The following is a 71,644-nucleotide window of genomic DNA, read 5'->3' as shown; positions in this document are numbered from 1 at the left end:
TCAAAGTCCACACAGAGTAACAAAGCTATCGCTTTTTCTCTGTTTGGCACTGGAAGGTGCCTTTTCTGTTGCAACTGGGATCAGTGTGGCAGTATGAAAGGTAAATCTCAAAATGAATAACAGGTGAATGAAACACAGTCCTGAAGTCTTATTCCTGATTACCATTTGGCTGAGAAATTCTGTGGTATTTGCAGAAGGGAAAATCAAATCATGAAGACCCAAATCTTTTGCCTTTTTTCTCTGGCCTCACAGGCAAGGATGTGAATGTTGTAATTCTTGACTACTGGGCTGCTTGCCTGCTTTGTTGTTATAAGCTATTGTTGTTATAAGCTATTATGTTAAAAATACTCAAAATTTGTGTTGTAACACACACTCTGCAGTAAAGAGTCATGCATAGTGCAACCTATACACTTTTGAATAATTCTGCTGTATAAGAGGTCACTGATTACATCCCCTGACAAATGGAAATCCTGCAATGTGTGAACAGTTCTGGGAGTATGCCAGACTTTTCCCACACACTTTTAGCAGCTCTTAAAGGCTGAAAGGATGGGCACTAAAGTGTGGCGGCTGTTAACTGGAAACTTAGATGTGTGGTCACAATTCACATATTCCCATCTTTAGTCAAGGTATAGGTAATTGGCAGCATGGTTGCAAACATTTCATTAGATATTTGATGTAATAGCTAAGGTTTTCCAGTGGAACAAATTCCTGGCCTGGCTAGTGACTATGGAACAGATCCTCTAGCATGTGGCACCACTACTGCTGTTCAGAGAAACGGTCAAAGCTTTTCAGATTGATGTGGTCGGATTCCCCTGCACCCCCCCCCCCCCCAGTCATATTTTTGTTAGTTTGGTGGTTTTGTGTGGAAACTACTTCAAGCCATGTGGGAAAGTAGTATGTGAATATAATGCAACCTGTTATGTGTTTTTGTAATTGCTGTTTTATTTTTATTGTTTTTATTGTGCTTTTAATTGTTTTATTTATATTGTAAACTGCTTTTAAGTTCCACAAGGGAAAAAGGTGGTGAATAAATGTTTTAAATAAATAAAAATATGGAATCTTTTTGCTAATGATGTAGAAATTTATAAGGGGCCAGGATAAGTATTTCCAATAATCTGAAGTTGGAGCAAAGACTTACCCTAATACAGAATGTAAGGAGCTGAACAGCAAAGGAGAGGTGGTAAGATGATAAGCTGAAACAGAGCTTCAATTTTGGGATGGCTTTATTAGAGAAATGGGTCTGGGGAAAGACATGGAGGAGGGATGGAAGAAGTAGTTCAGTAAATAAAAAGAGGGAGGCTGCTGGAAAAGTAGAGACTACTTCGCACAACACAATGCAGCAAACCGAGGCTTTGCCATAGTGTATACTGGCAGTCTTGGATTCCTGGCACATATATTTGTGCAATGCACCTGTGTAAGAAAATACAGTGATCTCTTATCTTAAGTTAATACTTGTCCACCAGGCTATACTTTCTGGCTGTGTTATGTGTGTTGCTGAGGACTGACTAATCTCAGGAATTTGTCAGGATGTAAAAGGCTGCAAGAAGTTCTGTTTAGAAATCTGTAATCATTGAAAATATGGAGGATAATTCATCGCATGTGCGCATGGGCTCATTTTTAGTGAACCTTCGCTAGCATTGAACTAATTTGGAGCAGACTTTTTAAATGAGGTGAATGAAGGAAAATGCTACTGCCAGTGCCATTTCTCTTCCCAATCCCTAAAAGATACCTTTCCTGTAATGTAGCATAAGTTACAGGAGGCAGTTCTCACCCATAGATCTGTGGAATTGTCCACATCAGCAGTGCACCATACTTTTAACTGGCAGCAGCTTGTACTAATGTGGAGAAGCTTCACAAATTATGGGGAATATCAGCATGAATGAGGGTAACTGTGTGTGAATGAAATGCTGTAGCACAAGAGTTTCTTGGAGACTTCCAGATGGGGCTCTGAGAGGAGTATTAACCCTTATTCTTCACTTGAATAATTAAATTGCCTTAATAAGAGTGGTTCAGCCATGTTCTCAGAGTCTAGCACAACACTTATTGTATATTTATTATTTGCATTTATACCCCGCCCTCCCCAGTTGGGCTCAGGGTGGCTAACAAGTAAAACAGTAAAACAACAATGTTAAATTATTACAATAAAATTATTACAATAAAGCATTAGTAAAAATATGACAATATAAATTAAGATATAATTTGTGGTTCCAAGATGGCGTTAATAGCGCCAGTCGTTAAAATTCTTTGTTCAGAAGAAGAGTTTTTCTGTGGAATGATGGGTACTAAGCACTGCTGTCAGATGTTAAAATGCCTCCAGTTAGACGTTAAAAGCTTGTCTAAACAGGTATGTCTTACAGGTCCTGCGGAATTGTGGCAAGTCTCGCAGGGCCCTGACTTCTTCAGGGAGGGCATTCCAGAGGGTAGGAGCAGCCACTGAGAAAACACCAGCCTTTGTGGTGGACAGGCGAGCATCCTTTGGCCCAGGGATCTTTAAAAGATTTTGGGAACTTGATTGTAGTGCTCTCTGGGGCTCGTGTGGGAAAAGGTGGTCCTGGAGGTAGACAGGTCCCAGGCCATAAAGGGCTTTGAAGGTCATGACCAGCACCTTGAACCGAGCTCGGAAAGCCACAGGCAACCAATGCAGCATCCCCAGTGCAGGTTGGATGTGCACCCCATAAAGGCAGCTCCAGTACCAACCTGGCTGCAGCATTCTTTGCCAGTTGCAGCTTCCGGGTCCAAGTCAAGGGCAGCCCCATGTAGAGGGCGCTGCAGTAGTCTATTCTCAAGGAGACGGTTGCGTGAATTATTGTGGCCAAGTCTTTGCGCTCTAGATACGGAACCAACTGCCTTATCTGCCTAAGATGGTAAAATGGTATAGGTTTGCTGTGCTCTTCAGTTCCTCTTCTGAGGAAAATCATGAGCTGAAAACCCATGAATTTAAATGTTTGCCTTTATATAGGCCCCTGTGTGTCTGCCTCACCCCTTAATTTGTCACAGAATCCTATTAATAAGGTTACAAAGTTGTTGTGAGGATTATGTGAGTATGTGTGAAGTATTTGGCATTGGATCCAGCCATTCTGTGGATAGAGCAAGTTTGAGAAAGTACTTGTCTTCCCCTCTTTGTTGATTAACACGTTCACACACACCCGCTATTCCTGCCTTGGAAACAGTGCCAGTTATGACAAGGAGGAGTATGGGCAAAAATCTTGCTCTGTTTGCAGAAGGGGCATTTCTGCCCATTAATGCTGCTTGCTGCATCCTGTGTATCACATCCCACTCTGTCTCCATTCCTCTGCTGTTTTTCTTTTCTTTTTTTGGGGGGGGGGAGAAGAGTTGTGTGTGTGTATGAGAGTGTGTGTGTGCACCTGGAAGTCATGGCAACCTCTGGTGACCTGGAGGATATTCAGGGTGGCGTCTGAATAAAGCCTACCCTCACCTTCTGACTGCTGGTATTCCAAGGACTTGCCAGATCCCATCCAAGTACTTGCCAGATCCAACGCTGCTTAGCTTCCGAGTTCTGACAAGATTGAGTTTGCCTGCTGTTTTTCAAAAGGCGCAGATGCCTGCAGCAAGGATGGCAGGTGAAAATTGTTTTATTGTAAGATTTTAATTAGTTAATGTTTAACCCGTAAATGCTTTCACTGTTGTGAGCCGCCCTGAGCCTGCTTCAGCGGAGAGGGCGGGATATGAATCCAATAAAATAAAATAGAAACAAATAAAGATCCCTCTGCAGACTTGCTGTGATCGCATTAAGAGATCCAACCCCTAATTTTCAGAAGTTTTCTAAGTGTTTTCAGCATCTGTCTTTAATATCCTTCTATGAGGAATGGTTGAGTAAAGTCACAGTTTGAAGCAATCCTCAGGTATTCTGACTAGCCAGACTTGGTTTTAATAATGCGAAGAACTCATGATGGTAGACAAAATTGTCTAGAGAGCAAACAAATACCAGTTAAGGTGCTTTGTGACTTGATAGTTCAGCCAACTCTGCCACTCTTTATTCATAGCTATAAGAACTACTGTGTTAAGCATTTTTTCCTTTAAAAAGAATAAAGTTTTCCCCTGATTTCTGTTAGTTCTGGGCTGTGTTAAACCTCAGGCATACTGTGTGGTGGTGTTTTTGTGGTCATCTCTGTTGTAGATATTATCTGATACCTGATTTGAAAAGAGGGACCAAAGAGGTTAGAAGAAATGGGGATCGGTGCTGTTTTGTAAAATATTAGAATATCATCTGCTTTGACAGGAGCAGGGAGACAGGAAACATGAATGAGCTGCACCACACTAACTGGTAGAAAATGGCTGGTATTATTTTTTAGAAATTACTTGGGTGGGACAAGTTCTCTTTAGAACTTCTGTCTTTCAATGCGAGTTTCTTTTCAGACTTTGCACCTGCCATATGAACATACAGCCTGCAACTTTGCCATAGAAGCTTACTCTCTCAGCCTAACCTTCTTCACAGGGTGTAGGTTAAGATAAAATAGAATGGTTTTGTGAACTGTTTGGGTCTCCACTGGGGAATGAAGTGGGGTATATAAATAGTGCTTCTCGGACAAATATACCAAAGCACTCCTAGAAGATCTCTTGTATATAACAAGTTTTGAAGTGCCCCAAGTTGGCATGTAAGCCTGTTGTCCTTTGTACTTATTTATGAGCCAGGTATTCATAACTGAAGTGTAATATAATGAGGCTTGAAATGTTAAGCAGCCAGCTAGATTTCATGTGCTGTACACAGAGTAAGGTTTTGGTAAGTAAGATAGTAAATATCTGATCTTACTTCTGCTTAGGAATGATAAGAAAAGACTTTATGGATCATCCCAATCTCGTCTTGATCTGCAGATATTGTGCTAGTCACTGTGGAGGGACTTTTTCAAGGCAGAGTTTTTATATTTCCTTGCTGAATTAACATGTAGAAATTGTCTACTGGTGCGTAGGTCCTTGCTGCAGTATGTTGACACCCCTTTAACAATAAACAATTCACTGAAGTCATGCTACTTTCCTTTTCCTTGAGCTGTGCGTGTGCCCATCTTTGTTTTTTATGGGGTTTTTTTGTATTTTTATACGTGTGTGTGTGCGAGTGTGCGCACACCTGGAAGTCATGGCAACCTTTGGTGACTGATCCCTGCCGGGGGCCTGGAAGATATTCAGGGAGGTGGTGGCTGAATAAAGCCTGCTCCCATCTCTCAACCCCTGGTATTCCAAGGAGGTCTCCCATCCAAGTGCTTGCTAGAGTCAGTCCCACTTAGCTTCTGAGATCTGGAGAGATTGGGCTTGTTTGGGCTGTCCAGGTCAGGATGTCCCTTCTTTCTTTTGAAGAGAGGTGCCTGCAGTCCAGGCCACACTTCTGTCCCCTGGGGCTGTGTTTCGGGGAAATCCTGACAACATGTCATTTTGATGGAGGATGGATGATGGGGGGAGGGGGGATGATGGATGGATGATGGAGGGATGATTGATGAGAGTGACCTCTGTATCCCATTTATTTCAGAGAACACTTTTACTTTCTGTCTTGACATACAACCCTGCCTGCCTGTTTGACATGCACCTGTCTGCCATTTTAAACTATAATCGCACCTTCAGCTTGCTGTCAGCTTTCTTTTTGACCAGTCCTAGCCCTGGTAATGTCCCAAGTCCACAACACCACCTAGGTGCATCTTTGCTTGGTTGTTCTTTAGTCTCTGTCTAAAGTTTCAAAGTGCAAGTTAAGCACGCAAACTGTCCAGGTGCCTTTGAGCTTGGTATGAGAAACTTTCATGGAAGTTCTGCAGTTCTTCAGTGGGGGGGACAGGCTGCAGGGGAAGCTTGTGTGTGGGTTGCTATATTTCCAGGAGTGGCTGTAGTCAAAGCTGCGTGATATGGTGCTGGCTGCTAACATGATGCCTCTTTGCGTTGTGGGGAATAGGTCTCTAAGTGACTGTTTTCTGTGGTATAGCTGTTGCTTTTTTTTTGGAGGTAGTCTAATTCTGAGCCTTGGATTTTAGGGATTTTAAGAGCTTGTACATGTGAGTTTATAGATTCATCTAGCTGGCTGCCATTGGAAGCAAATTGTTGGATTGTATATGGAGCTTGGTCTGGACTGGACTATTCTTTATGTGCAAAGGGGTGGTGTTGCCTTTCTTCTTAATGCACAAAGCATGTCTACGCCTTTTCTTCTTTGAGACCCTACACAATTTAAATTTTGCTAGCATGTTGTGTAAATCGCACACACCCTTGTGTGAATTCTAAACAGTTTTTTTTTCTTGCATACATTTGTGGCTACTGATGTGCTCCTCACAAGAAAACACTGTGACTATCCTCTTAGAGTGGCTGCATGTGAGAATTCACATTGGCTGAAGGCACTGGGTCTACAGTCCCACACAGCTACCTCTATTGTAATGATTGGCCCCATTCAGCCAGGGGACCAGGTTGAGAGAGTGTGTCTTTAGGATGCTTAGTCCACATACCATATTTTTCGCACCATAAGCCCGCCTTCTGGCGGGGGAGGGCGGGATATAAAAATAAAATTAAAAAATAAATAAATAAGGCGCTCCGGAGGATAGGACGCACCTTCCTCCTGGGGGGCAATCCGCTGCCTCTTCCTCAGATCCGGCGCTTCCCCCGCGCCTGCCTGCCTGGCTCCATCTTCTTCAGGCAAGCACTGGGATCGCTCTACGTGGCCCCAGCGCTTTGCAAGCGCCGGCTGCGGAGGGGGCAGCGTGCTTCCTACTTGCCTGTGTCCCTGCCTTCAGCTGTGATGTTTAAAGCAAGCGCTGGGATCGCTCCTTCCCCCCTCCGATCCCAGCGCTTGCTTTAAACATCACAGCTGAAGGGAGGAACACAGGCAAGTAGGAAGCACCCGCCCCCTCCGCAAACGCAGCGCTTTGCGAGCGCCTGCTGTGGCGAGGGCAGCGTGCTTCCTACTTCCCTGTTTGCCTGCCTTCAGCTGGGATGTTTAAAGCAAGCGCTGGGATCGGAGGGGGGAGGGAGCGATCCCAGCGCTTGCTTTAAACATCCCAGCTGAAGGCAGGGACACAGGCAAGTAGGAAGCACGCTGCCCCCTCCGCAGCCGGCGCTTGCAAAGCGCTGGGGCCTCGTGGAGCGATCCCAGCGCTTGCCTGAAGAAGATGGAGCCAGGCAGGCAGGCGCGGGGAAGCACTGGATCGGAGGAAGAGGCAGCAGATCGCCTCCCCCGAAGGTACGTACCTTCGGACTATAAGACGCACACACTTTCCCCCCCACTTTTTTTGGGGGGGGGAAGTGCGTCTTATAGTCCGAAAAATACAGTACATTTCCTATTAGAGAAGAGAGAGTTGTGAGGCTCGTGTGTAGCATATGATAAACAGTATGAATTGGGAACTGCAAAGGTGTCTTGTCAAAGCAGAACTCTCTCTGGATGGACTTGGCAAGCTATCCTTATTGTCAGTTCATCTTTGGTGTTCAACAGCTGATACAAGGTGTTTTGCGGGATGGCTTGCTGGGGTAAAGTGTAGATGACTGGGGATGGCAATGGCAAACCACCCCGTAAAAAGTCTGCCGTGAAAACTTCGTGATGTGACGTCACCCTAGAGTCGGAAACAACTGGTGCTTGCACAGGGGACTACCTTTACCTTTTTGGGTGAAATGATTCATGGCATCCTTTCAGCACTTGGAGGAATGCTATATGAACATCGCATTTAAAAAGTAAGGGTGATGTCATGTAGGTGTTGCCAGATAAAAAGTGCACACTTATCACTCACTTGCTGTCTTCAAGAATCTCACTTCTCCCAACTTTTGTCACAATATTGTCAGTCAGATGCTTCAGGGCACACTCACCTGAGAACTAACGGAAGATTCTTGCTCTTAGCAAGAGAAGTAATGCAGGCCATGAGTTGAATGTGGCCCCTGGGCAAGTTTTGCTTGACCCTCTAGTTTTTAACCCAGAAATGATCTCACAGATAGCAGTTTCGGTCAAAATAAGCCAAAACATGTAATTTCATCTTTCATGCAGATTGTAGAATGCAGAATATGCAGAGCTTAGATTGCAAAACGAAGCAAGTAGCAGTAGACTGCCTTCTCTTTTCTGAAACTGCTGCCTAGAGGGTAATCCTCTGTCAGAAAATGTTTGGCTCTGGAATGTAGCATTCTGGAGCCTGATGGGCTGTAACACTAGACTGCAAGTTGTATGGCATTGCAATAGCCATTAGCCATGTTTTAAATGGAGGAGGCAGCAGCGCGGGAAGGAGACTTGGTTGGTATACTAAAATTGTCTCCCCTAGCGTGGCAGATAATAGCATACCTGAGACCTCAAGGCTTTTGCACACTATTTTTAAGACTTAGGCATTCGAAAACTGAATGTGTTAAAGGTTGTATAACAGCTGGTGTTCTTTGGGAATTCTTTCATTAAGCTCTCTTGATGATCCAAGCTATCTGTGTTGAAAAAGGGGCACCAGGCTTGATCCTGTACTGGATGGATTTTATTGGGACAACTCCATTCTTTATCTTGTTCTGTTAGTGGGGGGTAGGTGCAGCCCCATAGCTAGGGGCCGCGGGGGGAGGGGGCCATGGAGGTGGGAGGGCCACCTCTCTTCCTCCCCCCACGTGTGATAGCCAGTTTGGTATAGTGGTTAAGTGTGCGAACTCTTATCTGGGAGAACCGGGTTTGCTTCCTTACTCCTCCACTTGCAGCTGCTAGAATGGCCTTGGGTCAGCCATAGCTCTCATAGGAGTTGTGGGGAGGAAGGTAAAGGAGATTGTGACTGCTCTGCGATTCAGAGTGTAGGGCGGGATATAAATCCAATGTCATCTTCTTCTCTCTTCTATTTATCGCTCTTTAAATGGTGCAGGACAGGCAGGGGCTGCTCTTGGGTGCCCCTCCTGTGCAATTTAATTGCACAGGAGTGGGAGGGAGGGGAGCGGCCCTGGGATGGGGGTGAGGGCCCCCCAGAAACTGTCAGGGAGCCAGGCCCCGTGGGCCCCTGGTTAGCTATGGGCCTGGGTAGCTTGCCCTGCAGGAAACCTATGCACACAAATAAGTTATGGTGCCTCTTTATTGGAGTGTCTTGCTAGGGAAGGAAATCATTGTTTGGCCTTCGCTTTGGGGAAATGAACCCCTAGCTTTATATGTAAGCTAATGCACATTTGCCTGCTCTTGCATTTTGGATTCATAGCCACAGGTATGCCCTGAGGCTTGAGAAAGTTGTGACAGTGGGGGAATGGACTGGAAAGCTTCATTGCTGAAGTCTGGCATAATATGGGGTAGGCTGCCCAGAAGATCACCCCCAAAAACTCTGGGGAGGAAGGAACAGGAAGTATTTCATGACCCCGGCCAGACTTCGGGTACCTCCTGGTCACAGAATTGGACTGCTTTTGGCAGGGAAGATTACAGGGTGGAGGCCACCAGACGGTGAAAACATAAGACAGTCTAAAACAAACGAACTGCAGCCTTTTCTTGGGTCAAAGTCCTTCTGGTGCCAAGGTGTCTGAACGGAACTGGAAAACATCAGGAATTGCTTTTTTTGACATCTGTGCATGTGACTAAAAATATGATGGTATGATGTACTATACTGTTACTGTCCATGGAGTTACGTTCCTGGTTTGTTTTTTTTAATCAGCTGCTTTTCTTCTAATTTCTGCCCACTCAAGAAATGGAAGCCACGCAGCACAGAAATTGAGGGAAAACTGACTTCTTAGTGAATTTGGCATTTCCCCTTCTTTAACACACCCCACCTCCACAGTTGAGACTTCTCCCAGAGATAATGAAATTATGGGGGTGGGGGCTGCCCCACATATTTAATTGTAACGTTAAAGGAATAAAAATCTCTCCTCGGGGATTTGGAAAAACAGGGCTCCTGTAAACTAGCAAATATATTGTGGCATAAGTATTATCAAGTCAGAGCTGTTCAGGGTGTTGTGAGACAGTTTGCTGCTTTGGTTGCACTGAACTCATGTAGAATTTGTGAGATTCTGGAATTTTGCGGTTAAAGCTTTTGATCTTGAAGAAAGTGTTGATGGTGATCCTTAGTCAAAATGGAGCACTTACAGAGGCGCTCAGTATGATAATTCCACAGTATGATAATTTATATTCTTGTACCCTGCTTGTCTCCACAATGGAAGACTCAAAATAGCTTAAAAGCACCATTCTTCCCTCCGCCGTTTTATTCTCACAGCATCTTCTGAGACTGGTTAGGCTGACAGGGTGTGAGTGAACCAAGTCTCATAAGTTTCATGGCAGTGTGGAGATTCGAATATGGGTCTCCTGGATGCTAGTCTGACACCTTATCCACTGTGCCACACTGGAAGGTGCAGGGGGGGAGCAGTTCTGCCGATGATGGGTTTCTGGAGGCATAAGACATGCTTGGAGTAACAACATCCCCAAAGCAACACTGGTTAATTTGAGGAGAAGCAACATGCATGGGTGTGACGAGGAACTGGTTCCAATGGGATGAGAGACTGTCGAAAATGGGCATGTTGTGAGTTAAAAGCTGTCAGACGACTACAGGAAGGGTTCTGTAGGCAAGATAGTGGTCGTGCAACTCCCCCCCCCCCGAATGCTGTACGAAGTCCTCCCCCCTTATAGTTATGCCCTTGGCCTTATGTGTAATTTTTTTCTAGGGGCTGGTGTGTCGCCAGCACCGTGGGAAAGTGGGTAGAGGTGCTATCTGTATTGGAGGCCAGACTAGTCCAAGCATGTCAACCCTGCCTTGATTTTGCTGGAGTTTTCACGCTCTGCCTCTGCTGACGTGCTTGGACAAGGCTTTCCAGAGGTGGGATGTGTGCCTGTGCTGAAGGGCCCCACTCCACCTGTATTTTTCCTTCCCCAGATTACAAAGATGTTAAAGCTGTTTGGTTCACTGAGCGGCAGTATTAAGTTAAGTATATGGAATAATTATTTGCCACGTCTGTCCTGCCTGTGTGGCTTACAAAGGGGTCCCCGAGATGGTGGTGACTTCATTGCAAGATAAGGATAGTTAGCAATGTAAATATTAGCTCTGTGCTACAACTACTCATAGAGACAGATTAGACCTACAAGTAATTTCCTGTGCGCATGTCCATATTATTGTCTGGTCTTGCTGACATCCAGGGATGGGTTGTCAACTTCTGTTCCACTGTAAGAGATTCAGTGTGTTTCAGATCACCCACCCCATAATCCAGTCCCCTTATGTTAAATTCTGCTGATTAATAAAATCCTTGTGTTTTAGCTGGTTTGCTGTGAAATATAATTGTTTTTTTAAAAAAGAATAAATATTTAATCTTGAATCCTTCCTTACCTGCCTCCCTTGCTTCCTTTGAAATTTGCACTTGTGATTTTTTTTTTTAAAAAAAAAAATTCCCTTCCTGCTATTTCTGCAGCCTTCTCCTTCCTGCTTCCTTGCTGTTGGTGGCTGGGCTGCTTCTCCCATGACTTTCTGCACTTAGACCAGGCTGTGCCTTAGCCAATCGGGTCAGATCGGCCTTCCTTCACAGGTGTGTATGGTATGGGAAAAAATCTTAATTTGTTGGTATGGGTGGTGGGCTCTGTTTCCTCTTGACTAACCTTTTTTAAAATCTTCTGTGCATGGATTGTATAGAAAAACTAGCTTCACATCCTTAAAGGGAGTTGGTTCAGTGTCCCATGACATTCGAGTGTGTAAATGCCAGTGCCTGTTCAGAGCACTTTCACATTAGCCCTGGGCTTGGAGATATGATAGGTAAAAAAGCTTTCTCTCCTTGCCTGTCTTGTTTTATTCTTGTTAAGGGAGTTGACAGCCATGTTCACTCTTCATCTGTACACCAATAGTTTTAAGTAGTTAAACAGTGATGAAGAAAAATCCTCTTGGATTGAACTGGTGTGAAATGAGCCAAGGGATTTAAGTCTTTTGATTCACATTTTCCCTAGGTGGTTCTGCTTCCTTATTTCTCAAGCGCAGTATGCAAGGCTCTGTGCACACCTTTGTGTGAAAGAAACACACACACACAGGTCTTCAGAATATCTTGGCCTATCCAGGGTAATCTGCTCAATGATGCTGTGGTTTCCACACCACTGTTTCCTCTATGGGGTATATACATATAAGTACAAAAGTAAAAAAAGTACAAATCATTGCAAGTGGCAAGTATTCATGGGGACATATGGGGAGTCACATTGTTTTACTACATGTCCTGTGGAGCTGCACCCTTCCCCTACCCCAGTATAACTGCAGTTTGTGGGATTCACAGGGATTGGCAAGCTTCTCCTTCTGTAAATGTTTCAAGGATATCAACAGGAGTCCATAAGTACTGCATTATTACTCATCTTCCTTCTTTGGAGGACAAGGTGTGGGCTGAAATAAAAGATGTGTGCTGTCACAACAGATTTTAAGAATTGGAGTGAGAGCACACTATACATATAAATACAACATGTTAATGATGGGATGGTCTCTTTTAAAAAACCTTTGCCTTGCAAACAAAGGTAATCAAGGATTAAGAGAGAATTCTAGGGCTGCATACATCCAGTCTTCATGTATGTTAAAAAAACAGACTACGTGGGCCATTTTTGGTTACATGAAGTCATCTAATATTGGTCCAGACTATTTTGGTCAATTGCTCACTCTGCTCACTCTGTATTATACCACATTGCACAGTTTCATTCTGAGTTTCCCATCCAGAGAGAGTTATTCAGTAAAGGTGAAAACAGGAGTGCCATATATCTGAGGAAACTATGATCTAGTAACATGATCTAGGTTGCTTAAGCAAGATAATTCGACTGCAGGGATAATAGAGACCCAAAACTGTCTTGTTTTGGGGAAAGTTCTTCCCTGAGCGTTAATGACAACTGTTTCTGTGGAGTGCAGATCAAAATTACCAGCAGGCTTCTCCAAGAGATAGTTAGCTTGTTGCTGAAATTTGGATCTGTCCTACCCAATATTCTTGGTGTGCTTAAGTTAGCAGGGAAGGAGGTAATGGGATACAGTTCTGGATTCCAAATCCAGTCTCCTTCCTTCACTGTCGCAGGGGCACCTTTGTGAAAGGAAATCCTATTGTACACTGATTCCTGCTCTTGGGCCTGTGGTTGTGGCCATGAAGAGACTGGATGGGGAAGTTCTAGCGTCAGTTTTTCTACTTTGTTGTTTGGGTTGGGGTGTGTATAGAACTTGGCCTTTCAGATTTGATTTTTAATCTCTCTTCCCTGACTGAAGATCTGTCTTCTTACTTCCTTCCCATCTGTGAAGTGAGGGGCTCCTTTTCCCCTCCAGCCCCTTTTCTGTGTGACACCAGTTCCCACCAAACCCGTGGCATCTTCCTGCCTTGCTCCCTCTCTCCCCCCGTGCGGGGCCTTCACAACTATGGATGACTCAGAAGTGGAGTCGACTGCCAGTATACTTGCCTCCGTCAAAGAGCAGGAGGCACAATTTGAGAAGCTGACACGGGCACTGGAGGAAGAACGGCGCCATGTCTCTGCGCAGCTGGAGCGTGTCCGTGTCTCCCCACAGGATGCCAGCCAGACCATGGCCAACGGCACTCTCACCCGCCGGCACCAGGTAAAATTGCCTCACGTGAGGTGGACAAGCAGAACGCTTGTCTGCTCCCAATGTAAGTGGTGCCTGCTGGAGTTCTGCCTTGATAGTTGCCTGGCCCAAGGTCCTCCAGCTACAGTGTTCTGCATAGCTGAATGTGCTTGACGAAGTGCCTTGGCAGTGCCTGTTTAGTATCAGGTCCCTTAAAGTCATTTTTTTTAGGGGTGTTGTAATAGAGAGGCTAAACAATTAAGGGTTTAAACCAGTAGACTCTGTATTCACTAAGCCTACTTAGTGTCTGTATACTTGTAGTGCCTGTACATGAGGATGGATGCACAGTGCAAAAACAGACCATGACAGACATTGTGTTGAGCGTGCTTTGTTCTTTGGGAAATACTTTTGGGCTGACCACTGTAGCACAAAAATAGTGCTGTAGATGAGCACTTGCAGCTTCTTAGTTGTTGCTTTCTGCATAATACAAGTGGCTTCAATCTCAAAATACCCATTGATGTATCTCGTAGTTGCTGGTCAAGTATCTAGCAAGAGGCAGCCTCTAAAGAGCTAATAGACAGTAATTCTTGAATTGTGTCTGAAAAGAAGCCCTCCCTATTCATTTGGTGGTGGTAATTTCTTAGAAAGTTCAGTGTCTCTAAAAAGCATCTCTGCAGGCTTTAACCTGCTGAAGTTGTGCAAGGGAAATGCCAGCACTGTGAGTAGTGGGAGGGCTTTTAGGCAGAGGTCATTTTGCTTTTCCCTTTTGGTTTTTCTGTTGTCTCTTTATATTGAAGGATAAACTTGGGGAAAGTAATATTTTGCAACTATAAATTATGCTTAGGCTATAAGATTGCTTCTTTTCCATTTAGCAAAGAATCACCACCTCAGTAGGAATAAAAACTGTCTGGAGATTTGAATAAAAAGCTGTCGATGCGGGAAGAATAAAATTCCAGGTCCACAAGACGGTTGAACTGAGTGCTCCAATGACCCTGCAATTATTTTAGTTTTGGTGGTGATAGGGTCTAATGAAACAAGTCACCCTGGATTTACAGGGTGGGGGGAAACAACTTGAGATGTTGGGGGAAAATCCGGTCTCTTAACTGTTTGTCAATATGGCTTTCTGTATACAGTCACCTATTTTATAAACTGTTAAGTATTTGTAGGGTTTGGGGCATCTTAGAACGGATGTTTGAACGCTTTTCGGTTTGTATAATTTTAATTTGTGCAGATCTTCATACAAAATTTTTAATAAACCTATAAGGATCCATACAGCCAATATGTACCACACTCTTTCAAATCACACTAGTTTACATTTCTGGTCACTTGGACATTGTAGCCAGGCATACAGATAATCTATAGGGTGACTTGGCTGAACTTATTCAGCTACATACAGCAGCTGAACCTTTTCCCCATGCTTTCTGGTCCTAGGTTTAGATTCACTCCTGTTGTCTCTTGCAGAACGGCCGCTTTCTGGGCAATGACCTGGAGAGGCAGAAATTCTCAGAACTGAAACTCAACGGACCACAGGTAAAGAAAACAAAGGATTTCTCACTTCTGTTACTCTGGGTTGTTGGAATGGGATGCTGATGTTATGTAAACTGTATGAACCTGCCTTATACAGGGTCAGACTGTTGTTTTGTCTGCCATGACTGACAGCAGTTCTCCAGGGACGAGTAGAGAGGGCTTTCCCAAGGCCTTTAATGGAAGGGGCCAGGGATTGATCCTGGGGCTTTCCCTTGCTTGTCCGTCTTGCGCATGAGCAGGATTCCATTTTTTTAAAAAAAATTAAGAACTGGACCTAAGTTCTTCAGAAGCCTCCTTTCTATAAAAGTAGAGTTGATTTTTATACCCTTTTCTCTACCCTAAGAAGTCTGAAAGCGGCTTACAATTGCCTTGCCTTCCTTTCCTCACAACAGGCACCTGTGAGGTAGGTGGGACTGAGAGAGTTTGGAGAGAACTGTGATAGGCCCAAGGTCACCAAGCAAGCTTCATATGGAGCAGTGGAGAATCAAACCTGGTTCTCAAGATTAGACCCCACCACTATACTATGGAGTTTGTCAGTGTCTTTGGATGTGATTCAGAGCAGAAGCATTAGTCACTTGCTCTTTGCATGGGGTCAAAAGCCACCCAGTATTTTTGTCTCCCATCTGATTTTCCCCAGTTGTTTCAACAATAAAACTGAAAACAGATTGTAACTTTAATTCTGATCTTACACTGCATCATTCAGTTCTATCCTGCATAACTCTGAGCACTCAAGGAGCACTTTTAAAAAGCCAAACAAAAATTGTGTTCCTCCCAGCCCTTCTCTCAGGAACTTAAGGGGACTTTACAGTTGGTGAGCGTGTTATAAGGAGTTTTCTGGTATAGTCAGAGCAGATTTGAACTGATACGCTGTGTCCTAATAATTTCCCCAGGACCACAGTCACCTCATATACAGCACCATTCCCAGAATGCAAGATCCAGGACAGATTGTGGAAGAGACTTACACCATGGAGGAAGACCCAGAAGGTGCCATGTCTGTTGTTTCTGTAGAGACATCAGATGATGGGACAACTCGCCGTACGGAAACTACAGTAAGGCTAGAGAAAACTTAGCAAGTGTTGTATTATAGAATAGCTTCTGATGTCTTTGTGGAAGCTGGGCAGGGTGCACATTCATTCTGCATGCCACTTAATTTCCCAGTGCTTCTAATGGCAAAGAAGTGCTGATGGCACACAAGCAAGGTGATGCATGGTAATGATCTCAGATTGTCCTCTGATGTGGTCACCTCCATGATGACTTGTTGACATGACTTCTTGTTCTCTAGCTACCATCCCAAAAGTTTGGTGCAGATGATGCAACCAGCTTGACCATGATTAACCATTAGGGAGAAGACTATAAGTCTGTGCACTCCTCTTGCCAGGCTTAACTGCCTTTAATTGTTTACATTGGGAATTATGTTGACCAGAGTTACCACCTAGCCCAGATCTGAAACCATGATTTTTAGGATGTGCTAAGAAACATCTCACCCAATTTTAATCAAAGCACCTGAAGGTAGCATGCATGATACTTGTTTCCTCCAATTTCTTTCTATAACACTGAGCAGTGGGGTAGTCAGAGACTAGTTGAAGGGTCATTCAGTGATATTTATTGCTGAATCAAGACTTAAACCTGGATCTCTTCAGTTCTAGTCTGATACTCTGCCCTCCACTCCAACCAAGTTTCAGGATGTTGCACTCTGATAGGGAAGGAAGAAGCATGCAGTTCCGAAATCTGTTTCTGATAGATTAACCTTGGTTAAGCGATTGGTAATGTTGAATAATTTTGGTAGTGCTGAAACACTACCCCAGAATCCATCAGATGTTGGCTTCTGATAACCAGTTACTGTGCCTGCAACTAGTGATAACTGTAGACTATGGGTTTAGAATGTTTGGTATGCAGAGAGAAGGGTGACCCACAACAAGAAATTGCTAACTCCATCTCCAAACAACATGAGTGGAGCAATGTCCTATGGCTCTAATGAGGAACTCTTAGGAGCAGGGGTGAGCACTCTGACAACTATGATGAGGGGGGGAAATTGCCAGGGACCTAACAGCACATGTTTAATCTTCTAGGTGAAGAAGGTGGTGAAGACCATGACCACACGCACAGTACAGCAGGTACCTGTTGGTCCTGATGGGTTACCTGTAGATGGCTCTCCAGTCACCAACAACTACATTCAGACCATGGATAGGAACTTCAGGAAAAACACCAACGGTGGTCCTGGTGCCTACATGAGCCAGCCAGGCACAGCCACCCTTCCACGAAACTACCACTACCCAGATGGTTATGGCCGCCCTTATGAGGATGGCTACCATGGTAGCGAGCACAACTATGGTAGTTTGTCCCGTGTGACCCGTATTGATGAGCGCTATCGCCCTTCCATGGATGGCTACAGGGCCCCTAGCCGGCAAGATGTCTATGGACTCCAGCCCCAGGTGCGAGTAGGAGGAAGCAACATGGACTTGAACCGCTTCCATGCAGAGCCCTATGGGCTGGAGGATGATCAGCGCAGTATGGGGTATGAAGACCTGGATTATGGCACAATGACAGACTATGGTACAGCCAGACGGACTGGGACTCCTTCTGACCCCCGACAGAGGCTTAGGTAGGTGCTTAAAGCTACCTGTGTTGTAGAAGTCCTTGGCAGTAATACGATCTCCTTGGTAATCTTTCATTGAAATCTGCCTCCGTTCCTGAGGACTGGAAGGTAGCAAATGTCACCCCCATCTTTAAAAAGGGTTCCAGAGGAGATCCGGGAAATTACAGGCCAGTCAGTCTGACTTCAATACCGGGAAAGTTGGTGGAAACAGTTATCAAAGAGAGAATTAGTAGTCATATAGATGAACAAAAGTTACTGAGGAAGTCTCAGTATGGGTTCTGTGTAAGAAGATCTTTTCTCACTAACCTGTTAGAGTTCTTTGAGGTGGTGAACAAACATGTGGACAAAGGGGACCCAATAGATGTTGTTTACCTTTCCTTCCAGAAAGCTTTTGTTAAAGTTCCTCATCAAAGGCTCCTTAGTAAGCTTGAGAGTCATGGGTTAAAAAGACAAGTCCTCTTGTGAATCAAAAACTGGCTAATTAATAGGAAACAGAGTGAGTATAAGTGGGCAATTTTTTCAGTGGAGGATGGTAAACAGTGGGGTGTCACAGGGCTCAGTACTGGGTCAGATGCTCTTTAACTTGTTCATTAATGATTTGGAGTTGGGAGTAAGCAGTGAAGTGGCTAAGTTTGTTTAGGATGATGAAAACCAGAGGACTGTGAGGCACTCAAAAGGGATCTGTTGAGGCTGAGTGAGTGGGCGTCAATGTGGCAAACGATGTTCAGCTTGGCCAAGTGCAAAGTAATGCACATTGTGGTCAAAAATCCTAACTATAAATACAAGTTGATGGGGTGTGAACTGGCAGAGAATGACCAAGAGAGAGATCTTGGGATCATGGTAGATAACTCACTGAAAATGTCGAGACAGTGTGCAGCTGCAACAAAAAAGGCCAATGCCCTGTTGGGAATTATTAGGAAGGGAATTGAAAACAAGTCAACCAGTATCATAATGCCTCTGTATAAATCAATGGTGCGGTTTCATTTGGAATACTGTGTACAATTCAGGTCACCATACCTCAGAAAAGATATTATAGCATTGGAAAAACTGCAGAAAAGGGCAACTAGAACGATTAAAGGGTTGGAACACTTTCCCTATGAAGAAAGGTTAAAACGCTTGGGGCTCTTTAGCTTGAAGAAACATTGAGGGGTGACATGATAGAGGTTTACAAGATTATGCATGGGATAAAGAAGATAGAGAAAGAAGCACTTTTCTCACAATATGAGAACTCGTGGACATTCAATGAAATTGCTGAGCAGCTGGGTTAGAACTTGAAGTACTTCTTCACCCAAAGGGTGATTAACATGTGGAATTCACTGCCACAAGAGGTGGCGGTGGGTACAAGCATAGACATCTTCAAGAGGGGATTGGGTAAACATATGGAGCAGAGGTCCATCAGTGGCTATTAGCCACAGATTATCATTGGAACTCTCTGCCTGGGGCAGTGATGCTCTGTATTCTTGGTGCTTGAGGGGGGCACAGTGTGGGAGGGCTTCTAGTGTCCTGGCCCCACTGATGGACCTCCTGATGGCACTTGGTTTTTTTGGCCACTGTGTGACACAGAGTGTTGGAATGGATGGGTCATTGACCTTATCCAACATGGCTTCTCTTATGTTCTTATGTTGTCATACTGTGTCTAAAGTGGCACTGAGGGACAAATCCCCAGTCTTCAGGAGTGTGGTGGGGAAAGGACTACCTTTAATTTATCTGCTGAAGGCATTAATGTGGTTTTGAAAGGTAAGCAGGAGAGGAATATGATGTGTGTGCCAGTTTTTTCAAAGATTTTTTCTCAGGCTGTAGCATCTGTAGCTGTGAAAGGGCTATATTATCACGTTGCTCTAGCTCTGGTGGGGAACCTTTTTTCTGCCAAGGGCCATATGGATATTTACAACATCATTTGCAGGCCATTAAAAATTATCAACTTAAAAAACAGTGCTCCACCGAGGGACAATGATTCAGGCCAGCAAAATTAATGCAAATAATTGTTTTTCTCTTTGAAGTCATGTGAGGAGAGTCTAATCTGGCGTGCGCACACACACACAGCCTGCTGCCCTAGGCAAATGCGTAGGTCCAGGGCTTTTTTGTAGAAAAAGCCCAGCAGGAACTCAGTAGCATATTAGACCGTCCCCTAATATTAGCATATTAGGTCACACATTCATTAGCATATTAGGCCACACCATCTGGGATAATAAAGTGCAAACTGAACTGTGACAGTAACTTTTCCAGGCCCTGCAGCAATTCTGGCCGGCCAGCCAGGCCCCAGGGAGGCTGCCGCACAGTACATCTGAGCCCTTTGATCCCTGCCTGGCCCTGGGGCGGCTGCTGCACAGCGCGGCTGGGCTCCACGAGCCTCGCTGGCCAGCCAGGCCTCAGGGAGGCTGTCACATGGCTTGGTTCGGTCCAGCAATCATCGAGGGCCACACCAAGTGACCTCGAGGGCCATATATGGCCCTTGGGACAGAGGTTCCCCACCCCTGCTCTAGTTACTTGCAGGGATGACATGGGGTTGTGTAACTTCAGTCTCTTCAAAATGGTAAAACAAGGCTCGAGTTGTGTTGCTTCACGTTGTAGGTGGCAGCTTGAATGATGGAATACAGAAAGAGTTCCTTTGTAAGGAAAACTTGCACGTAAAGTGCTATCAAAATGGCTTGTATGAACCTTGCGTCGCCATTCTTGGTAACATGAAGATTTATTCCCTTGCCCCATTTTAAATTAAAAGGCCAGCTGCAGCAGCCAGCAGATGTTCTGCCATAGGCGGGCAGATGTTTGTCAGTACAGAGAAGACCATGACTCTGTAAACTGAACGCAGACAGCAGGGGTGACTAGGAGGCTGCTCTTACTGTAGGTTACCACCTCTTTCTGCTGCACCATCAATAAGCTTGTGGCATCTCTTCCTTCAGAAGCTCATACAGAGCTTGACTGTGAAGCATTTGGAACTTAAGTCGTCTTTGTTCACTACCAAAGTTCGTAGAAGCATTATTACTGAACATCCCCTTTCCAATCTAGGCCAGGCAGCCTAGGAAGCTTTGGCTGTAAGGATTATGCAGAGTGCAGAGCATAGTTACTGTCGATGGCTTCGATCCAAAATAGTGTGAGCTGAACTCTTAAGAAGACTAGAACTTTACCACCCTTGCTCTCCTGCTGCAGATAACGCTGTCAGTGGGGAATGCAGAAATGACAGTGGATGTAACTTGGGGATCTGCAGTAGGAAGAGTAATCAGCAACAACTGCTTTCCTGCTACCATCAATAACAGTACAAATTCCCACATAAACAACTTGAATGCAACTGAAAGTGGTGTTAAACTTCATAGAAAAAAAGAAAACACCACCGTTATTCCGGCACAAGCATCATGCTAATGTTTCAAGGACAAATAAATGTCCATGTTTTCCTTTTCTTTCTTTTATCAAGCACTGGTCAAGTTGCGATGAATATGACTGACGTGTGTTCTGATCAGACATTTCATATTTCTTCATCAGAATCACCTTTATGCAGGACCCAAAAGAACAATTTAGAATACGTTCAGTCAGCCGGTGTGGAAAACCACATCCTTGGCAGACAGAAAGAAGTAGCATTGACTCATAACATTAGTTGAAGGCATTCTAAATTGTTCTTTTGGGTCCTGCATAAAGGTGATTCTGATGAAGAATTTCACACCACCTGATCCAGAGGCATGCCTGCTATATCTTCGTGGCAACTTGGCCAGCATTTGATAAAAAGAAAAGGGAAATACGGACTTCTGTTTGTCCTTGAAACATTAGCGTGACTGTGGTGCTAGAATAATAATGGTGTTTTCTTTTTTCTATAAAGTTTATCATAGCACCACTTTCAGTTGTATTCAAGTTGTTCATGTGGGGATTTGTATGGTTACTGTAAGGTCTGCTCCAATATAGTATACAAACAGATGTGTGCAAGTCATTCCTGCTACCATCAGCAAGACACTCAAGCTTAAATTTCCTTGAATATACATGTGAAGTTATGAAAAATTTGCATGCTTCTAGCTGCAAATGAAACAGAAGGCCACATCCTGGCTGACTATCCTGATTTCAGGGACATGTGCATGAATACTTCTGAAGACTTCTGTTTCAGAGGATATGGCTGAGGCTTCTAGTAAAATTGGGTTGGGCAGTGCTGCTTTGCTTAGCATGACTTCATGCTGTCATCTTGCTGTTTCATGCCAGCTTGATCCCTCTGCCTTCCTGTCTCCTTAGAGTTTATTCCTGAGTTTGTTCTATTGTAATCCATGATAAACACTTGACCAGCATTCCAAATTCTTTCTTCTGCTTTTTCTGCAGATAAAATGAAGTGGGTGGGTTTAAATGCATGAAGAATGTCCCTCTTGCGTAATGTTAGTTGCTGCTGGACTTGTCCGTATCAGTGAAGAATTCTGCCCTTTTTTTGTTAGTCCCTTAAGTTTGCATCTTGCTCAACAGAATGTTCTCCTGTCATACCTTTCGTCTCCTGAGCTGAGGCCTACAATGAGTGAAGTGGTGTTTCACACAGCAACTTGTATCTTAGTTTGCACAATTACCAAGTTCCATAAATTCTTCATCAGGCACAGTGCCGATGACTCTTGCCTAATTAGGTTTCTGTACTGTAGAAAGTACAGAAGTTTCAATGAAAAACAACCCTACTTAGGGTCAAGCTGAAATCTAGGGAAATGCCTGGATGTAACAATTGGCCTCTAATTTCTGAAGCAATTGGATACCATGTTAGGACATTGTTTTCTCAGCAGAAGCCTAACTAAAGGGGCACTTGCAGTTTTACATTGCTATGTAGCTGTTTCCTTCCTGCTCTGCATAAGGCTTCCCAGAACAGTAGTAAAGGTCCCAGTCTGTTGAGATAGGAATGGTAGTTTTTGAAGACATAATTTAATAAATGGGCAATAGGGCTCAAACATGCAAAATGGGAAGGAGTGAGTCATGCCAGCCAAACACATCCAGTGCTAGAAGGTTTGGGGGCAAAACCCATACAACTCTGCATGCTTTTGGTATCTTTGTGACCATTCATGATGTATCATTACCCATATGTGTCATGCTTTGTGCTGAAGTAACAGTGGACATATTCCTGTGGCCTGTGATTGGTCAGTAATGCCCAAGAACTCAGGCAGTCCAATTTCTCCATTCCTAAAAACAAAACAAAAAAACCCCTCACAAAATGTCCTGTGGCTAGATGGGCTGATTGCTGCCTGAACTAAGAGGCCAATTCTCCAGTATTTCCTCTTGAATCTCATTAGGGTAAAAGTGAAACAGCTTGCAGGCTGCACATGAATATAAAAGTAGTGTTCACACCTCCCTGTGCTGCGTCACCCTAACCAGTAATCACATTGTGTAACGCACTGGTAAAGCCCCGTGGCACAGAGTAGTAAAGCTGCAGTATCGCAGTTGAAGCTCTCTGCTCACAACCTGAGCTCGATCCCAGCAGAAGCTAGGTATAGGTAGCTGGCTCAGGTTGACTCAGCCTTCCATCCTTCCGAGGTTAGTAAAATGAGTACCCAGCTTGCTGGGGAGAAAGTGTAGATGACTGGGGAAGGCAATGGCAACCCACCCTGTAAAAAGTCTGCCGTGAAAATGCTGTGATGCGACGTCACCCCAGAGTCAGAAACGACTGGTGCTTGCTCAGGGGACTACCTTTACCTTTTAAACACATTGGTATGCTTCATCCCTGTCTTCTAGCTTGCCAGTGCTGAGACTGCTGTATCGTGCTCAGACTGACAAAGAACACAGAAGTCTACGGAATTCACGTATTTGTTGCAGTTGGCTCCTCATTGCTGTCTTCTCATTTACCATCCTGTCTTAGAGCCTTGTATTTTCTTTTGCCTATGGAAGGTAGCTAACCAAATAATATATTGGCATCCTTGTTCTTGAGTAAGGAACATACCGTTGCTTGGGAATCTGCCCTTGTAAAGGAAATTCAACAACTTTCAGTAGGTTTGGTATCCTTGGCTTTAATTTGCCATGATGTGACGGGACCCACTTGGAGTGTTCTGTTGAATTTTTTGATGTGACGGGACCCACTTGGAGTGTTCTGCTGAATTTTTTAAAGCATCCACAGAACATCAGGGGTTGATGCGATGCGACAATAAATCACTGTAGATGGTTGATTCTTCCTTGTTCTCATATTGTAACATCAATTTATAGTGGCTTGGGCTATTTTTTGTTTTGAGAGGACATGATCATTGTGATGCAGTTTCCCCCAAATAGCTGCCAGAGTGAATGCCTTTTAATGCAGTAGGGTTTTAAGAATTATTTGGTTTAACTGCTGGGGATACGTTTAAATGTATACCTCTAGTGCTCTGGGGAGTTTGTGTGTTGGTCGTATGTTCTGGTATTTAAGAGATTAGGTCAAAAAGGGAGCAGTATGTGCTTTCAAAAATAACCCAGAACTATGGGAGTGGCTTGTGAGAACATTTCAAGATGGAAATCAATAGACATTTGTTGTTTGGAGCCGTAATTGTCAAACTTCCTTCCCTTTCCACATTGATTGGTCTGATGAGGAACCCATGTGTATCCTTTTTTCCCTTACTCTTTCCAGTGGATGTTAGGATGCATTCTTGGCTTACACAGGACTCCAGCCAAGCTTATTAGGTTCTGCTGTTTCCCTACCGGAACTATGTGCGTACTAGAGTATAGTTAATGCAGCTGTGGATTGCAGATAAGAAGGATAAGGTTAGGCATTTATCAAGCTGTTCTGGAAAGTTTGTTGCCAGTGTTGATTTTTCTCATTGATGAAGACCTCATTCCACTCTTCCCAGAATACAGTGGTCACTGTCCAGAAGCTATTGGACTTTCTGGATTAATATTACTGGTGGTGAAACTAAATGTACTTGTGTTTCCTTTGCACTGTCGCTTGACCCACAGAGAAAAATTAACATGTAGTTGAGCTGCACTTTGAGGAGGGTGTCAACAGATGCTTTACTTGGGCCAGTTGTCTAACTGACCTCAGTACTGTCTGTTGTCATTCTATGTGGTTTCTAGGCCGAGGATTTTTTTTGTTCAAATCTTTTAAAGGAGGCTATCAACTTAAACTGTGGCAAAGATAGAATAGAAAGTAGCAGAGCCTGTATTGGGTCACTAGGAGTTGTGATGACCTGGGTTTCGCTTGCTTTCCTTTCAGAGCATGCAGGTGTTTCTGCAGGGACTGCCTCAGCCAGTTTGGTGGTTCCTTCATGAGGTCCCTGGCCTGGGTTGGTTGTCTTATTTCCTCAGGGCTAGAGGTCTGTTTTTGACTAGAGACTAAACTCTGTTTTTATTTTCAGATTTATAACCAACTTTTCCTGCTCTCAAGGCACTGACCTTAAGACGTGGTACTTAATTAGAATCATAGCATTGGAAGGGACTTCCAGGGTCATCTAGTCCAACACCTGCTCCACACCCAGAAGCATCATGGAATAATATTTGCAAAGGATAGGGACACAATTTTTTCCCTATAAGGCATTTTCCTGTCCTGGATGAGACCATTATCGCAAAGCATGTTCCCTGCTATTGAGCTGTGGCCTCTGTGTCAATGTGAAAGCTTACAAGGGAAGGGAATCCATCTTCCCCTCAACTCCCCTTTAGTCCTTTACTAGTGGACACAAATAATAGGTCTAACAGTGCATCTTGATAGGCAAAGGGGGCCTGTTGGGACAATGATTCTGAAGCCAAGGGCATAGATTTACATATCCTGCCTTGCAAAACAGTTTGCCCCCAGCTTGGAGAGAGACAGCTTTGATAAAAGCAAAACAACTCCTGGTTGTGCCTCAGATGTGTTATAAATAATCGGCAGCAGTGTGCATGATGAGGGCAGAATTGACAAAAGGTCAGCTTGCAATAACCAAGAACAGCTGAGTCAATTTGCTGACTGTGCTTTCTCTGTCTGGGTAATAACAGCTTGGCTGACTTCTGGCTCATCTTGCTATATTTGAAAGGTGTGTATTTTAATAGGGGTATGCATAATAACCCAGGAACAAGGTGATATGCCTACTGATCAAGTTGCTCCCTTGAAGTATAGGAGGGAAAAGGAAGAAAGGGAGAACTGAATGGACTTCATACGTGAAAGGGAATGTGCCACTGTTCCCCTACCCATGATAAAGGGGAAGTCTGTTTACTTCAACGTGATGGCAATGCATTGTGTAATTGTTTCCAGCAATAAAATGGCTAAAATGCAGAACCCATATACAGAGCATCAAAGCTTTGTGGTCTGCTCAGAGTTTGCAGAAGTCATCTAAAATTTCCCCTCAGCTGCTTCAGCATTCTCTGTAATTGGGATAACCAGAAACCTACTTTTAAGGAAGCAAAAAATGGATCCTGGGTTATGGCTTAACCTCCCAGATTCTCTGCAAGAGAGCAGATATGGGGGGAATGGGTGGTTGATCTATGGTGAAAAGCTGCACTTGTGAAATTTCAGTCTGTCTTGGAGCTTTTGAAGTTGCTTTTTGCTGCTTGTTTCCCTTCTTGACGAGTCGCACCCTTTTTCAGTGGCACTTGCCACTGGGCAGTTCTGTGCTTTCCTAATTGTTCCAGCTACTCGTAGGAGGTGACTATGGCAAGAGTACACAGGCTGTGACTGAGCAGAATTTCCAGCCTGGGATATAGATCTGTAATTAGAATGCCACACAGTAAGAACTGTTTTTGTGGGGGAAGCAGGTCTGCTCCCCCCTCAAAGCATTAACTGTAAGATCTGCAGAGACCATATTAAACCAGATGTAAATGCAAACATTAAAACATCGTGCTTGAGCAAAAGCCCGCATGTGTTGTATCTGAATGTCCTGACATAGTATCTTATCATTGCAGCTTGATTGCTTCATGTAAGAATCAAGTTTGTAGAGATCTGAGCCAACAGATCATGTTGGGGTCTGTGCCTATTCTAATTGCTACATGCAGAATTATTGTAGAATGTAGGAACATACTGCGTGCATCATGTCATAATATCAGAGTGGGGAGCAGGCTGGGTGATATAACATGGTTTACTATGGATGGCACTAACTTGCCACCTGGTGGCCAAACTGGAATGGCTTCTGAGGGCAAAGGAGAAAACTGTTAAGAGATTCCTAAGCAGATGTAGAAAAATGACAAGTTTAGCTCTATGTTGGAAATTTGCTTGTCTTTTTTAATAGGAGCTGCTTGCCTGTCTTTCCTGTGCCTATTTTAAGCTCAAATGTAACCCACTGCCTTGTTGATGGCCACTGTTAGGTCAAGCTGAGGGAGATGGGGCCTTTTGAGCACTGATCAAGGGGCTGGGATGACCTATGCCCTGAAGACTTCTGCAATAAAAGGGAACAGAAGCTTCATCTCGTGCCCAGGAAAGGATCCCAGAAAGTTTTACCAACAACTCCTTCGTCGCTACTGGTGCCAAAGAACTGGAACCCTGAGGATACCCAGCTTTTGGAACATTACTCAGGTTTTGATGTGGTAGTAATGTACCAAAGCTGGCTTTCAGTGTTGTCCTGTTTTGCTTGAGGCCTGGCCATTTCTACTGCTGCTGAGGACTTGTATTAAAAAACAGCAAAAAACCTTGGTTGCAGCCCCAGCCCCCAATATCTCTGTGATGGGTGAATGGATAAGGTAGCCTAATTTCAGCATAAGGCAATGTAGCCAATGGCTGTGGCTGCTGTAATTGCCTGCCTTTCTCTTTCTTCTGTTTGCAGGAGTTACGAGGACATGTTGGTGGATGACATGGGCAGAGACCAGTATTACTGGGCTCCACTGGCCCAGCATGAGAGAGGCAGCTTAGCAAGTCTAGACAGCCTACGAAAAGGAGGACCACCACCAGCCAACTGGCGCCAGCCTGAACTCCCTGAAGTGATAGCTATGCTGGGATTTCGTCTGGATGCAGTGAAGGCCAATGCCGCAGCCTACCTGCAACATTTGTGCTACCGTAATGACAAGGTGAAGACGGAGGTGCGCAAGCTGAAGGGCATTCCTATTCTAGTGGGACTGCTGGATCACCCCAAGAAGGAGGTGCACTATGCTGCGTGTGGGGCCCTCAAGAACGTCTCCTTTGGCAAGGACCAGGACAACAAGATTGCCATCAAGAATTGTGATGGTGTCCCTGCTCTGGTACGACTGCTGAGGAAGGCACGTGACCTGGACCTCACTGAAGTTATTACAGGTAATAGCCTCTTTTGGAGAGAGGCATGAGTTTCAGGTCTCTCTTTGATATTTAAAAGGACTCTAACTACAGTGATGCTCTCCATTTCAGGAACGCTCTGGAACCTTTCTTCTCATGACTCAATAAAGATGGCCATTGTGGATAATGCCTTACATGCCCTCACAGGTGAGGTTATCATTCCACGCTCTGGGTGGGAGAAGGAGCCCAGTGAAGATTCCAAGCCCCGCCATATAGAGTGGGAGTCAGTGCTCACCAATACCATTGGCTGCCTTAGGTAAGCTGAAGCTGTCCTGCAGTTGTAAATATCCCCAATGTAACTTGGTCTTATGTTTTGCAGTTCTTTTCACTACTTTTGACAGATCTTCGGGTCCAACCAGCAGTGAAAGATCAGCTTTTAAAATTAGTTTGTGGTTCTTTGTACTATCTCCTAGAAAGGCTAGTCAGAGTGGTGGGAAAATCTGTTTTATTGGTGAGGATGGCCTCCTTGTAACAAACTGAAGATGCATTCCTTGGAGAACAAAGAGCCGTTAGCTGGCTATCTAAGGCTTGGATCCTATGGATGCATTTTGTGTATGCTGGACAACTTCTGCCCTGAAACATGCTTTCTGTTCTATTAGCACTTTCGTTTGCCCAACTCTTCAATGGCCCTTCACGTGAACTGACATGCTAGTGAAAGAGGAAGAATGCTCTATGGCAATGGTCCCCAACCTTCTTGGTACCAGGGACCGGCATCAGGGCCAGCCCACCCACTGCGGCCCCAGGGCCAGCAGGGTGGGGGCACCGAATTCAGCCCCCCTGGTGGTGCTGCACAGCTGCCCCCTTCTCGGACCCGTGCAGCCTCGCTGCCCCCCCCTCACTGCCTCCTCTACCTTCAGTTGTTACAATTTTAAGGCTGGGAAAGGGGTGGTGAAGCCTGTTGTCATGAACCCTGCCCGCCCCTGCCTCCCTGCGGCACCTCCTGCATCCTCTATTGTTACAATATTAAGGCCGGGAAAGGGGCGGTGAAGCACCGCCTTCCCCGGCTCTTTAAAGGCCGACACATACCTCGCCGCCAATCAGCTGGGAAAACCACCGCAGCAGCAGCGGACGACCCGCTGAAGAAGCGGCACTGCCCTTGCCTGACACAAGGGCAGCGCCGCTTCTTCAGTGGGTCACCCGCCGCTGCTGCTTTTTTCCCCAGCTGAGTTATGTGTCAGCCTTTAAAGAGCTGGGGAAGGCGGCACTTCACCATCCCTTTACCAGCCTTAATATTGTAGCAACAGAGGATGAAGGAGGTGCCGCGGGGAGGCAGGGGCGGGCAGAATTCATGACCCAGTTGAGAACAGGCCACAGCCCGGGGGTTGGGGACCCCTGCTCTGTGGTACAGCAACATGTCCATAGGATCCAGGCCACCATGTTGAATTCCAAACTGTAGACCATGAGTGTCCTATTCTATTGGGTCTGAGTCTTTAATTTGGGGAGGGAAGTGTCTACAAGTGTAGGATTTAGGAGTGTCAAAAACTATTCATGTATGACAAGCAAACCACTGGGACTTGGGGGCATGGGGCAAGGTGTGACATTGGCTTCAATCCTGGATTTAACTGTGAGATATATATATATATATATATATATATATATATATATATATAGGCTACCATACTTTTACTTATGAATTTCACAAAAATAGACAGAAAAGATTTTCAATTTTCAACAGAGCTTGTTGTTTAGTCATACAGCATCCAATTAACTAGTTACAATAATAGATGCATTTCGTGTTGCCACTTCATCAGTATTGTTAATGTCTTCTTCTTGTTGAGCTGTATGTAAGCCAGTATCTTTTTTTTAAAAAAAAAATGTGCAAAGCCTTCCATCTCATTGCTGGCCAAAACACTCTCCATAAGGAACCACCTTAAAAATACAGATAACAATTCAGTAATATTTGTTTTGATTGTTTGTCAATTGATAAATGTTAATAAACAGTTAAAAAGGAAAAAAAAATACAGATAACAATGCTCTGGTAGAGTTTGTTATTACACTAATATGGTACATTTTAAGGACCCTGGGATGAATTCAAATCTTTATCCCCAAATCATTCAGCTTAACTATTACAGGGAACATATACTCATAGGACTCAGCCATTGTTGCAATATACTTTTCTATATGGAGCAGCCAATAATTTCTCTTTTATCTGGAGCAAAGCCTTCAGTTCTAAAGTTGGCATAATGCTCTCAGAATACAAGCAATGCAGCAATGAGACCCCATGGACAAAAATATTTGTGAATTTCTTACAAGCCATTCTTCATTATATAAGCAGGAACAAAGTCTTTTCTTCTTATTGATGGCCAAAAAGCTTTAAAGATACTACCAACTATTGGTCCTTCTTAAAAGAATGTTCCCTGTAAAAGAATGTAATTACATATAGCTGGCCACACAGTCGCAATGCCCCAAAGGTGCACAGACCAATCCAAACCTTAGTCAAGGTTGCCAACTTACTGATTTACTTTGCTGATGTAACATCATGACAATTTAATACTTTTCCTTTTTTCTTTTTTCAAAGGCAACCTCACAATTTATATGTGGTCCATGTTTGATTCAAAACCTAGTATGAAAAAGTTTATTTGTTCTTTATTTTTTTTATTTACTATTTCTATATTAGACTATAGAGCTCTGTTGAAAATTGAAAATTGTTTCTGTCTACTTTTGTGAAATTCATAAGTAAAAGTATGGTAGCCTATATGTATTACAGTTATGTTTTTTGTCTCTTGTAGTGTATTTCAACTGTGATCCCATAATTGTTCTTTTTCCATTCTGGATTTGTCAGAATCAGTGCTGGGAAGTGTATTTAAGAGATCTGCAATGGGACACTAAATATAACACACGAGGCTAAAGATGTTTTCTTTTTTCCCAGGCAAGAGAGGAAGATGCATCAAAGTTTAATCATTATTTGCTAATATGTCCTCCTTTCTCATATATTTCGAATTGGTAGAAATGTCAGCTCAGAGAGAAGCGAAGCCCGTCGAAAGCTGCGGGAGTGTGACAGTCTGGTGGATGCTCTTATATACATTATCCAGTCAGAAATTGGCCAGAAAGATTCAGACAGCAAGGTAAAAAAATGTGGGGCAGGCAGCATTCTTCTTCCTACAAACTACCATGCATCTGGGCAGTGGTGCTTCTTTTACAGCCAGAGACAGTTTCTTCTGACTGTTAAGAAAATGGATTGCTCTTCCTTGATGGTCATTCCTTTGCCTAGAAAAAAGGCAATCCATGAAGGGCTTTGAAGAGCAGTCGGGGGTATCCTCTTCAAGAAGAGGAATGGCAGGAAGAAGCAGTAATGTCACATGAGGATCATTTTCCATCTCTTATCACCATAGCTAGATTATCCTCTCCTTCTTGGCATGTTAATAGGGCTTAAGAAATCTGCACTCACTTTTGGGGCTGCATGAATTATATAGTCCAGAGCATCGGTTCAATGTAATCTAGCACCTGGGGTCCCCAGATCAATTTTAGAGTTTGAATAGCATATGAGAGCAAGGATGGGATTGTCCTGTGTTTCCGGGGGGGGGGGGGGAATCTGGTACTGGAAGCCACCTTTCTTTTCTGTTTCTTTCTGCTTTCTCATGAGCCAGCACCATGATTTTCGTTTTATTTTTTCTTCATTTATACCCTGCCATTCTCCCTAATGAAGACCAAAAGCCACTTACATAGTTCATCCCATTTTATTCTTACAACCACCCTGTGAGATAGGCTTAGACCAGGGGCGGCCAAATTTGCTTAATGTGAGAGCCACATAGAATAAATGTCAGATGTTTAAGAGCTGCAAGAGATGAACATAAGATGTTTGAGAACTGGAAGGAAGGAAGTTGGGGGAGAGGAAAAGAAAGCAACTTTTTACAATGCATTATCCAAGCTGCCAACTGGCTTGGCTTGGAGAAGTGATTTAAAGAGAGAAATGCTTTCTCCAAGCTGGTCGGCAGAGCAGTGGGGGCTTCAATAGCTGTACAACATGTGTGAAAAAGCCACATGTGACTCCCGAGCTGCAGTTTGGCCACCCTGGGCTTAGACTGAGAGTGTGTAATTGGTTCAAGGTCACACCCAGGAAGCTTCCATGAGAGATTGGGGATTCAAACCTGAATTCTCCCAGAACCTAGTCCAATACTGACCACTACACCACACTGGCTTTCTGTACCTCTGGCCAACTTCTTATCTTTTGGGACAAAGAGATGTGAGAAATGGGCATAGTCACCGCTAGCACCTTGTAAAGCAATTGTAGACTCAAACCTAATAGACTGGGATGCCTGTATATCAATGTTATAGACCCTTGGTGGTTCTTTTGATGAACTAACATAATCATGTGGTCCGGTATGATGCTCCAGGGTACAGCTCCTTGTTCTGCCTGAACTGACTATGTTCAGGGTAGATTCATGACCGGCAGCTTGCTAGCAGGCTTCTTGTATTAAGGTGCAGAATGCTTACTCTCCTTGCCCACCCAAGAGGTGTGTGGTAGGGACCCTTGGATGTGAGTGATCCTTGTGTTTAACTTCAGGGTTTTCTGTTTTTTTTGGTAGCTTGTGGAAAACTGTGTCTGCCTTCTGAGGAATTTATCGTATCAGGTGCACCGTGAGATCCCCAATGCAGAGAACTATAAGGAAGCCCCACTCAACATTGTCAATAGCACGGGCCCCCATGCTGCCAGCTGCTTTGGTGCCAAAAAAGGCAAAGGTAAGATCCCAGGGGCTGTGCAGTTTCTGCAGATTTAGGGAGGGAGTTTTCTAACGCTTGAAAGTCATCTTTGGCTTTGTAGGACAAGCTGCTGTTTGCCACAGGAGCCTTTTGTAACTGTGGTAACTTTCTGGCTCTCCTGCTCTTTATCTGTCATGGCCTAATATCTTGTACGGTGGGCTTTTTTTTTTTTGATATGTCAATCAAGGTGACGGCTGGGTCTTCAACTAATTTGGCCTGTTTCCCCTTCTCTTTGCTTTCCTTCCGAATGGCCTGTGGTCCTGCTGGCATCTCTTCTCTATTGCCTCCCTTCTTCCCTGTCCTTCTCTCCGCCAAAAGACGAGTGGTTCTCAAGAGGTAAGCCGAGCTCTTTAGCATGCATATCTTTGGATTTGAAAATGTATAGCGTTGCTTTCGTATCTTCCCTCTGCCCTTGCCACTGTGGGTTCACCCACCCAGCAGCTTAGTCAAGAAATAGGACTTTTATGCGAGCTACCTTGTTCTGCGTTGCTGCCCATTCTTTGAAGCAGATGCTGGCTTCCTGCTTGCACATTGCATGGGAAGATAATTAGAATTGCCAGAATACACATAGCAGAGCAAGGCGAGGGCTAGCTTAAAGTCACTTCACAGGTGTAAATCTTAAGTTTGTGTTAAATATACACTTTTAAAGTGTGAATGCAGCAGACCACTCTGAAAATGCATGGATTGTGTATTGGGTTGCAGACCTCTAGGTGGGGCCTGGAGATCCCCCAGAATTACAACTGATTTCTGGAAGACAGTTCAGTTCCTCTAGAGAAAATGGCACTTTCATCGACAGGAGACAATGTGGCATTATACCCTCTGAGGTTCCTCCCTTCCCCAAACCCTGCCCTCTCCAGGGTCCACCCCCAAAACTCCAGGAATTTCCCAACACAGACCTGGCAACCCTGATCGTATACATGGCACTTAGGAGTGATTGTCCACAGTTCTGAGTGTACACTTTACAACTCTGTGGCAAATCCCACTTCACCCCTGAACAATGTATGGAATGGAATTTTCATGCAGCCTTCAGTGGGGAAAAGGGCTGGGGATTAATGCAAACAAAAACAGCTAATTACCTTTACGTCTTATCTGACTTCTCCAAGACAGTTTGATTAGCAGAAGCTTTGCTCTGCTGATCAGGGTTTCCAGCGGCTGGTTGGTAGAGTTTTAGGCTCGACCTGATTTGATGTTGTTCCTTCCTGCCAGTCTTTTGCCACCCTGGGCATTGCAAAACATTTGGTTTCCTGGGGACCGGTTAAATTATATGAATGTAGTAGTTACAGACTTTGCTTAGTGTTTTATCCAGATGGAATTGCAGAGAGATTCTTTTGGGTGCAGAGTATTTTTGCCAAATACCTTTTGGTAAAGGCATTGCACTGACTTGAATGCTACATGTCTTCTGGATGGGGATGTTGAGGGAGCAGAGCCATTTCTCTAACCTCTGACAGCAGCAATTTTCTGTTCTTGATGCTTGTGTGAACTGGAAAAATACGTTTATGAGACAGTTGTGAAGTGCCAGCAGACAGCAAAAGAACTTCTCTAACTTTTTGGAAATTTGAATTAACTGTGCAGGGGACCCTAGTGCAGTGGTAGAGAATATGCTTTACATGTATATGGTCCCAAATTGAGTTTCTGGCATCTTCTGGAAGGACTGCAAGGTGGGGGTGGGGAGGGTCTTTCCTGAGAATGCTGGGAGACTTCCCAAGCATCCTACAAGGATGGGCCATCATTCTGGCCTGATTCAAGGAAGTGTGTTTACATCCCACCTGATACTGGGCAGACCCAAACAGTGCTCTTTGTTCTCTGATCTTTAGTTGTCCTCAGCAGGCAGAAGAATCAAATGGGGCAATTTCCTTATTAGTAAGTATAGGCAGTGAAGAGCTTTTGTGCCTTGGGAGACTCCGCTTCACTAATGTGCCATTTTTTCTCTTTCAAGGTAAAAAACCAACAGAGGATCCTTCTGCTGATATAGTGGACTTCCCCAAAAGACAAACTCCTGCAAAAGGTACCTGTACCCTAAAAACATTAGCAAGGGAATGCAGAGGAGGAAAGCTCTTCTGCAACTCTTATCTTTTAGTCTGTGGCTTCTTGCTACATGTAGTCCTCCATGCACATCCTTAACTAAGGCAAAGGACATGAATCACATGCTGTTGAGACATGTTTTATTGGTTGTTGGGTGGAGATGCAGATTCTTCTGCTTTAAAAGTAGCTCCCAACTCTTTAACAAAGGTGTGGCAAGTAGGTGTGCTAGGAAAATGGCCAATTTTGCTCCGTGGCTTCAGTAACCACACCCAAAAGGTGTAACATCAGCATCCAGGGGACCAGTAACAGGGGGGGGGGAAAGTATTTTTTATTCAGTGCAACATTACAGATGTTTTGACAAAGCAAGAAAAGAATAGTTATGGGAGATTTCAGCTGCCCTGATACCTGAGAGGACCAGCTCTGCTAAACATGAGTTCTCTTATTTATTATTTACAAGCTAGTTTACGAAATGCCTTTCTGCCCTTACAAGGGCAACCCAAGGTGGTTAACAATTTAAGACATACATGAGAAAGTACATCATAAAACCGTTAAAATAAATTTTTCTCCCGAACATAACTTAGAAGAGTAAAAAACAGTTGAAATAAATACAAAACTGTTAGATACAGTTAAAACATCTCTCTTGCTGGAAATGCTCAGGGAAAGTCTGAAGAGCCACCTGTTCAGATTGCTGTAGTTCTGGATTTCCTGGTCAGATTTAGAAATGAAAGTATATTTCTAGGTGGTGCATTACTATCAGATGGCCAGTTGTTCTGAGGTGCAGGATATTCCAGTCTAATGGTGTAAAAAGCGGCATGTCTTGATGCACCCCCTCCCCTCCCAAAGTGGACTGAGTGGCTTCATCAAGATGGGCAGCCGTGACCGTCTGTCTGTGGCAGTAGAAAAGAGTAAGAGTTCAGTAGCACCTTAAAGACTAACACAATTTGTGGTAGGGTGTGAGGTTTCATGAGTCACTACGCACTTCTTCACATATGAGTCCATCTGTCCTATATATTGGAAAATGGAGTGGCTGCAGATACTGAATGACATTAGCAGGCAAATGATGACAGCAGGCATGATTGGATTAGGTTCAGTATGCAGAAAGGTGGTAGGCATGGAGAAATCAGCATTGGTAATGAGACAGGAACCAAGGTCTCGATTCAGCCCAGGTGGATGAATTGTCTTGAGCTTCGTTATCAATTGCAATTCAGCAGTCTGTCCTTTGAAATTCCTTTCCTTTCTAAGGTAAATGCTGCAATTTTAAGTCAGCAACTGAAAATCCTGGAAGGTTAAAATGACCCCCCACTGGTTTTTGGCTGCTTTCTGATGTCAGACTTGTGTCCATTAATTTTTTGTCGACGGGACTGGCCTGTTTGTCCAGTGTAGAGAGTGGAAGGGCATTGCTGACATAAATCACATTAGAGCAGTGGTCCCCAACCTTCGCGGCACCAGGGCTGGCCCGCCCACCATGGCCAGCTGGGTGGGGGCACCCTGTTCGGCTCTGTCCCTTCCCCCCACGGCCGCACAGCCTCAACGCCCCGCCCGTCCCCTGCAGCGTCTCCTTCACCCTCCATTTTTACGATTTTAAGGCCAGGGAAGGTGCGGTGAAGTGCCGCCTTCCCCGGCTTTTTAAAGGCCAATACCCCCCCCCCCCCCCGCCAATCAGGTCATCGGCGGTGTGTGTGTTGGCACTTCACCACCCCTTCCCTGGCCTTAAAATTGTAAAAATGGAGGGTGGAGGAGGCACCGGGGGGGTGGGGGGGGCGACCTGGCTGCGCGGCACCATGGGGGGAGGGGGGTCAGGCTGCAGTCTGATTGCTAACAGGCTGTGGCCCAGTACCGGTCCAGGGGTTGGGGAGCGCTGCATTAGAGGATGAGCAGGAGTAGGAACCTGAGATAGTATGGCTGATGTTGCTGGATCCACTGGAGTTTTGCTAGGATCTATATGAGGGCAAAGTTGGCATCTTGGTTTGTTGCCTTGGTGCCAGTCCATGTTTATCATTGCAGGGAAGAAGCTGTTTTAGGTTAGCAGGTTGTTGGTAAGCAGGAAAAGGTTGACTCCCCAGTGCCTGTGTGAGGGAAGTGTCACTACCCAGCATGGGTTGGAGGTGATATTCCCTCTAAGCTGCAGAATCTTGTGGGCAAAAATTCTACTTTGTGAGCTACTGGCATTAAAGTTGTGAGCTAGTGCACAAACTGTTGTGCTCTGGGGTCATCCTTCCTGAGCTAAGACAAAAATGTGTGAGCTGGAGACTAAAAATCTGTGAGCTAGCTCATGCCAACTTAGCTTAGAGGGAACACTGGTTGGAGGTCATTAATAATTCACTGAACTGGCTTGAGTTGTAAGCCGTAGGTGACCACCAGTGGTATTCTGTTGTCATTTTCTTTGGGCTTGTCTTGTAGCAAGCTGTCCCTGGATATCATTCTGGCCTTTCCAATCATCTTTCTCACCATATCAGGAGGATATTGTAGTTGCAAAAATGCCTGTTGCTGATCCTTCAAATGAGTATCTCTGTTCTGATATATAGATCATAGCAATACCACCAGCAGACCCAGGTTCTTGCTCATCCTAGAATGTGATTTAGGTCATCCTGTGTCAGCAGTGTCCTTCCACCTTCTACACTGGACAAACAGGCCAGCCTCTTCAACAAAAAATTAATGGACATAAGTCTGACGTCAGAAACCACAATGTTCAAAAACAAGTAGGGGAAACATTTTAACCTTCTAGGACTTTTAAGTTGCTGTCTTAAAAGTAGCACTTACCTTACAAAGGAATTTAAAAGGGAGATTAGAAAGAGAGACTGCTGAATTGTAGCTGATAATAAAGCCCAAGACAATTCATACACCTGGACTGAATGGAGACCTAGGTTTCCTGTCTCATTACCAGTGCTGGTTTCTCTACACCTCCTATCTCTCTGCATATCAAACCTAATCCAACCACACCTGCTGTTGCCACTAGCCTGGTAATGTTATCTGGCATCTGAAATCACTCCACTTCCAGTATACAGGACAGATGGACTCACAGTCTAACTGTATCTGAAAAAGTGACCAGTAACTCATACCTACCGCAAATTTTGTTAGTCTTTAAGGAGCTACTTGACTCTTACTCTTTTCTACTGAGTGGCTTCATGGCCTCCTAAAGCATTAGGTTCTTATAAGCCCCACCCCTCTACCCTCCATACTTGTTCCAGCCCCCGTCTTCCCACCCCCGCACTTGACTGGTTTAATCTATAGCTCCTCTTATCTTCCTTTGCTAGGTTATGAACTTCTCTTCCAGCCTGAAGTTGTCCGCATATACATCTCACTGTTGAAAGAGAGCAAAACTGCTCCTATCCTAGAGGCCTCTGCAGGAGCAATCCAGAACTTGTGTGCTGGCCGCTGGACGGTGAGTGAAGTTGGCTCCTGTTTTTTGGTGTTATGCAGGTAGAGTGGAAGAAAGATTATGAGAGAACCATCTCTTGCGGTATCTGTTGCTGAATGTACCCACAAGGATGCTGCTGCTTATAAGATGCTCCTGGGCTTACCATTGCTGAATTATATGATAATGTTAGATAAAGTTCCAAGTCATGTTTGCCCTATAGACTTGTTGCAGTTGTAAAACTACATTTTTTCCTTCTGTGTCTCTCAGTTGCTTTGTACTTTGTATGTGTAATATTTCTAATGAGTCTATTTATTTGCAATTTGTACCCTTCATGTCTTGTTTCAATAAACATTTATAATTTTTTTTAAAAAAAAGATGCTTCTGGGCGTTGCCTGAGTTCAGCCCTGCAGCTGAAGTTCAGGCCTTCCTTGTCAGGTTGGGACTGCCTTTGGCAGGCAGTGAAAGCAAAGTTCTTGCTGTGTGCTCCCTCTCTGTATACAGGAAAGCAGGTCTTTGTGCTCTTTTTACTCTTGATTTGTTTTCTAGCCTTTCCCTTTCCGTCCTCATCGCTCCAGTTTTCCCTGTGTCCTGCCATCTCTGTCACTTCTTTCCTCATTTCCTACACCCAATCTCTTACCCTTTCCTTCATCTCCCTGTAATTCTTGAGTTTTCCAGGCTTGACTCACTAACATCTGTCAGGAGTTGCTAATTAAAGGAATCTGAAAAAGAGCATCCCAGAGTTGTGTGTGTTTCTTGTGCTTTGTTATGCAGGTAGAGTGGAAGGGCAGGTGTGTGGGTGGTAGGGAGAAACCTAAGCCAGAGATGGGCTCACTTGCTCTGTCCAGGTCGGATGATATTAGTAGGAAGTAAGAATGGGGAGGCAACGAGAGAGAAAAAGCCTTCTCTTTTCCCCCTCCTCCCACTTTGCTTGAGCATTTTTTGACCAGCGCATAGTATCTGGTTGCTTATGTAGTTAACCTGACCCATTTTTGAAGGCAGCAGCCACAGAGGAAATACTGAATGAACTGTTATCAGTGTAATTACTGTGAGAATCTTCCATTTAGGTCCCATTTCAAAACAGATTAGAATTTCTTCCCCTTTTATGTCTTTGCCTCTGAGTAATGGGGAATTTCCAGAATAGAAACATGAGTCAAAATTGTGGTGGGGAAGATAATAGGCCAACTTCAAGCACATAGGCTAACTTTTAAATAGCCAATGTTGGGGAGTGCTACACTGTTGTAGTACTGAATTAACTGAGTTTGGGCTGTAAGAATGTTTCTAAGGAAACTGATCCCCTAGAGAGAATCTGGTGAGGCCAGGGAGCATCTTGTTCTAAGTATTGTTGTGAGCAGAAAGCACTACTTTGTAGTGGGAGTCTCCTGCAGTAGCAGATGCTGTCTATTTCATGCTCCATGCTAATGTTGTCTCTTGCAGTACGGGCGGTACATTCGCGCTGCGTTGCGCCAGGAGAAAGGCCTCTCAGCCATTGCTGACCTTCTAACCCATGATGAGCGTGTGGTAAAAGCTGCGTCTGGAGCCTTGCGCAACCTGGCTGTGGATGCTCGCAATAAAGAGCTGATAGGTGAGAGCAATAAGTGGAGGAGGGGGAGGAGGTTATTTTATATTTTGTGCATGTCCTATCCAGGGAAATTTTTGCTTACACACATAAGGATGCATGCATGCTCGTTTTAAACCAAGCTACCAAATCATAATCTTTCAGTCCTTTCTGAAATACCCTGAGAGCCAGGAAAGGGAGGGTTTTTTTTTTTACAGATTGTAAGACTTCATATGCCCATGTCATCTGGACACGGCATGCAGACGGTATATACTTCATAAGGGAGCATTTTTTAAAGCCGAGGCTCATAGTGGAACATGTGCAGAAGGGGCTGCATGTAGAAAACCTTACATGGCTTTAGTGTTCCTTAATATGGATTTGATATTCCATTTTTAAAAAAGGGGGAGCCACTCCTGATACGGGTGACCTCTTCCAGTTAAAATTGTAGGTTAAAATCAACCATTTCTGTGAAGTTTTAGCATATATCTTTTTGAGAAAGATATAATTTAGAAGAATAGAAAATAGATTCTAGGGAAGGACCACCATTCAGGAGGTGACTGCCATCGTGTGCATCCTTCTGTCTACCTACTTTTCTTTTTATCCTACACATCCTCTAAGGAGCTCAGGGTAACCTGTGTGCTTCTCTCCTCTATTTTTGAACATTTTTTTTTAAAGCCACATTAGAATATACCAGCTTGTGGGCTCCCAATATATTAGTAGGTGCCAGACAGGGCTTTGAGGTGAGAGTACAATATTTTTGTTGCTTCTGCCTAATCAAACTTAGAATTGACAGTTCTTTGAAGGGTAGACTAATGGGGATTCTTGAATTGTGTCCCAAGATTTTGTGATGTTTGTGCTATACAAGCTGTGCACTCTTTGACAGGAAGACAAATAAGGGGAATGCAGAAAAAGAGCTAAAGTAAACAAGAGAATCTGTGTTCTAAGATACTATGCAAATTGTAGTAGAAACTGAAGTAAACCGTCTTAATGCATTGAATACAACATAAAGTTACATACATAAGAGAGCCCTCTTGTGGCCAGCTGAAGTAGGTAGAATTAAAGTCATACATGAATTAAATTGCTGCTTGTAGAATGGAGAGTCTGCTTCAGAATATGATGTATGTAATATGCTAATGCAATATGGCCTCCAGATGTGTCCAATGTTTCAAGGACAAGCCCTTCTTCCGGTCAAAAACAACGCTCCTATAACATATGTCTACAAGGTCAAAAGCAACGCTCCTATAACATATGTCCATTCATACCATTATAGCAGGACCTTCAGGGTGTAGAGCAAGGCAAAGGAACTTTTTGTGTTTTTTGTTTTCCCCAATGGTGACTCTTATTTACTCTCAACTCTAGGTAAACATGCTATCCCCAGTTTAGTGAAAAACTTACCAGGAGGACAGCAGTTACCGGCCAAGAACCTCTCTGAAGATACTGTGGTCTCTGTGCTGAATACTATAAATGAGGTAATTGTGGACAACTTGGAAGCAGCAAAGAAACTGCGGGAGACGCAAGGCATCGAGAAGCTGGTGCTGATCAACAAATCCGGGTGAGTGAAACCTAGTAGGGAGTTGTGTGCTGTGCAGGCATTTCCAAAGATGTGTGGGTTGCAGTATTCATGCTCATACATATCGTGGTCCTCCTAGGAATCGCTCAGAGAGGGAAGTCAGAGCAGCTGCCCTTGTACTACAGACAATCTGGGGGTATAAAGAGCTACGGAAGCCACTTGAGAAAGAAGGATGGAAGAAGTCTGATTTCCAGGTATTTGCAGATTGAATTAAGCATGTTAAAGGGGCTTGGGGGGGAGATGCAATACTGATAATGAAGTAAGTGAGAGACCATGGAGAAGATTTTCAGGTCCCACCTGGAGGCTGACAGCACTAGTTGCACTCCCATTTTTAAATGGAATATAAGTAATTGTCCCAGACCACCTGAGCAGAAGAAAAAAATGCTGCAACATCTTAGTACATAACTAGTTTCTGTCTAACCCATTCGTGCTGCTCTTTATCAAACAGAGTTGGAAATTTGCCTTATTGTGAACTTGCGTTGAGAAAAGCTATTCTAAGAAGTATTTAACAAGCCTCCCTGCCTTTCCAATAAGGTGCTGCGCATCTGCCACGGAGATTCACATGCCAGTGTACATAGCAGAGTTCTGAACCAAAGAGAAAGCTTGTGGATTTCTTGTCTTATCTAAAGACGTAGTTGGCGTAGTCCCACCTGCATACGCACAGCTTTTGTTCTTGCAATCCTGCCCTTTCCAAATGTGGTGGGGACTTGGTGCTGCTGGTGATTCTAGGCATTAGATGGCTTCCTATGCTTCAAAGGTCTGAGGAGGTATCTTGAAAATAAAAAAAAAAGCCCTGGGTGTAAATATAAAGCAACATAAAAATAGTCAGGAATTCTCTTTCAGGTGCATCTGAATAACACCTCCAGAAGCCAGGGTGGTAACTCCTTTGATGACAGCACCTTGCCCCTCATTGATAAGAACCAAAAGGGAGGTAAGTACAAGGCTGACTGGCATTTCTGCATCAGAAGTCCCAGATTCTGTGTCAGAAGGAGAACCCTGTTACATTACCAGAGCCCTTGTGCTGTATGCTCTCCCCTCCCTCCCCAGGCTGTTATATAGATAACTTACTGGGTAGAGTCTCTCCAGCTAAAAATTTGAGTGGCATGCACAGAAGGCTGCATTACACTATTATGTACCTGAATTCTCTGAAATACTATTTTTTAAAAAACCCTCAACTTAAGTTGTTTTACAAAAATAAAATTATGTTCTTGTCAAAGAACCACACTTCAGTAGTCAGAATGGCACTGATAAACTTTCATTTTCTGTATTTGTGTACTGAAAGTGTAGAAAGCAAGCTTCGCTTGGGACAATTATTGAAATACATGTAAACTCTCTTTGAACAAATTCAGCTTGTATGCTTTATTGTGGATCTGCCAAAACTACTTCTACTAAAAAGGAAGCAGCAAAGCATAGCATAACAGCTGGTTGGCTAGTATGACCATGTGATGGTTTGGCCATGATGGATACGTGGCTAGGAGAACTTGCCTGGAAGGTCTGAGGAGTGGGTGAAGGCAGCCAGTTATGGGCCAGAAGCTCTGTCCCCTCAACTATGCAGTGTTGAATGTTTCCACAATGGTTAGGCCTAGAAACTTAGAAGGAGAGCTGGGAGTAATATATGCTACAGTTCCACTTAGACATGCCCATTCATTTAGCTGAGAATTACATATTTGAGTATGTGTGAGATAGAAATGCCACCAAAACCTTGCATGTAAAAAAAAACAGAGGAGCTGCTGGACTAGCAGTCTCCCCAACATTCAGATTCACCTTGTGCATGGAGTTTTGCAGTTTGAGAACCATTCATATGAGTAGTATTTGTTATTAAAATCTTTTAAGGTATTTAGAATGCCTTCAAAGGCCTTTGCTCTCCACCTTTTACGGAGGAGTTTTTAATATCCGTTCCATTGCAAGGAAGGATAATTTCTTAGTTACTGTATTACCATTGCAGTTCATACTGAGGGGCATATGTGATGGCATACACATTGGAAGAATCTTTGTGATAACCAAGGCAGGCACAGCACAAAAAGTCATAACTTAAAAGTCAGCACCAAAGTTTGTAATTCAAAATGACTTAATATTATCCTCTAATAATAATTTGTCATTTCAGCTAACTGACATTAGTGTAGTCCATTGTGCAAAGTTGTCCTTGGATTTTCTGCTGATGAGAGATGTCTGCTTTGGGCCTTTGTATACTACATTGACCAGTTTGCCAAAAATAGGAATTTTCTATATTGGTTGCACTGTTTTTCCCTATTCTTTATCTAGACAAGAAATCTTCTCGAGAAGAGATTCAGATGAGCAACATGGGACCAGGTATGGGAACTTTCAGAACAGACTAGTTGTCCAATAGAGCTTTTCATTTTACCCACACTGGAAAGGCGATTGCCCATATCACCAGGCAGTGGACACAAATGTGGTAGCTGGTGACATTGCTACTGCTTACCACCCCTTCTTCCACACTGCATGGCTTGAAAAGTATGTTTACTGTGGCAAGGTTTAAATTTTGTCTTCCTTAGCTAAATTTTATGTTTGGACACAGCAGACAGCATAGAAGTCAGATCATCACCACATACCTATGCAGGATCTGTGTTGAGAATGAGCCTCCTTCCACTATCCTTTTTGCTTTCTCAGTGGCTTATTTATGAACATATGAAGCTGCCTTATACTGAATCAGACCCTGGGTCCATCAAAGTCAGTATTGTCTTCTCAGACTGGCAGCGGCTCTCCAGGGTCTCAAGCTGAGGTTTTTCACACCTATTTGCCTGGACCCTTTTTTGGAGATGCCAGGGATTGAACCTGGGACCTTCTGCTTCCCAAGCAGATGCTCTACCACTGAGCCACCGTCCCTCCTACATATGAAGCTGCCTTATACTGAATCAGACCCTTGGTCCATCAAAGTCAGTATTGTCTTCTCAGACTGGCAGCGGCTCTCCAGGGTCTCAAGCTGAGGTTTTTCACACCTATTTGCCTGGACCCCTTTTTGGAGATGCCTGGACCCTTTTATTTCCATTTGACAGCTCAGCAGATTGCAGTAGCGGTCTTACTGGGGAAGATGAAGATAGTCTCTGTAGACTTTTCAGACTCGGGAGTGGCCCATCCTCCTTCAGTACCTATAACTCATACATGCACAATGAGCTTCAAGTTGACATGGCTGTTCTGGCTGCAAAGGCTAGCACACACATGATAGCCGTAGGCTGAAGTTATGAGGTTAGTGGCCTTGTCTCACCCAGGATTTCCCAGAACTGAGCAGCCTTCAGGTGGCAGCATCATTCATTGGGTGTATCTGCTTTCCATGGGCATCTCCATTCCAACCTGTCACTGATCTGTTCTTGTTTGCATCTTGGATTGTGTGAGTGTGTAAAGAGTGGAATAATCTCATTCCCAAATTCAGGGGGAGTCATATTGTGCTACTGTGACCCCAAGAGTGAGCTGTGCACATTTGTATATCCTGAAGCTTTTCCCTATATGGTGGTAGAAGGTGATGATCATGCTTATTTCCTGACTGGTTAGCGAGATGAAAGGTGCAGTTGGAGGAAGGGAAGCTGTTAATCTCTCTCCCTCCTCAAGTCTTGGTTCCATGTGAATCTTCCTTGTCCTCAGTTGTGTCCTTGATTTCAGATAATTACTCTACACTGAATGAGAGAGACCATAATAGGACATTGGACCAATCTGGTGAAGAGATGGAGTCTATGAAAGGAGCACCGCTGATGGTAAAGACTTACAGTTCCTACTGGCCAAGGCTCAGTCTTTTAATAGAAAGGGGCTTGTGGAACTGAGGGAGGGAAAGCAGGTGGTATCGGGGAAGGGAAGTGCTGGATCTGTAGTCTGGAGGGCCCAGGGATTTCTGAAAACAAAGGATGCCTTGAGAATAATGCTTGCACTCTTTCTGATTTCTGGAGGGTTGCTGAATGGCCTGTTAACTAACCTACCCTTCCCTTGTGGACTTCTTGGCCTTCCACCTGGGTCCTCGTCCTTCATTCTTGCCAGTGACTTTTCAGATAGCTGTCTGCCTTTTCCTTCCCTTGTCCAGTAGCACTGTAAAGACAAACAAGAATTCCAGGGTTTTAAGGTGCTTCTGGACTCGAGTCTTTTTCTTCTACCGCAAACCAGCATGTCTACCCACCTGAAACGTCCCTTCTTTTCTCTTCCTTTCTGTGTAATATGCCATCCCTACTAACAATACATGTGTCCACCGCAGGAGGAAGGGGAGGAATCCTATGAGGAAAATGACCAGTTTTACCCTTCTATGGTACGTTCTTCCTTTTCAGAGAAGCTCTTCTGGTTCTGTGTTAAAAAAGAAAAAAAAAATCAGAGGGGCAAACTAATCAGAGATTTTCACAGGGTCAGATCTGGGTTTTTGCTTAATCTGGTTCCAGAGACTGGCTGCACATGTTTGTGCTGACGATTCTGTCTGATTCTGTGTGTGGTGGGGGCCCTGCCTGGCTAGCATTAACCACATACGTTCTTTTTCTCTTTCCACAGCAGAAGATCTAGACTTGCCACCACTCTGCCTTCTCTGTTTTGAGTTTATAACGTACAAGTGTATAACTTTGTGGTGAAATGGACTAATTTTTTAAAAAAATCTCTCGTTGGCACACAAGGCCAGCCAGCCAGCCAAACGACTGGCGCCCTGAATCCACAGGGCCTTACACCTCCCTGTCAATGACGGTGCATCCAATACTCTGGACACTTTTTTTTTTAATCTTGCAAAAGCAACTGTTTCTGAAGACCAAATATTGTTGATGGATCTCACTACGGCAGACACTCAGTGGACAAGTTTCTGCTGCATCAGCCAGGAGCCACTGATGCAGAAGGATCTCAGCTGAACTCTTACATACTGGAATTAGGTTTTTCTTAAGGAGCTGTCTCAGAAGAGAGAGAGACTGTCTCCTCCTTCTCTTAGCCTATAGAATATATTTTTGTGTGTGATCATTTTTTCAAACAAAGGATGCTGGGACTACTGGAACATTCCTGGTGGTAAGGGTGGAGAGGGCAGATGGGCAGGGAATAACAAAGGAGGGGGACAGCTTGGGAGCGGACACATCTGGCCAGTCTGGATGCAAGATGGCCCGAGAGTGTCTCTTTGAGGAGACAGCCTTCCCATTCCTCATGCTGAGGAGGGTTGTGTGGGGTTGGCATCTGCTTTCTCCTATTCTCGTTTGCTTCTCGGTGGTTTTAACCTGTAATGGATGAACTCCGTTTAGGAAGCTATTTATTGGTGGGGAAGGGTGGGGAGCAGTTTGAGGTGCGCAAGAGACCTGAGGGGGGGAGGGGGAAGATGATGACTGAGTGTGTTAAGTGGAAGTTAGTGGAAGGGGATGGCATCTTAATGCCTACAAGTAGTAACATTGGACCTCCAGTGAGGATGACAGAGAGGGTCCCGGTTGGATGATCAGAACCCAGGTGGTTGGTGCCCAGGTTGGGCTGCAGGTGCCAGGGCTGAAGGGAAGCTTGGTGATGGAGGGGAAGGAAAGCTGTCTGTAAATATTGCCCATATCCTCCCATTCAGGTCGGGGACTGAAATGGTTACCTATCACTATCTACATGTGCCTTTCTTTGCCACTGTGAAATATCTTGGTGCATTTGCTGATTTAGAACTAGGAAGGGACTGGATTGGAGAGGTGGACTTGGGCCCAGGGGTTGTGCTTCTGCCTTCTTCCCAGGCCCTTGCATTGGAACCAGAATTATATTGCCATGTGTAATAGCAGCAGTGAAGTCTTGGTAGCCAGCAGATGGCAGGAGTTGATCTGTTAACTACTTAAAGCTTCCCAGGCTGGGGAGGGAGAGGTGAAAGCATTGTTGGGCAAGGATCATGATGCTTAGTACATAATGCACCTTAACGGCATGCCTCTTCAGGGAATAGGAGGAGATTAGGGTTGTCTGATGGATCATTCTCCTCGTCTGCCAAGGGGACAGTAGAGACTAACTCCGGGCACCACATTGGTGGCTTCACCTTTTCTACTGAAGAGGATCTCAGCCTTTCCCTCTCCCTCCTCTGATCCTGCTTCAAAGCACTGCCTCAGCCCAGCTACTGGAAAGAGCTCTGTTGCCCACAGCTCCTGGGATTCTCTATGTACACATTGGTCCACGTTGCACAGGATGGTATGCCTAACACAGGAGATTCTGTGCCTCTCGTATGCTCCAATCCCAGTTTTTTCTTTCCTTTTTTGGGGGGTGGGGGTGGGAGGGGTTAAACATTCAAATCAGCCTTTTGAGGGAGGAGAACTTTTTTAAAACTATGAAACACTATTTCCTTTGACTATTACAGATGAACCAAAAATACCCTTCCCCACTGACCAATTCAATACTGTAGGGGGAACTAATAATTCACTGACTTTTGCTTTCTCTTTGCACCCCAGGGGAAGGGGACATCCTGCTGTTCTTTGAGTCCTGCGCTCACTCTGTAATGCTTTTAAAATGAAATGATTTTTATATAAATAAAGTTTTAAAGTGTGTATTTGTTAAAATTGAATTGCCTATCCAAATTCTGTTGAGTCTGTTTCTTGCTGTTGGTCAAGGATCTTCATTGTTTAAATACAAGCTTGCCTTATATCCAGTTGCATACGCTGGGGGAAACTGTCAAAGGGTAGACCTGTTTGTGTTATAAAATGCCCCATGATCTGCTCTCCAAAGTTTATCAAAACCTATATGAAATAACTCAGTTCTTCTTTAGTGTCTGATACATTTAGCCTTGATCTGCTCCTTTCATGTGACTGAGAAACCTGTTCGGTAGCCTTTGAGGGCACGCTTAGCACTCCTGTCATGTTCCATTTGCTAATGAAGAGGTTTCATTCCTAACCTGTTGGAATACTTAGTAGGAAGATGAGTTCCTTGTAAGAGCAAATGATGTCTCCAGGCACGAGCCAGCCCTCAGATGCTGTAAAAGGAGTACAGCGCACAGTCACAGGCCTTTCCTCTGAGGAGGCTGTTATCGCCTACATTCTCTGCCCCTCCCATAACTCAGGCAGGAATAAGGTTCTATAAGTTATAACTGCTATTTCCCTTATCTTGCATGTTTCATGTCGCACCATTGCTATTTAAATGCATAACAAAGTTTAGTGGCACCATTAAGACCAACAAAGTTTTATTCAAGGTATAAGCTTTTGTGTGTATGCACACACATAACCCTGACCTAAAGCAATCCTATATGCCGTGTCCCTAAATCTACTCTGTTTGTGGATAGAATGCACATTGGGGTTTGGTCCCTGTTCTGTGTCTTGTTGATGGTGAGTGGCTATTTGGGATTAAGGGTTTATCTGAGCAAGACAAAATCTATATCTAAGGCCTGTGCAGAAGTATCATTTATCTAGAATTGGCTGCAGTCAGTAATGACACCCTGGTTAGTTGGGAGCCATAGGTGACTGTCCCTGGATCATGTTCCCGGGTACTGGTTTAGCTTTGTTAATCTGTGTTCACTTCATGGGATGGAGTGTGGTTTTGAGAAGGTCTGCTGCAAACCCTTAATGTTTTAGTCTCAGTCCCAGGAACTGGAGCAGATGTGGCTGGATTATAGGGTCAACAACTGCTCATATGGTATGTTCTTGCCAGAAGCACATAGTTATATGCTGCTCAGTACATATCAGATGTAAGGTGATCCTCGCCTAGCTCCACACTTCTCCTTTGGATAGTTGTGTACTTCAAGGATCTACAGCAGGCATACTTGAAGCTATAATTTCCATTAAACATTGTGAAAGATTAATGAAGCTAGATGATTACCTGGGGGCAGACCAAAGACCTTTATGTTTGAACAGCTTGGCAACTTTGATTTAAGTGCTCCAAGCATCACCACACCTGTGTAATTAGCTAGTAAAAGCCATGCCAATACTTTTGTTTAATCAAATAACAGAATCGGTTGTTTCAATTTCACATGAAAGTTTGACAGTCCAAATTCTGGATTGGAGGGATGAGGGTTTGGCCTTATTCCAAAAGGACAGCAGACTGAATATTTTCTATCGTTTTTTGTCACGGGGGCTCCGCTGGTATTAGCTCACCATTTCAAGGTTGGTAGACCTGTTCCCAACCACCCACGAGGAAAAAAAGTAGGTGGCGGACCGAATATGTAACAAGAAATGAACAGCCTACCAGTCATCTTAACTCTATTGTCAATCACTGTGCCTGCCAGCCAGCTCTTCCCAGGTACTTTTGGGTACAAACTTTAGAATATGTCTGGGAAGAGGAGATTTTACATAACAAATGCCACCATGTGCTATTTTATAGACCCCCAGGCCCAGTGGCTGTATGGTCATATTTCTCATACAAGAGGGTTCTAGAGTATAGCATGCATATGATGCATATAGCAACCTTTTTTGAAGGGGTGGGGGGAGAGATGAGCAAGCGTGAGACCTCTGCAGAAATTAGATAAGGTGGGTAGGTGATGTATGCTTTTGTTAAATATAGCACAGTCAAACTGTGGGCCCTGTAGCACTTAAAAGACCAACAAAATTTTATAAGGTATAATCTTTCATTAGTCAAAATGTATGAGGTGAGAGACCCTGTTTTGTTGGTGCTATTGGATTTGAATTTTGTTGTACTAAAGATTAACACAGCAACACACCTGAAAAAAAATTGCATTCAAGACACTGGGTTTTTGGGGGGAGGGGGATTTTTGTTGTTGTGTGTGTTTGCACCAGGAAGTCATGGTGATGTCTGGCGACTGACCCCTACTGGGCTCCCGAAGGATATTCAGAGAGGCAGCTGAATAAAGCCTGCCCCCGCCTCCCAGCCCCTGGTATTCCAAGGAGGTCTCCCATCCAAATACTTGCCAGAGTTGACCCTGCTTAGCTTCCAAAATCTGGTGAGATCAGTCTTGCCTGAGCTATCTGCGTCAGGGCAATTCAAAGCACTTTTTATACTCCACAATCTATACAAAAATATACGACACAGTGCATGATTATGGGCATCTCTGAACTGTAAACCAAACAAAAAAAGGGGGTCTTGAGGCACTTTTAAGATGCTTGGGAAAACAGGCTAGAGGTCTTTGCATTGGGAGTGTAGGGTGCCCTCATCAAGTTCAGCCTGTCCAGTAGGCAGTTCTTTCACTGAGGGCACCAGTGGCAGAAGGGCTCTACCCTGCCACCCTGCATGCAGCCTCTGGGTCTGCTGGGGCCAGTGGCAATCTGGGTGGTGTCCTTTGGCCCCAGTTAGTGGCTGTGGTGATCTTGCCATTTCCCTACCTCTGTCTCGGGGGTAAGGGGGGCTTGCACCCAGAATAGCCTTTCTTCTTTCTACCTTGCTGCTTTGCCTCAATGGGGAGGGAGGAAGGGGGCAAAGAGAGCAAGCAGCATCTCCACCTCAGCATGGGAGGTAGTAATTTCTCTCGGGTGTGGGGTGCATAGCTTCACTGCCTTGCCACAGTGCAAAGTTATGCGAGAGTGAAGAGAGCAGACATGGCTTCCTCCCAGGCTTTGGGGAGGGGGGGGGGGCGGTGAGGCAGGCAGTAGCTTCTTGCTGTGCCTTGAAGGGGGAGGGGCTGACAAAACTTTGCTGCCTGGCTCAGCCCTGACTGGTTTTTGTTATCTTTGTCTCATGTACATTATGACAGGAACCTGATGAAGTAGGCTCAGGTTCACAAAAGTTTATGCTACAATAAATCTCTTTTAAGGAGCAAGAACATTTTAAAACAGCTACCCTTCTGGAATTTTTAATATTCTAGTTCCTCCTCCTGGTCGCTTGTGCAATGGCAGCCATGCAACCTTAGAAAGAGGCATACTTGTCAAGTTGCAGGGATCTCCATCCTTTTTTAAGTTTGTGGGCACCTTTGGAGTTCTGACAAAGGGTGCTAAGTACAGCTACAAAATGGAGAAGCTCTGTTTATTGGGACATGTGTAAAAATTAACATTTTAAAAATATTATTGCTTGCCTATTGAGCTAGCTAAGAAACCCCACATTTGATGATGCCGGGCATCATTCTGCAAGTATCTAAGGAAAAGGGGGGGGGCAGGAACATGGCTGCCCACTTTACATATATCTGTCTCTCAAGAGCCCAGCCATTTTTAACCTGCACTATTGAAGGGCTAGTGAGAACTCCTTGTGAATGTTTATAGTTGAGAAGAGAATCTGAATGGATTTTGATAACAAAATTGACTTCTGAAAAGACCAGAATTTGATGTAGTGATAGTATCAACTTTCACCTGAATTAAAAATACATTGAAGTTGGGAGGATCGGATGACCTGACTAGAAGCATCACAGAATTTTAGCCATGCGGCCCAATTGTGCTTAGTCAGAAGCAAGTGTGTTTAGAATATCCCTCTACTATTTACACAGGTAAAGTATTTTACATAAAGCTATTATCAGCATTATATCCACCTGGCCCTGACCACTTTCTAAAAACACTTGGTAGGTACCATGTGTCAGAACTTGTAACTTTCCTGTGTAACGCCTATACTTTTGTAACGAAGTCCTGGGCCTCGATTGAAGTTCTTCCAGTTCTGACACCATGGTAACTGTGGGTGCCATGTTGTGGCCTATCCAAGTGAAAATTTAAATGTGAGGCCTCTGCTAAAATTATGAAGATGTAATCTGATTCAAGGACAGTCAGAAGAGCAAGCAGCATAGATGCACCTTTAAAAATAATACAAGTCTTCTAGTGCATAATCTTCATCGTGGTCTCTGTGCAGTCCAACACATGGGTCTTGCCACAGGCAACGGATCCATACCTCAGTCTCCAATAGCTCGCCTAGAGCATTTTTTGGTGCGCTTTCCACTAGCCCTGGGGAGCAGGAATCGACTGCGCGTGTCTGGAGCGAGCGGGAGGTGCCATTCCCACTCAGTTTCTTCCTTTCCACCGCCGGGACAACACCTACCTTGCTGCACTCGTCTTCTCCTGTTTGGTATCATATTCTCCTTTTTCTCTTACCTTTCTTCTATCATTTTTCGTCCTGATATATATATTTTTTAAAGCCCTTGTTTCTGCGCTTTCCCTATTTTTCTCCTCTCCCTTGTCCGGAGCGTATGGAAGGGAAAATTACTTTCAAAAAGTGTCGGAGGTGTGGATCTAAAATCACTACTTCAGATGGACATTCGTACTGTCTTTTCTGCTTGGGTGAAGCACATCGGGTAGATACTTGCTCTCATTGCGCCAGCTTCGGTAAACAGGCGCGAAAAAACCAAGTGGCCAGACTTCAAAGTTTCCTGCTTGAAAAATCTCTTTGGGCTATGCCCAGCTCTGATTTGCCGCCTCCCCCACACCAAGTGGGAGATTCGGCTGTGTCGGCTGCTCCTCAACTTCACAAGAAGCATGTCCGACCAGAGACCATCCGAGCACTCTGACACCGGCCACAAGGCTTTGAAGTCTTGGCATACCGATTCGTCCGCCTCGGCCCCGAAGAAATCCCGCAATCTGACAAGGTCGACTCCGATGACTTCCCCGAGGGCCACCACTTTGACCGCTATAGCGATATCGATGGTGTCGGTTTCCACACACTCTGCTCTGACCCAACCTCTTGTTCCACCAGAGCTTTCGGCGCCCTCCGACGTCATCTCCGATATGCCTCACCTCACTCCTCACTCCCCAGCTGCAGTTGAGGTTATACCAGTTCGATCTCGCTCGCCCTTGGTCCATAGTGTGGTGCCATTCAACATCCTCGAACCCGACCCCCGTTCGGATCCAACTTTCTCTCAGGAGCATCCCCGGTCTTTGCTACAGGCTGGATCCTTTCGAGACATCAGAGTTTCTCCTCTCTACAGAGAGTCGTCGACACAGGTTTCTACCCAGCATGTCTGATCCCTCTCACCGGTTCGATGTTGTGATTTCCGTTCACGCTCTCCAGTCTACCATGAATACCAAGACTATTACCAGAGGAGTCGATATGAATATTCCTCACTTTCCAGATCACCATCTCTCAGACATCGCCGGGTGTACCATCGCTACTCCCATTCCCCCTCGGATGAGGGTTTCCATCACTCTCGGTACCATTAATTCGAGGTCGCATCCCACAGCCATGATGTATCAACACCTCGAATCCGTGACTTCGAATCTCCTCGGTACCATGAGCCTTCTCGAACCCAAGACCTGGAGTATCTCTCTTCTCAAGACCGTGAAGCCCTTTGAGTCTGTGAACCTCCTCGGTACTGCGAACCTTTTATACCCCACACTGCTTCCGCCACCATATCTGCTGCTCCGGCCACGACTTCTACATCGGCCATGACTTCGACTGCCTTACAAGATAAGTCTAAATCCTCCACGGAACGTGCATCCACATCTGCACCTACCAAGCCTCTGATCTCCCCTGCAACTGAGGAATCCCAATCCGATGGGGACAGCTCAGGCTCTTCTGACTCCGAAGATCCTCCTGGCTCTCCTGCCTCGGATTCCACGTAGCCAGCCCATCTTCTCCATTGGATGGTTCGAAGGCCTACCTTAACCTGATTACTACCATGGCTGAAGCCTTGAATGTTACTCTTCATGGTCCATGATCTGGTTCAGAAATGTTTTTTTCTTGCCAGCACCCACCTTCCTTTTGACTTTCAGCTTGCTAGTCACCCATGTGTGGGACTGCACAGAGACCACAATGAAGATAAACAGGTTGCTTACCTGTAACTGATGATCTTCGAGTGGTCATCTGTGCAGTCACACACGCCCACCCAGCCTTCCTCTCTGCTGGCTTTTTCTACCTTGGTTTTTACCTTTGTAGACTGTCAGTAGCGGCTGGAAGAAGCTGAGTGGGAATGGCACCACCTGCTCGCTCCAGGCATGTGCAGTCAATGCCTGCTCCCCAGGGCGAGCGGAAAGCATGCCAAAAAACACTCTAGGTGAGCTATTGGAGACTCTGAGGTATGGATCTGTTGCCTGCAGCAAGACCCATGTGTGTGACTACACAGATGACCACTCAAAGATCATCAGTTACAGGTAAGCAACCTGTTTTTCTTCAAAATCGGTCCTGGGAAGGTGGAAGACTCTAGGAACATGTTGGGGAATTGTTCTTTATATTCTCTTATAGTTACTCAGACATTTTCGCTTACCACTATTTCTCAAAACTTTACATGACACACAGTCGCCGTTCCACACACAACTGATGAGACTTTATTTTTCAGCGTATTCGGGCTACTTATAAAAAACAAAACAATTTCCAGTTATAGATAACAAAATTTACACACTATGCTCTTATAGTTAGAAACTCTTGTACACTATACTCTTATAGTTAGAACAATTTCCAGTTATAGTTAGAAGCTAGAAAAGCTTATAATCCTTTTTTTTCTATACCTGCTAGAATCCAAGCATTTCAGAAACTAAGTCTCAAGGCTCTCACATTTTCTAAATGCTATCAACTCATATCTGTTAAGACATCTCTAAAGACAATTTTTCTTGACTGACACTCCAGGGAGCAGTTCAGCTGTCTGACATAACAGCAGGAAACTGGGAAAAAACCTAGGGCTTATATAGTTCTGTCTTATGAGAACTCTTCACTTCTCATGAGAACCCCTCTTTCTACATGCTTATCTCTGATAAATATCTTGCCTACTAATGTCACTTTGACATCTTTCTCACCACCTGCTAGTGCAGATGGACTCCCATGTTGGCTAATGTCCATCTCCCTTAGATCTCAAGCTAGGTTCAGATAAAGTCCAGGGAGAAATTTTTGCTATCTAAAGATTCCCATCGTCAGTTAAGTTAAACATCTTTCTTTTATTTATTTTTTATTTATTTGAGATTTATATCCTGCCCTTCCCACCAGGTGGCTCAGGGCGGCTTACAACATATAAAAACTGACATAAAAATATAAAATTATGCATAAAAATTAGACATTCCATAATTTACATAATTAAAATCTAAACATTCACATAGTTATGTACTTAAAACATTCAAGACATACGGCGATCTTGCAACTACACTCAGTTTCAAGTTTCAATGTTTCAGTTTTCTTGCCAATTTGCTTCTTTCTCATCTGATAGTCTCTTAAGATAAACAACTGCTGACCTAAAATACTCTTCTGGCAGCTAACTTCTACATGCTTATAGGCAACAAGTGATTTTAAGTGCTTCACAGCCCAATCCTGAGAACCGCCATGTAGCTGCGCTCGAGTGTAGAACTAGCGTAGGCGGCCGCAGTCGGCTCCCAAAGGGGAGACGTTATGCCAGGTGGGGAGGGGGAGCGCGGACGGACGAGTGAGAGAAAAGCCATCACCATGGTGATTCCGCCCATGGCCGCGCCATTGGCCCACTACCAAGGCAGGGGTGGGGGTCAGGTTGGGAGGGGTGGGGGTGGGCCAGCTCATTGCATGTGACCGGGAGAGGGGGTGGAAAGCCTGTGCCTGAGAGGCCGTCAATCCCTTCACACCCTCCCGCTGTCAGAGACTCTGCCAATGGCAGGCAGACAGGCAGAGGCATGCGCAGACACACAGGAAGGACGAAGTGCAGTTGTTCGCTGCCATAGACAGCGGCTGGAATGTGTGTATGGGAGTGAGCAGACCACCAAGTCCAGCAGACACCCGCCATCCAGAGACCCCCTGTGTCGTCCTGATGTCCCCTGCTATGTGCATGTAACACCTCCCCCGGGGGGCGCAGAATTCAGAGTGCAAGCCGCTGGGCATGCATCCACTTCATCGACCCCCCCTTGTGCCCTGCGCACAACAGCCCTGTGGGGTTGGGTAACCCCCTTCCCTGTCCAGCCATGTGTGGGCAACATGGTGGCTCATAGCCCTTTCCCCACCTACCCCCAAGAACCAAGTGTGTCCACCCTCCCAGGCATTCCCTTGGAGAGGCCACTGACAGAGTAGCAGGGGGCACGCACCCAGGGACCATGCAGCAGATGCCAAGCAGGAGAGACAACGGAGGGCACAGCTCAGACTTTATTGTTCTGGACCAGAGTGGAACGGTTTCCCTGGTGCACGTTGGGCAGTCTCGCCGGGGATGGGGCTCTATTCAGAGCAACGGGCAGGAACAGCTGAGGGAGTAGGGAGGGGTGGAGTGCCACACACGGAAGCCTCTGTGTTGGATTCCCACCTGCAAAACAGAAACAGATCAGGAGCGACAGCTGGAGGAGCAGGCTGCATTTCAGCAGGGCACTCTCTTAAAGGGACAGTCTCTGACCCACCTCCCTGCATCGCAGCAGCTGCCAGACACCCCCCCCCCCACCCTGCCAGGGGTGGGAAATGACAGAGGACAGACCAAAAGAAGGGAGCAGGCAGCAGCACAGGGGAGCGGAGCCAGCAAAACCCCCTGCCTGAGCCCACTAACTGATTCAAGTGCCAGAGATGCTCGCACACCACCCAGTCTTGAGCGAGGGGAGGGGGAGGACAGTGGGGGTGCACAGTTGCACTTACCTAGTCATGGGCGACAGTCCTCGCACACTGAGCCTCCAGGAGCCAGGAACCTGTGGAGACCTGGAAACAAGAGCAGTTAGCCCCAGGGGAGAGACCTTGCTCTCCCCCTCTCAAGTCAAAGATACTGTCAAAGCAATCATGCAGTAAAGAGCCTGTCACCAATGTGCCTGTCCCTCTAAGTTCACATGACAGGGGGCTCCCCGCATATCCCCTTGCCGTGCGCCTGTCCCTAACAACTGAGTTGTGCGAGGCCAGAGTGGAAGTATTTCTAGGAGGGGGAGAATGGTTTGTATCGTTCCAATTTTAGTATATGTGCTGCCGAAGCAAGCACTTGGGGGGAATGGTGATTGGCTGTTGGGGAGAGGGTTCAACAGCCCAGGGTGTGAGGGGATCGGTGAGGCAATTACACTGCTCCCTAAGGGGTTTGCGAGCTCCCACAGCAGTGGGAGCAACCTTTGTTTTCAGTTTCAATGAGTGCCTATAGGATACGCTGCTGTTTTTGCAGACATGACTTTTTGCCTTTGGGGGGGGGGCGTGTCATGGAGGGAGCCGCCTAAGCCTGGCTAACACCTCAGGGAGCCGCCTAAGCCTGGCTGCGCCCCCAACCCCACCCCCTCCTGCGCTGGAGCGCCTTGCTCTGCCACACTTCTGCCAACACGGGCGCAGCCCTCAGGCACTGCTCCTCTTGGGTGGGGCAGCACTCTGGCGGCCCCACACCTATGTAAGTCCCCTCTGTCACAGAGGAGCTGGACTTATGCGGGCACAAATGCTACTTGCGCCAACATAGTGGATCATCTACTCCCGAAACACTTTCTGCACCCCCCTTAGGATTGTGCTCTCAAACAATGTATGAATAACCTGCAGATTTTAAGGGTTGTTTTAATAAAGGGGCCAACTTAGAATTTTTCCATGACAGAACACTAATGTGAGTAGTCTCCACCTTCCTTTCCCAAGGAGTTGAGTACTTTGCATGCCAGGTACAGCTCTCCCCAATTGCCAGTTTTAGCTCAATGATTTTGGATTGGCTAAAAGCACCTATATATTTCCATGCAAAATACAAAGGCTTCAAATTTTGTTCAGCTGGGTCATAGGCCAATGTTTAAAAGTTCAACTACTGCCCTCTTTTCTATTCACTGAATTTTTCCCTGTTGTAAAATGTTAACACTGATTTGATTGAGGTGGAGACAGTTATGACAACTGTCTTTCCCGGGTTCTCTGTACTCGGTATACAAAGGTCAATTCTACAAGTTTGTGATGTTTCTCCTAAGCCACACTCTGATTTACCATCATGGCATATGTTTAAATTCATGTCCAAGTTTAACCTGTTCACATGAAATATAGGCCTTGCCCTCATGGCTTATTTAGACAAGGTGCTTCCCCAAAAAGGGGAAGGCTGCCTCTTTGCAGCCCCTGTACTGGTAGGCATTGCTGCCATCCACTCCTGTTGTATGGCAGCTGGAAAATCCTTTCCAATGGATGTTAACACACACTCCACTTGTGCGCAACGTTCCCTGGCTGCTTTCCACAGAAAGGTTCTCCTTGTGGACATCTGCAAAGCTTCTACTTGGTCAGTGGAAGATTACATTCATAAAGCACTACATATTGGACCTGCAAGCCAGGAGAGATGCAGACGTTGGAAAGGCAGTCCTTCAAGCTTTGTTCCAGTGAGAGCATCATCCCTTCTCTTCCTCTGGTAGGTGGCTTGTGAAAGGTCCCAATGTGGGGCTGCACTGAAGACGGAAGATGAAAACAGGGTTGCATTTACCTGTAACTGTTGTTCATTGATGCCTTCTGTGCAGGCACACAGTCCCTCTCTCATGCCCTCCTGTGAGCTCGAATATGGTTTTCTCTGTGTGTCACGACGGCCTTGTGGGAACTGAAGGAAGGGGGTGCCTGCCGCTGGAGCACATAATGCCTGGGTAGGAAGACGCGTGTGCACCAACTCTGGAAGAGGGTGGGTGCCCCCTTTAGAAGATTTGTACTAGTAAAAGTATTCTGCGGCTGACTTGCATAGGCACAGTCCTCAATGTGTGTCTGCACAGAAGATGTTGATGAACAATAGTTACAGGTAAGTACAACCCTGTTCTCTATTTCAATTACTTTTTTAAAAGCTCTTGAAGCAGGATCAGGATCATATTGAGAGAGGGAAGTTGCTCTACAGAGCATTTACTTTCAGTAACATCCACTTCTACAGACAGTAGCATATAACTTCCCCATGTGCAGCACCCTCTTCAGTCTACTTTGATTTGGTCATATTGACTGAAGTTGTTTTTCAGAAAAAAAAAATTAATTCCCCCCCTCAAGGTTAAAAAAAGGCAAGGCATCATGTCATATCATTTCTCCAGAGTTAATCTCCAATTCTTGTGGGATTTTGCATATTATTCAATTCCAAAAGGATTTATTAAGAAGTTTTTATTATTTCTCACAAGTACAGCCCTGCAATTTACTACTGTGAAAATGAACTAAAGCAGAAAGGGGGGGAAAGTTAATTAGGAGATGTATTTTCTTCTCTGTCTTCCTTCAGAAAAGACTGTCTGGTATTTTCTACATTTGTAAGTTGCAGTCTATTATACTTTTGCATTGAACATCTATTCCTAAAGAAGTATATGTGGGCACAGAAGTTGGAATTATTTAAAAATGACAAAATGGGTGGTAAATGAGAGCTCCTCTGTTTGTTTTGTATTCAGTGATCAGCCTAACAAAAAGATGTGGAGAACTTGAAGGCTTGTACTCACTATTTTATGATGTTTTAATTGGCCCTAATCAGAGGGTATTATAATGCTACTATCTGGGATCTTTTCCCATGAATCAGTGTGGCTAGCTACAATTTTTGCAAACTGTGGGTCATGAATTTGTGGGCCAAAGACATAAGAAGAACATAAGAGAAGCCATGTTGGATCAGGCCAATGGCCCATCCAGTCCAACACTCTGTGACACAGTGGCCAAAAAAACCAGGTGCCATCAGGAGGTCCATCAGTGTGGCCAGGACACAAGAAGCCCTCTGTTGCCCCTTCAAGCACCAAGAATACAGAGGATCACTGCCCCAGACAGAGAGTTCCATACACTGAAGACAAATGGTTATAACATCGTGAGACTGTCAGCCAGAAGGAGACCTGGCTTCTCAATAGACATTTAAGACTGTAACAGTTATTTGAGATACACATAAGGTCTGCTGTTGACCTTATTTGGTGTGATATTGAGTGGATGTGCCATATCTACTGATGTTTATCTCACCTTGCCCCAATTCTCAGGCTTGTGGATCATGTTTTTCTTTCTTTCTTTTTTTTTTGTTTAAAACAATTTTATTTCAGTAACATACGGTAACAATCAATTCTTCACATTATTAATTACTTCTTTTTATCTATCCCATATATTACTTTTTCTAATCCCCCCTCCCCCCGTTTCTTGACCCCCGCCAGTGTTGTATACTTAAAATACCAATATTTAAAGGTACCACTAATAAAACAAAAATTTCTATATTTCTTTCTTTTAAGACTTAATCATTATCAAAAATTGTCCAATGTCCTTTTATTTTCCACTCTTTTTCTATATAACTTCTAAACTTCTTCCACTCCAACCTAAAAGTTTCTAAATCATAGTCTTTTAAAATTCTTGTCAATTTTTCCATTTCACTCCATGTTATAACTTTTAAGATCCAGTCCCATTTTTCTGGTATTCTCTCTTGCTTCCACAACTGGGCATACAATGTCCTAGCAGCTGAGAGCAAGTACCAAATTATAGTTCTATCTTCTTTTGGAAATTTTTCCATATATAGTCCCAACAGAAAAGTCTCTGCAATTTTTTAATTACATATCCCAAGATCCTAGCTATTTCTTGTTCAATCATCTGCCAATATTTTTTTGCTCTTTCACAAGTCCACCATATATGGTAAAAAGAACCTTCATGTTTTTTGCACTTCCAACATCTATCTGGCATCTTGTTGTTCATCTTTGCCAACTTTTTAGGAGTTATACACCATCTATACATCATTTTAAAACCGTTCTCTTTAATACTATGACATGTTGAAAGCTTTATAGAGTTCTTCAAAAGATATTCCCAAGTTTCCATCTGTATTTCTTTATTTACATTAATTGCCCACTTAATCATTTGAGATTTCACTACTTCATCTTCTGTAGATTTCAAAAGCAGTTTATAAAGTTTTGAAATTAATTTTTCCTTATCTCCAAGCAGAACTATTTCCATTTCTGTTTGTTCTTTCTTATTCCTTCAGTTTTGATATCTTTTTCCACCAAGCTCTTTATTTGTTGCATTTGAAACCAATCATATTTATTATTCAGCTCTTTTGCAGTTTTCAGCTCTATTTTACCGCCTTGTATTTTTAATAGCTGATTATATGACAACCACTTTTTTCCTCCCGCTTCAGCTGTTATTTTTATCACTTCTGCTGGCACTATCCATAATGGTTTTCTCTCATCCCCATATTTCTTATATTTCATCTACATATTCAACAAACTATTTCTTATATAATGGTGAAAGAAAAAAAATCCATCTTTTTTTTCCCATAGTACATATAAGCGTGCCTGCCAAATTTATTTCCATGACCTTACAACGCCAAAAGTTTTCTGTTTAGTAGCATCACCCATTCTTTTATCCACACTAAGCAGACTGCTTCATGATATAGTTTTAAATCTGGTAACTGGAAACCTCCTCTCTCTTTTGCATCTATTAAAATTTTCATTTTAATTCTTGGTTTCTTCCAGCCCCCAGCCCACACAAATTCTGAGATCTTCCTCTGCCATCTGTTAAACTGTTTGCTGTCCTTCACAATCGGAATAGTTTGGAATAGATACATTATTCTTGGTAAAAAATTCATTTTAATTGCCGCTATTCTTTCCAGCAATGACAAATTAAGTTTATTCCATTTTATCATATCTTCATCCATTTTACGCCATAGCTTCTCATAATTATTTTTAAACAAATCAATATTCTTCATTGTTATTTCCACACCCAAATATTTTACCTCGAAGTAACTTCACAACCCGTTAGTTTTTGCAACTCCTTTTGTTTACTTGCATATTTTTACATAATTTTTTTTTATTTTTCTCTATTTATATAAAATCCCACCAGTTCTCCATATTCTTGTATTTTAGCTAACAGCAAAGGTGTTACTTGAGTGGGGTTTTCATTTATAAACATTATATCATCTGCAAATGCTCTATATTTATAAGTAAATCCTTTTATTTTTAATCCTTCTATTTCTTTATCTTCTTGAATTTGCATCAATAAGATTTTAAGTGTCATTATAAACAACAATGGAGAGAGCAGACACCCTTGTCTCGTACCTTTACTAATTATCATATCTTCTGTAAGGTCTGCATTTATACATAGCTTTGCACGTTGTTCAGTATATATTGCTTTTATCATCCTTATAAAGTCTTCTCCCAACTCCATTTTCTCCATAACTGCAAACATAAAGTCCCAATTTAGATTATCAAATGCTTTTTCTGCATCCGCAAAGAATAATGCTACTTCCTTTTCTGGATGTCTTTCATAATACTCTACAATATTTACAACAGTCCTAATATTGTCTCTTATCTGTCTTTTGGGAAGGAATCCCGCTAAATCTTCCTTTATAAAATTTATCAAATATTGCTTAAGTTGTTCTGCCAGTATTCTTGTGTATATTTTATAATCATTATTCAATAATGAAATCGGTCTATAATTTTTTACATTCGTGACATCTCTATCTTCTTTTGGAATTAACGAAATCACTGCTTCCTTCCATGTATTTGGTATTTTACCTTTTAATCTTATCATGTTCATCCAGTTTTGGAGTTTCAGTATTAATTCCTCTTTAAAAGTTTTAAAAAACTTAGCTGTATATCCATCTGGCCCAGGTGCCTTTCCAATTTTCATTGCATTGATCTCTGCTTCAATCTCTTATTCTTTCAATTGGCACATTCAAAACTTCTTTCATATTTTCTGCTAAGGGTGCTATTTTAATATTTTGTAAATACAGTTTCATCTTTTCTTTATTCTAACACCCTTAAATAATTTAGCATAATATTTAAAAAAATTTCTTTTTATTCCTTCTTGATCCACCATTTCTCTTCCATCAGCCACAATCTTACTAATAATTTTACTTTCTCTCTTTTTTTTCAATTGCCAGGCCAGGTATTTTCCAGGTTTATTTGCTCCCTCAAAAGACTTTTGCTGTAATTTTTTCAAATTCCATTCCAATTCTTTATTTAACAAATGTCTCATTTGTGTTTGCAATATTGTAATCTCCCTCATGATTCTCTTTTTCCCTGGCCTTTTCTTTAACTCGCTTTCTTTTTTCTTTATTTCATTTTGAATGTCCAACATCTGTTTATCTTTTGCCCTCTTATCTTTATTATTCAATGATATCAATATTCCTCTCATTACTGCCTTATAGGCATCCCACACTGTCTGGAATTCAATATCTTCTCTGTCGTTTACTTGGAAGAAAGCTTTGGTCTCGTTTTCTAGCGATGTCACTATTTCTTTATTCTGTAATAAATCTTAATTTAACCTCCATCTTCTTGATTTTTTCAACGAATTTTTAATCCACATTATTGGGTTATGATCAGCTCCTATTTTAGGCAAAATCTCAATTTTCTTTGTTATAAGGCTCAAATCTTTAGTGCCGCACAACATGTCAATTCTAGAGAAAGAATTATGTCTTGCTGAAAAAAAGGTACAGTCCCGTACTTCAGGATTAAATTTCCTCCATATATCTTCCAAATTTTCTTGTTTAACCAATTCAAAAAAAGATTTTGGCAATTTTCCTTCTTTATTATTCTTTTTTTGTCCAGATCAATACATTCTGAATTGTTCCATTAAAATCCCCCATTATCAAAACTTGATCATATGTCAGTTCATCAAGTTGTTGTGTAATATCTTTAAAAAATACATCCTTCACTCCATTTGGTGCATACAGTCCCAATAGCAATGTTTTTTTCCCATTCAACGTTATTTCTACTGCTACAAATCTTCCATTTTTATCTTTAAATACTAACTTCGGATCCAATTCCTGTTTAACATAAAAAAATCACTCCCCTTTTCTTCTGCTCAGCCAAAGAATGAAATTCTAATCCCAGTTGTTTATTCCATAAAAATTTATAATCCTTTTGCTTGATATGTACTTCTTGTAGAAAACAATATTACAATTTTGCTTTTTAATCCAATGAAATGTTGCCCTTCTTTTTTGTGGTGAATTTAGTCCATTTACATTCCAAGATAATAATCTGTAATCCATCATGGTGCAAATTCTTTATTTTCTTCATAAAATCTACACAGTTCCTGTTCATTTGTAATTGTAATTCTTTTTCCCTGCAGTTCAAACTCAAACCTTCAGGTATTATCCATCTATACCTCATTTCATTGTCCCGTAATTTCTCTGTCAATTTTTTGTATGTTCTTCTGTCATTTATCATTTGCCTTGGTAACTCCTTTATGATTCTTACTCTGCTGCCAGCCACTATCAATGTCTTTTCAAAATTTTTGTGCATGATCTTTCCCACCATTTCCTTTGTCATATATCTTATGACCACATCTCTTGGTAGATTATTATTTTTTTTTGCATAAAGTGAGTTCACTCTATACATATAGTCATACATATTTCTAGACCCTTCAGGATCTTCCTCCAAAAATTCTGCAATTATCTTTATCATATATTCTTTTAGGTCACTTTCTTCCTTTTCAGGTACTCCTCTCAGACGTATCTGAGTCTTCATCAATTTGCAGTCATGGATTGCCACTTTTTCTTGTATTTTCAACAAGGTGGAATCATGTACTTTCATTCTCCCTTCCACCTCCTGCACTTTCTTAGATGTATCCTCAGTCTCATTTCTGAGATCTTCAATATCTTTTTTAATCTCTTCTATGATTTCTTTCTTAGAGGCAGTTATCATCTCTTTCATACCTTTCATCATTCTAGCCTCCATGGCCTCTAATTGTTCCTGCATTTTCTCCAGAGAAGTAGCCCTTGTACGGGTTTGCTTATGCTCTGACATTTAAAAACACCAAAAATTTTGTTCTCACCAATTTAAAATTTAACTATCAGGTTCAAAAGATTAGAGCTTCCTTTTCCAACAAACCTACTTTCGCCATCCTCAGAGCCTCCTAGGCTGAGATATTAATTTTTAAAGTTTTTATTTCTTTCAAAATGGCGGTCACAACTTTCTACATCCCTTTTAAAAAATTCTTTTTTTCTTTAGGAGCTTTTGAAATCTATAATTAACAATAATGTCCAATAATATTTATTTTTGCATCACCACCTCTATTTTTTCCAACAATTTTTAATGTCCTGAACACCTTAAAAATAGTATTTTAATTTGACCTCCTTGTAATGGCCACCGATGTTTTTCTATGGTATTATAATCCTAGAGTAGGCTTTTCATCTGATACTTCCTGCTTTACTTGCTACCAAATCCCGTTTTCGCTGGTAGAGAGATCTGACGGTGCTCTTTTTTCAAAACCGCAAGTAGACCAAACAATAAATTCCTTCTCACTTTTTAGCACTGTCCTTTAAATTTAAAAAGTCCAAATTTCACCTCTTCATCCCTTCTTCTTTCAAGCTTTCTAGATTTCCAATTCCCACCTTCTGAGTTTATTCTGTTTAACTTTAAATAGTCCCGGAATGAAAGATAGTAATCTGTACCTTTTCTGCAAGTTATCCAGATCCACACCGGTCTTGTATAGCTTTAGATGTTTAGTAATGTCCAAGAAGGTTAGGATTCTGTCGAGCTTATGTCAAATAAATGAATCTGTAAACTTCTGCAGATGATGAAAATGAAACTCTTCTCCGGAGATCCCTCAAAGCCTCTGTAACGGAAAGCTAGGGGTTAACCAAAAACTGAAGACGCACAGGGCCTGCGTCAGGTGACCTGAGGGTGGGGGCAAAGTGCTCGGAGCTCTCAGGGAGGGAAAGTCTGTGAGTGACAGAAACTGCTGAGGCAGTCGTTCAGTCAGTTGGTGTCTGACAGAGTTGGTGCCTGTCAGTGAAGTCTGTCAGTGTTGGAGCCTGACAGAGACTGAGAGGGTCAGTTCGTGCCTGACAGAGGCTGAGGGGACAGCTGATCCTGTGAAGGAGCTTGAGACAGTGACGGGAAAGTCTTCCAGAGACTGCAAGCTCGACAAAACCAGCCAAGAGGGCTGTGTGTGAGGAACAAGTGTGAGTCGGTCAAGACCTGAACGGTCACAGACACCTATAGACAACTCTGAAGATCTAGAGAGGTGGTTGAGGGAGTGGATGTGGGTCTGAGACACCAGAAGGACTGGTAGTAGTGGCTCCAGTCGTGGGGTGAGACTTGGCACATCATACCCAAGAGGCCAGCCTTTGCTAGAGGTGGAGAGAGCAAGATATAGGGAAACTGTGAACTGTGTAACTGAGAAACTCAAAGGAAGAAAAAGTTTTTGTAAAGCCTGAAACAACTGAGCAACGTGTTAGCCTGTGTAAATATCTCCCTTATCCCCAAGTTAAAGACTTTGTGTTATAATAAATCTGTGGTTTGAGTTAAAATTCTCAAAAGCCTATATTTTTTGGGAAAAACTACAAAGCTGCTGTGGTCCCCTACGAAGAGAATTCTATTTCCATCAAATAACAAAGTAAAATACCCCCAAGAGACTGAAATAAAGAGATCCAGTGAGGCCGTGAGGTTGGCGCTGCTATAGCCTCAAAGGAGCCCCCCCCGGGACTCCCTTTTAGCCAAGGTAAATCTCCTCAAAGTTTTCTGTGCATATTTTGGATTAATCTCTGACTGAGAAAAGTAGGCAGTAGGCACTTCCACTACCCCGAACAGAAGTTCCAGCCTGCTTCCTTAATGAGAAGCAGCTCAGCTCGGCATTTTCCTACCCCGGAAGACCATCATGTTTTTCTTTCCTAAGCCAATGAAAGGTTTGAAGTATCTAAGGCTGCCAACCCCTCAATAGGAGTAAAGGATCCCCAGCCTCTAGTTGCCCCCCCTCCACTGCTCAGGTCAACAGCGGAAGAAAAATAACCCCAAAAATGGCCATTAGGGAAAGTAGTCAGCTCTCTCTAGGTCCTGTAGGCTAGCTCACACTGCCTAGCCACCTGAGCAGGACAAGAAGGAAAACTGCAGATCAATAAAGAAAGGGGAGTAACAATATATTCAGGCACATTTTAGGAAGATGGCCGCTTTGACAGGATCCTAAGACAGGAACCTTGAAGCATATATGTTGCATGCAGAGTCTTGTGAGCTAAAATTCTACTCTGTGAGCTACTGGCATTAAAGTCGTGAGCTACTGCATAAATTAGTGTGTTCTGGGGTCATTCTTCCTGAGCTATGACAAAAAATGTGTGAGCTGGAGGCTAAAAATCTGTGAGCTAGCTCACGCTAACTCAGCTTAAAGGAAACATTGGTTGAATGCCTAATTTTTTTCTTCTTCAAGGCTGACTGTGACTGATGATGGAAAGAAGAGCTCTATTTTACTGAGTGTTTGTGGCTCTTACAGGCTCATCAAGATACTGGAGGGTTGCTTTGGTTGTATTTCTTTATTTAGTATTATTATTATATTATAAATACATTTCATATTATAACATAGAAAGAAACATACAACCAACTAAATTAAATGTTTTAGAACATCAATTCTATGTGACCATGTTATTTAGTTACTTCATTTTTCATCCGTACAGAGGTTGGGAAAGCTCATTGTTCAAATTGCACATTTCAAAAACAGCTGTATTATTACCTTATTATTCTCTAATAACATTACATACATTTTATTAGTTACGCTTCCTCATATTTTCAAATATATTTCATTAAAGTTAGCCTTAATTCCTTCCCTGGTATGTTTTTAACCACTTATAAAATTTTCCCCATTTTTTTAATGGTTCCTGCTTAAATTTGCCATTTATTAATGCCGTTAAGAGATCGAGTTCGGCTGTATCTAAAAATTTTACTATCAATTCATCAAATTCAGGTACTTTACTTTCTTTCTAGTATTTTGCAAAAAGCCGTTGTATTATTAGATGCCAGTTTTCTTTCCCCATTTCCAATTGGACCATGTTAAGTAAAAACAATTGGGGAGTAAAAGGAACTCTAACCTTAACGATTTTTTGAATCCCTTTGTGTATTTTTTCCCAGTATACTGTCGTCCTTCTACAATGCCATCACATATGCAAAAAGGTGCCTGGTGGAGGTTGGCCTTGGGAAGTGCCATCTTACCAAACACATGATGTGAACCTGGAACTGATATGATGCCACTCTAGGATTCAGCAAAAAAAAAAAAAAAGTCTTATTTTCCTCCCACTGGCCTATTAAGTAGTAGTGCTGGTTGGGGGCTTAAAGCAGGGAATCCCCTAATAAAAGCCAGAATGTGTTAATCCTAATCATCAGGCACCTGATGGCTCTAAAGGACATTGATTCCATGCCAATAAAGGTATTTGGATTTGGAAATAACATTGATAAAGCATCCTATGCAAAAATTTTAGAGACAATGGCCAATCACTATGACCCAAACCTTCCGTAACTGTACAACAATTTAAACTTAATTCGTGTTCCGGAGTCCAAGGGGAAACCTGTAGGGGTTTTTTTAATAGCAAGACCAAACACCTTGCATTCAGGAGGGGGAGGAGTTAACCTCTCCCAACTATGCCCCCAGGGCATTCAGTGATACTTCAGCATAGGCCTGTTTGGGAGGGAGGTAGTGTTGCACACGGATTCTAACCCTGTAGCTCGTTGCCCTGTCTAGGACTCTACCAGGTTTCAGAGTGTGTACCTAGTGCTGGGAGTGCAAGACAGGATTGAAATTATATTGTTGTATGGCCCACCCAACTGCCCAACTGTCTCCCTGCCTGAGCTTGTGGAGATTGTCTAGGATGTAGTGCTGAGGTTTCCTAAACTGGTTTCCTTGAGGGATCTCAGCATCCATGCTGTGATACCAGAGCACTGCCGAATAAAGAGGGTAGCCCTAAAAGACATGGGGGGGGCCCTCAAGCTTGCCTGTGTGTCCCTAGAAGGCCCCAAGATGGAGACCAGGAAAACTCCATATTGGAAGGCTGGGCTGCATAGCCAAGGCATGCCTGAGTGACCTTCCCCCCCTCCCACCCACATACACATCTTCTCTAGATGGGAAAATACTGGGATGTGCCAGTGTGAATGGATAATCCCATCACGGTCTCTCCGCCTCCCATGACCCATCTTTACCCCATCTCTGTCAATATACTATTTTGTTACCCCATTGTAGTGTCATTTCAGACTTTCCTGGGAATGTCGAAACCAAATTGTCACCTAGCTGCCCTTCCTGAGTGGTCATACAGAATTAATTTTCCCCTTTTGCTCTACCTCCGGACCTTTATTGTAATCCCTCAATAAGTTCCTTACCCAGCCACCTAGCCCTAGCTGTGAGACTTTCCCCTCCCAACCCTATAACTGCCAAGTTCTGGAGTCATAGAGTGTGCATTCTGTTAGGTGCCGTGAAAGTTTGTATCCACCAATATGCCCTGCTATTGGGTTCCTTTGGGGCAGGTCATGCCGACCATTCCTGCTCCCACCTCCATTTTTCCATGGATCTCCACCATCTTCTAGAAAGGTAGTATACCCTGTCTTTCTTCCCTTGTTCTGCGCTATCTCGCACCCCTTTATTTCTTAGGTCTTGTGTGTATGCTTAAATTTATGTGTGAAGAGTGATAGTATTGCAACACCTACATTATTTTTAGTAAAACCATTTCAAATTTCATTCTCGTGTGGAGTTATTTTCTGAGCTATCTGACCTCCGTATCATTGGCAAAAGATCTCAGCTCCTCAAAGCTCACACTTGGGTATTCCAGCTAATTTCCCCATTTAAAAATAGGAAACCCAAAGCACTTTCTGTAACAGCTGGTGCTGCCTTGTAGGGAACAGCTCAGGATTTTATGCTTTCCATGACAACCTTGGACCTGTCTCAGGTAATAAGAGGCCACACACAGACCGATTTAGCACTCACCTTACACCGCTCTCACGTTTGTCTTCTCAGCATAGCTTCCTTCCAAATTCACACTATCTGCCCTGGGGCTGCAGCAAGCATCGGTGTTTTCATGCAGCAAATAGAAACGGGGTTTTAGCAGTTTCTGTTTGCGGCATGAAAACGCCGATGCTTGCTGCAGCCCCGGAGCAGATAGTGTGAAATCGGAAGGAAGCCGTGCTGAGAAGACAAATGTGGGAGCGGTGTAAGATGAGTGCGAAATTGGTCACACTGTTCAGGCCATACTCCTGATCTGGTGTTTTGCTCAGGGCAGGGTGATCTGAAGGTGGTAGGATTGAAGATGGAACCCTTGCCTTGGACAGTTCATTAAATGTTAGGGTTTAGATTTACAGGGGTATCAAGATTCTACGGGGAGGAAGATTAAGATTATCTACCCCCATAGCCTGATGACTCCAACAGGTTATCAGATGGCATTAGGAGATTTTCCTTCTAGTCAAATGAAATGGAGGTAAGGTGAGGTAAGGAGACTGGTGCTCTGCTTTGGAAAAGAAATGGAAGAGGGAAGTCTCACCAAGAAACACATCAGCAGGTGTTACCTATAGGGGTGCCAGTTCCAGGTTAGGAAAGTCCTGAAGATTTGGGGGTGGCATGTGGAGGGGAGGTTCTCAACAGGGTAAAATTGCCATAGAAGCCACCATTCAAAGCAGCCATTTTCTCCAGGGCCCAATCAGTGCACAGGTCAGGATTCAGACTGAAAGTAGATTCCTGGGCTGACCTATGAGGGAAGTGGTACTTGAATATTTATGAGATGATCACCTTGGCCGGGAGTTAAGTTTTAGTTTGGTGGTACCCAGGAGATGGGCAGATGGCCCCTTCTTGGCAGATAACTGCTCTGTCCAGTATTGCATTTGCAAGTGACATGCAAAAGGCTTTTGATTATTTGATCTTGCAAACCTAGGTCATTGTACACAAGTCAAAAAGTTTCATGGCTATTCAAGGAGCTTGGACAGATGTCTTCGTGCTGCCTTTAAGGTCTCAAATCATGTTTCCTGTAAAGGCTCTTGTTTTCCACTTGTTTCAGATTCTGCATACTGCCTTTTTGTATTCCTATTTTTCTGCTGTCTCTTCAGATCAAAAATTCCCAAGTCAAGATGCTGCCAGAAAGAAAATATGTTCTCTGGAGTGCTATTCCCCATTCTCAACTTTCATATAGGCTGTAGGCCATAATAATACAGGTGCCATGGAGCCTGCATGCACCACATTGGAGAGCGCTGTCCTAATACATGTCTGAAAATTGTGTTAAGTGTTCAGTTATCAATAAACTGTGCTTTTTTCCCTTTTGTTTTCTGTATTCTTTACTTAGGGAGGGAAGGCAGCATGGCATAGCCATATCTTCTTACATCTCAGAAACTAAACAGGGTTGATACTTGGGTGGGAGACCACCAAGGAAGACTCTGCAGAGGAAGACAATTGCAAACTACCTCTGCCTCTCACTTGTCTTGAAAACTCCTTACTGGGATCATTGTCAGTCAGTTATGACTTCACTGACACACACACACACACTCTGTAGTTCACCTTGTACTTTCCCACATCTGAAAGAGTATTCAGTGTGCAAGAAGTGGCATGGGCTAGAAATATTGTCTTCTCACACTCCAGCTCATAGTAGGCTGGTCAACAGAAGGTTAACTGCGTAATGCACTGTTACCATAATAGCAGTGCGTCCAATTCCCCTGATCTATCTAGAGGCAACACAGTCCCAGCCAGTGTTCCCTCTAAGGTGAGTTGGTGTGAGCTAGCTCACAGATTTTTCCTCCTTGATATCCTTCCTCCTCAACCCCGCCCCCCACTTTATAGGGTAGCTTTTGTTGCCATTATAGCTGTGTATTCAGTAGGGTTGCCAGGTCCCCCCTAGCCATTGGTAGGAGGTAGGGGTGGAACCTGGGGAGGAAGCCCAGGTTATAATGCCATAGAGTTCACCCTCCAAAGCACCCATTTTCTCCAGGGGAAGTGATCTATGTAGATCTATGTACAACTCAGATGAGTTGTAATTCCAGGGGATCCCCAGGTCCCATCTGGAGGCTAGCATCCCTAGTATCCAGGCTGCCAACCACCATACAGCTAAGCTAGCCAACAGCTGACTGGTGAAAGAATCTCTCTTCTTCTAGCTCCTCTCCTCCACCTCATGCTTCCTCCATTGTTTCTGATGCTGCCTCTGCTTCATTCAAGGCACCACAACCTACTATACCCTGGGAATGTACCTGCTTGAAATTCTGGGAGAGATACAGCAAAAACTACTCACTAAGAGCTATTGGGAACAAGGTGGAAAAGGTAGAAGAGGGAGTGGAATAAGGGGGGGAAGTGTTCATTTGTCTCTGATTATTCCACTTCATTATTGCATGAAAATAATAGGCTTTTAAAGTTTGATTTTTGTTCATTTAGGAGGTGTGCAAATTTCAGTTGACCTAAGCAAAGAGAGAAAGGGGTTAATATGGCTGTTGATTAACTGATTATAATTCTGGCCTCAAGGAGCGTTCTCCTGAGGAACAGTTGCAGATTGCATGAACAGGGTTCTCTTTTGGGTAAGAAATATGCAAGCTACCTGAAATACATAAAATGTTCAAAAGGGCTATA

At 43.8% G+C, this 71,644-nt stretch overlaps 1 protein-coding gene across 11 annotated transcripts; it reads left to right on the top strand.

Annotated features, from left to right (window-relative positions):
• The first annotated feature begins 11,298 nt into the window (after window positions 1-11,298).
• On the top strand, window positions 11,299-47,310 carry CTNND1 (catenin delta 1). 11 transcript variants are annotated; one of them, XM_060262499.1, is made up of 20 exons: window positions 11,299-11,412; window positions 13,134-13,442; window positions 14,871-14,939; window positions 15,827-15,985; window positions 17,006-17,538; window positions 27,159-27,622; window positions 27,713-27,896; window positions 30,588-30,705; window positions 32,167-32,320; window positions 32,660-32,677; window positions 34,278-34,346; window positions 37,618-37,745; window positions 39,156-39,303; window positions 40,636-40,828; window positions 40,926-41,040; window positions 41,690-41,777; window positions 43,109-43,156; window positions 44,462-44,553; window positions 45,042-45,092; window positions 45,329-47,310. In XM_060262499.1, exons 2-20 carry the CDS (start codon window positions 13,248-13,250, stop codon window positions 45,335-45,337), a joined length of 2,835 nt encoding a protein of 944 aa, XP_060118482.1. In that variant the 5' UTR covers window positions 11,299-11,412; window positions 13,134-13,247; the 3' UTR covers window positions 45,338-47,310. The 11 variants fall into 11 exon arrangements, with proteins under 11 accessions (XP_060118482.1, XP_060118481.1, XP_060118480.1 ...); XM_060262498.1 differs by having other exon boundaries at window positions 45,326-47,310; XM_060262497.1 differs by having other exon boundaries at window positions 41,690-41,779; window positions 43,105-43,156.
• Window positions 47,311-71,644: the final 24,334 nt, after the last annotated feature.

The sequence above is a fragment of the Heteronotia binoei genome, chromosome 21 (genome assembly GCF_032191835.1).
Source record: "Heteronotia binoei isolate CCM8104 ecotype False Entrance Well chromosome 21, APGP_CSIRO_Hbin_v1, whole genome shotgun sequence".
Classification (NCBI taxonomy): domain Eukaryota; kingdom Metazoa; phylum Chordata; class Lepidosauria; order Squamata; family Gekkonidae; genus Heteronotia; species Heteronotia binoei.
Note: the sequence above shows the minus strand (reverse complement) of the source record. Positions and strands in the feature narration are given on the sequence as shown.

Bases quoted from the DNA above. Each gene is read 5' to 3' on its own strand.
- CTNND1 (XM_060262496.1), top strand. From the start codon at position 13,248: ATGGATGACTCAGAAGTGGAGTCGACTGCCAGTATACTTGCCTCCGTC. The intron at 37,746-39,155 runs GTGAGTGAAGTT...TGTCTCTTGCAG, and splicing joins TGTGTGCTGGCCGCTGGACG to TACGGGCGGTACATTCGCGC. The intron at 39,304-40,635 runs GTGAGAGCAATA...TCTCAACTCTAG, and splicing joins TCGCAATAAAGAGCTGATAG to GTAAACATGCTATCCCCAGT.